Raw genomic sequence first — 72,089 nt, forward strand, 5'->3', positions numbered from 1 at the left:
GAGCATAGGTTCTAACTTAGCCTTGAAAAGTTAGGTGTTGGGTTTTAGTTGATCCTAGTAAAAACTATTGTAAAAGGTTTTGGCTAAGCCTAGTAAAAGCCATTGTAAAAGCTTGGTGAATTTCACCGTTCATAGTGGATTGTTTTGGAAAATCCTTGGTTGAACATCAAGGTAGTGGATGTAGGTCTTGGACGGAACCACTATAAATTCTGGTGTGATTGTCTACTCTATTTTTAGTTTTTTTTATTCATCTTTAAATCTCTCTTTTATCTTGCATTTGTCCCAAATTAGAAGTTAATTCTTGTAAAAGCCAAAAAGTGCTATTCCATCCCCCCTCTAGAACATTTACTTGAGACCAACATAGGTTGGCAGCAAATTGTTGCACTACTAAAATAGGGTTGCTATTGGCCTCATATGTGACAGGATGTGATGGATTTTACAAAAACATGCCTCATTTTCCAATAGGACAAAGTAGACAGACAAAGACAGATGAGAATGCTCGAACCTCTACCAATGCTGACAAAACCCTGGGATAATATTTCTTTAGACTTTATTGTAGGACTTCCTAAAGTGGGAGATATGATAGCAAACTTGGTAGTGGTGGATTGATTTTCTAAGTATACGATGTTCATTCCAGTACCGAAGTTTGGCTTCGCAGAAGAAACAACTCACATGATTTTTAAATATGTGGTAAAATATTAGGATGTTCCAAAAAGCATCAGCAACAATGATCCAAGGTTTACCGATTTTTTCTAGAAAAAGTTGTTTAAGCTATTAGGGTCAAAACTCAGCATATCTTCTAGTTATCACCCACAAACAGATGGTCAGATAGAACGCTTCAATGGGTTATTGGAAGAATATCTACAACACTTTGTAAAGGTGAACAAAAAAAAAATTAGCTTAACCTACTAGATCTGGCTCAACTATGTTTCAACTCATAAAAGAGCTCAACCACTAATAGAACCCTTTTCAAGGTCATCATTGGATAACAAATTAGACTTCCTCAAACCTTAGTGGAATCATATACCAGGAAAAGTCCACGGGCGTTTAACTTTGCTAAGGAGTGGAGGCAAAACATTGAAATTGTTAGAGCTTATTTAGAGAAAGCCTCTAACCGAATGAAGAAGTGGGTAGATAGAGGTCGAAGGGAGCAACACTTTAAGGTGGGAGACTTGGTGCTAGTAAAGTTGGTACCTCAACAACTTTGATTCCTAAAGAAGAGAGATTAAAGACTAGTACAAAAATATGAAGGTCCTATATCAATGGTAGCCAAGGTGGGGAGGACTTCTTACAGAATTGATCCACCCAAGTGGATAAAGGTACACCTTGTGTTTCACATTAACAATCTAAAGTCGTTCCATGCAGATCTAGCAGTAGCCAAGTCACAAGAGCCACCATCAGCACCAAGCCACCATCATAACTTCAAGTAGAGGAGATTTTGGCAAGGAGGAGGACGATAATTAATCAACGACGAACACAGAAGTATCTGGTGAAATGAGAAGGTTTGGTGCCAGATGAGATCACTTGGGAGAAGAAGTTGACTTTCATGCCTTCCAGTAAAAGATTGAAGAATTCCAAGCCAACCAATCAATAAGGACATCAACAGATTGAGTGGGGGAGGATGTCATGAGCCAACCTTGTATTGGACCATGATATAGTAGAGTTACCTATGAGATTTACTCTTTTGTACTTGTAATTGAAATATCTCTCTTTCAAATAATGTAAGGGCTAGTTGTGACACCTCTTAAAATACTTGTTAAGTCTTTAGGGGGAAAGACCCTTTAAGAAAAAATGTCCTCATTTCAAGCATTGTAATGGTTATTGGTAAAATACTTATAAAAACTCGTAAACTCTTTATAAGGGGTGAGCAATCAGTGAATTATTGGGCTGCCTCACTAGTAAAGGTATGTTTGTAGTGAATCATCTAAGGCTGCCCTTATGACCGGACGATGGCTTGTCTTAGTCCCTTTGTAATTAATTTCATATTAATAAAACATTTTTCCTTGTTAGGGCACAGTGGTTGCATATATGGCATTCGATATGCCTTTTGATTTTTATACCAATTCTCTTAGTTTGATTTGTTGCTATTATTGATGTTTGATAAGATATAACTGAGTATTGGCTGACTTGCATTGAAGTATCTACTCAAGTCTCGCACGGACTATCGCATACGTAGGCGAACGAGTGTAGCTTATGACACAAGGCATTGAGGTTAAGAGTTAATCAATGGGTAGTTGTAAGGTACTTATCACTTTCTCTGACTTTGAGATGATGAATGCTTTGATTGATAGTTACCTTAATTGCTTTAAACCATGGCTTAACAACTTGGTTGCATATAATTGCAATGTCGCGCAATAGAAATGTTTTGTTAGGTGAGATTAAATGAAATTATGTTGCAAATATGGCATCTTAATTTAGTTCAAGCTTTGAGGGATAGGTGGGGTGAATTTGTGAAAATGGATGCTAGTACAATAGCATTAAATAAATTGGATTATGAGAAAATATTAGTTAAAGTAAGATCAGTGAGTTACATTCTAACCTATACCACTTTATGTGTGGGTGAGACCATGTTTACAATTCGAGTGACTGTGATGGAGGTGTTGTTAGCATTGGAATTAGATAGTACATGGTTGCCAGAAAATGAGCTATTGAGAAAGGGGTTGATTCTCCTTGAGCATAAGGCATGTTTGGATGAAAAGATGTAGTTTTTCTCTAACTAGTTATTCAACCAAAATATAAATTCAAAAACAAAAAAATGATAGAGTTGAAAAGAGTCTTGAAAGGGCCAAATGTAAAGTTAATTGATCTGTTGTTGATAATGGTAGAAAACAGACTGTGATTTTGCTAAAAAAATACTTTTTTCTAGATTAGCAAAAGATCTATAAAAGCAGTATGTTTTGAATTTTGAATTTGAGCAATTATTATCTCAAAGGGATAGGGAGGTAAAGCTTTGCCCAAAAATAGATGGCCCTATCCAAGTTAAGTCAAATTTAATGTAAGATATTAAAGAAAGTATGGCAGTTTTAACAGATGCGACTGTCGAGAATAGTAACTCTTTAAAGAAGGAGATGAATGAAATTAATTCATGACTGAACCAAAGGGTTCCATGTCGGGCTAGTTTAATAAGAAATGATAATTGCCTATTAACATGTAAGGACTAAGAGGAGATTGTGTGTGGAAACCTATTTTTGTAGAAAATAGTCTACTGGATGTGAGTCCATTAAATATAAAATTTGATGAGCTACAAGATAATGAGGTTTTCGATAAAGACTTTCAAACGATCATTCCTTCCTTGACTAGTAGAGAGGAAGTTGATATTTTATCTCAAAAGTGATGTCTAGATGAACATTTTTAATATGATGAGGATATTGACATGTTTGTGACTGACAAGGTAAATTGGGAATGTAATAAAAGAGCAAATTTACAACTTACATTATTTACGGAAGAGAAAATGTATGATGGGGATGCTAAGGTTGTTGGTAGTGTGGATGAGGTTACTACTGTGAATAAACCAAAAGAAAGACCTCGCGATAAGAAAGGAAGCAATAAAGGTAAAAACAAATAAGCAGCATGCAAAGGTGATCATATTTTGTGGAGCATCAAATTCTCCAAGAATTTAACTAATGACTTGAATTGGGAGTTAGAGCAATATTGTTCATTCAATAATAATACAGTTGCAAAATGTGATCATTGACCAGATGCAATTGATCAATCCAATTCTGCTCATAATGTGGCAAAAAATTATGGAATATTTGGTAGAGAGTTGGAATGGAAATGGGGGTAAATATAAAAGAGTTCATTGAAACTATAACTCGCCTAGAACAGAAGAAAATAAGAGGTGTTAGGAGCGTGTGAAAAAAGGAAATGGAAAAAGACTTATATTTATGATAGAGCCTTGGTTGTTTAAAGAATTTTAATTGGATAAGAGTCAAAAATAATAAGTCACAAGTTCCATGATAATTGTAATGGGGTAATACTTGCAATTCATAAGATAAAAGAACATTTTAAATACATGGTAGAAAATTAAATTATGGATTGTTGTTTGACTAGGACTATTTTGCCTCAATGATGGAGTTGAATTTTAAATCCAATTGTAAAGCTCTTAGGTGGTGGGATTAAATTGGATGTAAATTTGAAAAAGAGCTCTAATGAGATGACGAGGTTTACTTTTTTGGATTGCTGCTAGAGTCTTAGTGTTGTGCAATTTAAATCTTGGTGGAGTTTGTGTAAGTGATAGAGGTTTTCTACATTGTGTAGATTCCATATTAAATTGGGATACTAGCTTGGTCAGATTAAATTAATTTGGACAATGTCTTTGGGTTGGTAAGCTTTTAGAAGAGCTAGTTCGTAGATTGAGTTGGAGTTGGAATCGCATTTAGAGCTCTATGTTAGTTTAAAATTTAATGTCCTAGAGTTTGAGATTCATTAAGACTTCAATTATGAGATATGGACTTAACTGATAGGATTTAAATATTTTATAAGTGCTGATTGGGAGTCCTAAAACTCACGGTGACATGTTAACATGATTATTTTTAGCAATGTATGGGTCCCATTGAGTGATTAATGCTTTAAAATTGTTGTCTAATTTCATACTTGACTTTAGTGCAAGAGTTTGCTAGCTAGATTCAGACATTAAGTGAAGTATGATTTAGTTCTTTGAACATTTGAGCTGTGCAAAATTTATACTTTGAACATCCATTAATGTTGTTCAATTTGATGATTAGTTTGGACATATTTTTCTCTTTCCAAGGGGCACTGTGAGTTTATGACATAATTTAATCCCAAACATCTCTAAATTCAAGGTTTAGGAGTTTGGGTGTTTTGCTTTTTTTTTCTGTCATTTTTGTTAGATGAGAAGCTTGTAACACAATAACCAAGAGAGTGGTGAATTGGTTTTCAATTAAAAATTTCACCTTTCTTTCAAAATCAGTTAAAGATTAGAACTATAAACATCAAAATAGAAAACCAGTGCAAGAAATGAAAAATAAAGCATATTAAGTTTAAAGGGAAGAGAGAAAGAACTCAGCCATGATTTTTATAAAGGTTTGACCAGACAATGCCTATATCCTCTCTCTCTATATAAGAAAAAGTTTGAATCCAGTAAAGACATTGCCTTTTTCAACTAGGTTCAAGTATAATCTTTGTAACCAAGTGCTTTTTGAGGATCAAGTACAACTTATCAACAAGTCACTACCTTTTCAAGGTTAAAAGCATAACCTATCTACCATTTCCAATGGATGTATAACCAATCTTACTTTTTCAAGGCTTAAGTGTAACCTATGTACCTTTTCAAGGAGGTATAACCTATCAACAGTGGATTACAAGGATTTGTGCCTCTAGATAAGCTGAACAACAGATTTGGTGTCCAAGAGAATGAAGCGAAGATCAAAGAATGTAAGCTCGAAATTGCTTCTCTATTTGTGAGAGAGTTTTGTAAAGTGAGAAAGGTGTAAACTTAAGAATGAAAGCTCTTATCTCTACTTTGAAGTAAAGATCTTTTCTCTTTTCTTTTTAAGTTCTTGTTTTTATTTTGGAATGAAGTTCTTGAAGGTATTTATAGCTTCACTCAAATTCTGCCCATTAGAGAGAAAACAAATTCAAAATTTCAAATGCTGAGGCCACTTGAGTCAAGTCTATCAGTCTTCAAGAATCGATCATTGCCCATTTAACAAGTCAATTCTTTTGTACCTTGGGACATTCTGTTTCCAATGAATTAATCTTTCCATTCTCCATAAGTCGATTCTTCTTGTTTTAACTTTGAACCTAGTGCTCTTTATTTTCCAAGAATTGATCGTTCCTCTATTGAGTAGTTGTTTCTTCTTTTCTTGCTTTAAGTCCGTAACATTCTGTTTTGCAAGAATTGACTTTTCTCCTTCTCCAAAGTCGATTCTTCTTTCCCTTTAAGCACCACTTTGAAATTTCAAATAGAGGTTTTCCTACTCAAAATCTCTCATTTTGGCTTCTTCAACAAGGTTCCATCTTTTCTTCATTTTGTTGCAAGGAATCGATCAATGGAACATGAGAAGTCAATTCTTTCTATTCAGCACCTTGCAAAAAAAAAAAAGTCATTCTATTCATCATTTCTTCTTTGTGTTTCTACCTTTTCAAGAATCGATCTATTTCTCCTTCAGATGTTGATTCTCGCAATCCAGTAGTTTGTTGCTTCTTCAAAATCGATGGTTCCTTTGCTAGAAAGTTGATTCTTTCCTGTTACAGTGAATAAATATTGCTTTCTGTTTAACAGGAATCGAGACTTCACTTTTCAGAAGTCGATTCTTTTTTATTGGAACTTGTTTCTTGTAACACCTTTAATTTTTTTTATGATAAATATGTATGATGGTTAAGCCAATAGATAGGCTAATTTCAACCTTAAGAGGTTGATATATATGAGTTTATGTGTTAATGAGACTAAAGATATGCTTATGTCCACAGAGGATGATTATGTGATGTATGAGCATGTGAAAGCTCCCTATGATGTTGTGCATATGTTTGGCAGATGAATGATATAATGCATTTTTTGGCACTTAGGTGAATTTGATGTTTAGCCAACTATACTAAGTTATGATAAATACTCTGAGACACAGTGCATGATTGAGAATTTGAGTTATGTAATGAGTATATGCATTGATTATTGGGTAAATTTTGATGAATTTAGATAGAAATATGAGTTGAAAAGGAAATAGAAATTGGAAATCTGAGCTAGAAATCTCTAAGTGTTGGAAAAATGTATTCTGGATAAGCAGTATCGATACATGTGCTTCATGTATCGATACATTAAAGACAAGAAGAACATAAGAGGGGTATTTTGGGAAATATGTATAGATACATTACCACATTTATCGATAAATTTGAATAACACAACAGTGAATGCGATTTCTATTGATACATTGTCCAAATGTATCAATAGATTTGAATGGGGAAGTATTTTACGTAATTTCTATCGATGCATTATCCAAATGTATCAATAGATTTGAAAAGGGAAACATTTTGAATGAATTCTATCAATACATTGTCCAAATGTATCAATAGATTTGAAGAAGGAAACATTCGAGATGAATTCTATCGATACATTCTGCAAATGTATTGATAGATTTTAGGTAGAAAGTATTTTGTGGGATTTGTATCAATACATTGCCTCGTGTTTTACTAGATTTAAGGGTAACTCATGAAAAATATATTAACTACATTGCCAAATGTATTGACACATGCATGTGGATTAGGAAAAAATAAAAGGCATTAGGCAATCCATCCATTGCCAAAACAAGCCAAAAACACCCTCTCACGCCCCTTTCTCAAAACCTTCATCCATCATTCAAATTTTAGAGTATCGAAAAGTGATTTTGAGCATAAGAAATCATTGTAGAGGTAAATTTAAAGCTTTTGACTGATTGTTTTTTTATTTAAATAGTTTAATAATGAGAAATCCATGTTTCAGCTTTGGTGATTATTTAAAGTTGGAAATTGCCAAAATTTTGGGTTTAGAAGTGAGCCAAATTAGCAACTAAGGTAAGATTAAACTATTTGTGAATGAATTATGAGGATTTTAAATAGTTGATGTGAACAGTTAGAATTTATGTTAGTTGAAAAGCTGGAAATGCTCTAAAAGCCAGGATTTGGTTTAGAAATAATGTATAATTGCATGAATATCAATGATTATGCAATTACTAAATGTTAGATTGTAATAAGAGTGGAAATTCTGCCCATTCAAGCTAGTGTGGTAAATTATTAAACTAAAGCTAAAGCATGAGTGAACACCAGGCATCGAATTAAGCTACGGGAGTGCGTAATTATCATTGTGAGTAAGGCTTTATGTTTAAAATGCCTTTGGTGCATTACGCATAATGTTATATGTTGCCATGGTATAATAAATTGCTATGCATGCTTAGATGAGTATGCCTAGGCTAATATACTGATTCTGCATGCTAAATTTCGTATATGCTATGTTATTAAGAAGTATGAGTTGTTAGATACTTTGATGTATTTGTGCCTAGATGAGTCTGCCTAGGACAATACATTATTAATGCGTAGTAATATTCATATATGTGGTGTTGTGAGCCATGTGGTGGCATTGAAATTGAAAATAAATTGTTCATTGACATGGAAATATTATGAGTAATTGTAAATAATTACTAAATTGTTCAATCGTTGAATAATTATGAGGCAAGAATTCCTAATTATGTGATGTATTTAAGTGTATAAGGGTAGAGAGTCAGATTAAACGATGTAGGTTATGACTAATGAGTCATAGAGGCATTAATGGCCATAAGTGATTGTGTTCCGCTCGAAGGGTAATTGTAAATGTTGATTTGATATTTAAAACTGAGTGGTGTTTACCCCCCTTATGACCATGTGTATGTATGCAAGGATGGTGGTAAGTAAGGGTCGTAGTTTAGTCCCGTCTATGATTCCCTCTTGCATTGCTTGATACCATTTATTAGGAGATTACTCCGGATGATGATTATGTAATGATGCCACTAGTCAAGACTACTCTAGGTGATGATTATGTTTATGATGCCATCCGTTGGGAGATTACTCCAGATGATGATTACATTGATGATACCATTTGTCGAAAGATTACTCCAGATGATGACTTGACCTTTCGCCAGTTGATACGACATCGCACGTGATTAATTCCATCGGTCGACCACCCAACACGAATTGATAATGTCTAGGGGAAAAACACTCATTAATTCTGAAGCTTATTTGATCATGGATTAAGGTAAGCCCTAAATTATAATGCTCAACTTGGAGACATAGACTTGATAAATCATAAAAAATGAGTACACTGTTGAGTTGTAATTCTAGAAAGGTAAGATTTAATATGATGTGCACATAGGATATTAGTATGATCCTCATACTTTTAATATGGGAGATATTTTATGAATAGCCATGTAGGGTTTGTTATATGTGTCTTTTCTACAGGTTTATAATATATTTTATTATGCTATGTTAACATCCCCATCTCACTGAGTGTTAGATGACTCACCCCATTTGTGTACCATGTGCAGATAAGTGATGCCACTAATTTATATGTGGCCTAGCATCGTTGTTTGCATGGATGAATTTTGGCATCTGGCAAGTCTTCCACCCAATAGTTTACTCCACTAAGTCCAACCACACTAGCCTTGCCATTTTGAACTTTAAGTTTAGTAAATGTTGTATTCGGATGTTGTAGGCACTACGTTCCATGTGTTATTATGATGTAAAAAGGGTTGTATGATATGAACCTGATGATTAGCCTTCGTGTGGCCTTATGAACCTTTTAATGTAATGAGTTATGATATGAAATGAATTATATTTTGCTTATGATACCACGGATTGTACATGGAATAGATGAATCTTCAGGCTTCCTCGAGTCTCGTAGGCTCATCCAATATTGGATCGTGACATTTTTAAAGCATTTAAATGATTTTATCTTTCACAAATACCTTTAAAACATCTAGGGGTATGTTGTTTCATATTAAAGACATTTTCATTCAGTTCCAAAACATATTTAGATCATTAAATTTTATCATTTCAAAACTAGATTCAATTTTAAAGCTAACAATGTCCCTCTTTTTGATAAAACAAAATTAAAAGCTAAACTTGCTAGAAACTCCCCTTAATTTTGTGCTTACCTTTCAAGACATTTAGAGGAATTTCCAAAAGCACATTTAGAAAAATATTAAGCACAATCAAAAGCACATTTAGAAATTTCCAGCATGTCCACACAATAAAGCATAGCAAATTTACTCATACTTCTCCCCTTTTTGTTATATCAAAAAGAGTGTGAGAATAGAGCACACAATTTCAAAGCTTAAGAGGACATAAGATCATCATTGGCATAATTAAACAAAATACTAGAAGGAAAAAGATGATCAACCAAAATGAAAAGTTCTTCATTAACCACCAATTCAAGTACACAGTATCATAGCATGTGTAAAAAATAACTCATCATATCAGAGCATGCAAACAGTGATGCATATGATGTATAAATGCACATGGTATATACAGGTTTTTGGAGATAAAGGCTATAGATTTGGTGAATAGGGTAGTAATTTGATTTTTGGTGATGAGGGTGGTGAGCTTTTGACTTGTGCATTTATCTCTACCTGATCTTTAGGAATCTACAATTATCTTCTTGAAAGTTTTTCCATCCCTTTGTAAGCTTGATGATTTCTTCATTGATGACTTTGAAAGAATGCCTAAAATGATAGAACATGTTCTCAAAATCATAAATGCATTTTTATATCATTTCGTTAAGCTTTAGATTGATTTCATCAAGCTTTATCATAGCATCTCTTCCTTACTTGTGCAGCCTATCACACAAATTTTGATATGTAATGTCACCAACTATGTTTGGTGGAATTGAAGGTTGTACGATAGGTGTTTGAAATGCAATATTTGACATTTCCTCTGTTGTCCTCTTTTTGGTGGTTGAAGCTCCTTATTGTTCACTTTTCTTTATTTAGTGATTGCTAATAGCATTAAACTCAATTTTCATTCTAGCAATGGATGCTTTTTCAAGATACTTAATCTTGTCCTACATCATAGGCTTGTCAATGGAAGTGTCTATCTCCCATTTGTCAAGCATTTCAAAAATGGTCATCCCATAAACTAGATTATTTCTTCCTCTTTTGGCCAGAACTTGTAATACCCCTAACTTTGATATTGAGCTATATGTGATGTTGACTAAGCTAATTTAATAGTTAATGTGTATACCTATTATTATATTATGGTCTATAGAGAATGACCTTCAATTTTCAATATGTTTGAGAATACTTGATGTATGAGTTATATATAAATGCTAAGTCGTTAAAAATATGAACAAAAAAACTTAGCCAAATTTTTTAAAGAAATAATTGATGAACCATATGATTTAGAGTTTGATTGAGGATTTGGACCATGGTTTGAATTTATGGATTTAAGAATTTATGATATCATTAAGGACCTTGGTGGTATGTTAAATAAGCTAAGTGTATAAAGCCTATGTTATGACACTTAGGCAATTTTATAAGAAATGAAGAATGAATCTTAAAGTTTGAGGTTTTGATTTAAATTTGATGTTATATTTAAGGATATATTTACAAGAAATATAAGCTGTAATAGTTATGTAAATTGTGATTTAAGCAAGAAGGATTTTGAGGTGTTACATTTGGATTTTTAGAAGTTTGGAAAGTTGAAAATATGCCTCTAAAGGAAAATGTATTGATACATTCCCCAATGTATCAATACATTCTTAATAAGATGAACAATATAAGGCATACAAGGGATTTTTATCTAGACCTTTAAGTGTATAAATAGATTTGAATAAGGATGAACATCTATCGGTACATTGCCTAAATATATAGATAGATTTGAAGCAGAGAGCACCCAAGGGAAAAATTATCGATAGATTTCCCCCATGTATCAATACATTTAGGGTAGTAAGCATTCTACCTAATTTTTATCTATACATTGCCTAATGTATCTATAGATTTAGTCGAAATTTGTGCAAATGTATTGATACATTCCCAAATGTATCAATACATCACTAGGTATTGGCAAAAATAAATAGGGTTTTGGGTTGTCCACCCATTTAAAAACAAAAGACCTCCCTCTTTTTAACCCACCGAAACCCTAATCCCCAAATGGATTTGGAGTAGATTGGAGCTTGGGAAACTCCTCTAGAGGTAAAATTACACCTTTTTATCAATTGATTTTCAATTTAATAGGTTAATAACCTAGAAATTCAATTTTTCCAACTTTGGTGAATCACCCTCAATTTTGATTGAATTTGGAGCCTAGATTTGTGCAATTCAGCTTCTAAGGTATGGGTTTAGCTTATTATTAAAGACTTGAGCTTGTACAATGGATTGCTAAGAAATGGGTTTTTTAAAAAAAGTTAGATATTTTCGAAAGCTAGGAAATAATTATTTTTGTGATGTTTTGATGTGTTTTAAGGGGAAAATTGAGACTGTTGATGTAATTGTGAGCTGGAGGATGGTTAGAGGCTAAAAGTTGAGCTTGGCTGTGGAGCACCTTCGATTGTCACTATGAGTGGTTTATTTTGAAAATGCATGTAATGCATGACGCCTTGTTAAAGGCATTACCATGGTACTAGAATAGAACTTTATTGTGTGTGTGTGTATAAATATATATATACATAATTGCCTAGATGAATGTGCCTAGGCTAGAGAATGAAAATATATGTGATTTGTTCTGTGTTGTGTGTTTTAGTGCAAGCCACATGGTGGCCTATGTTGTGTGAGCCTAGACTAGGAAGTCTAGTGACAATGACGAATGTCTAGGAGTAGAATACTCAAGATGAGTGATTTTCAAAGAGTTTTAATGTTTGATGCGTAGAGATTTAAGGGTAATTAGAACTATATTGAGCTTATAAACAATTGAAGCTCATTGAATGTGATTTCTGGTTTTATGTGGACACATGGGATTGTCGAAGGCAAGATGGCCTTAGTTGTGGATTTGCATTCCATTCGGGGGATGGATTCCAAACATTGAATTGATTTGAGGTTGAGTGGAGTGCTATTCCTTATGATTATGTGTTTGCCTGCAAAGATGACGGTAAGTAAGGGCGGTGGTGTAAGTCCTGCCTATGATTCCCGTTTACAATGCTTTGATACCACCCATTTGAGACTACTATGGGTGTTGCCGTTTGTTGGGAGATTACTCTAGATGATGACTTTGATCCTTCGCCCAATGCATCGGCATGCACATGATTTGAATCCTCTACCTATTGCTTGGCCACTGTGCGATTTGATTCTCTACCAGTGGCTTTGCCCTGAGCATGATTTTACTTTGTCGATTGGCCACCATGTGTGATTTGACTATGTCCAGGGAAAACCACTCGTTGATTATGTTTATGTCATGATGATATGATTATGAATGATATGATATCATATCTATGCATGTGATTAATGTTACGTAAATGAGATATGAGAAAATTGTGAGGTGAAAGTTTTGAAATAAGGAAATTATATATTGAGTTTGATATTGTACTTAGCAACTATAAGGTGTCTGTGGAGCCTAATTTGATGATGGCTTAAAGGTAAACCTTGATTTGATACGTTTGTTTATGGAGATAAAATTTTGATTAATCATGAATATGGGTATGCCGTTTGAGATGTGATTATGGCAAGGCATAGCATGACGAGACGTGCACGTAGTATACTAAAATGATCTTTGCACATTTATCTTTGGAGATGTTTATTAAATAGCCATGTATTGCTTATGATTAGGTATGTTTCTCTACATATGTGTATATATATAATTATGAGATATGTTATGCTATGCTGGTTTCCCCTCATTGACTATTAGATGACTCAACCTTCTGTTGCACCATGCGCAAATAAGCAAAGCTACGAGACCGCTTGGCTGACTTTGCCTTTGGTAGATTCTTTTGCATTTGGTAGGTTTCCTATACCATGAGTCCACTCCGCTATTAGTTTCCACTTTTGGTATTGGTTTCCTAACTTGGTGTACTTGGGGTTTGTGTAAGCATGATGTTACCGTTTATATTTGTCTAAGGATTGTAAAGTACGAACCCATTTGTTAGCCAAAAGTATGGCTTGTGCTTTTTATGTTAAGTATTATGTAAGAATCAAGTTGCAAGGGGCACTAGCTATGCATTTGAACTTAAATTATATTATGGATATAACATTCGTATATTCAATTTGGTGTGAACATTTTTTAGGCTTGCTTGAGTTTTACTGGCCTTGCCTACTAAGCTCGTGACCAGATCACGGCTCCTCGAATTAAAGGTGTGATAAAACTTCCATGTCTTTATAGATGAATTAAGCTCGATCAATTGGAGTGCATGTCTTCATGTGATGCATAAATCACATGTCCTTAACAGTTACTGTAACATGTCTATGCCCAAAAGGTCGAATAATTTTATTGACAATTAGGTGTAGAATTCTGTCATTAATGTTCAACCTGCCAAGGCTATTTAGACATTTTGGAGAAGTAGCAAGACCAATCAAGAATTCAAAGTTAGTTCCTCTTTTGAAAGCTCATTCTCTTTATACATGTGAATGGGTGCATTTTTACTTGTAGGCTTCAACCTTAGCATTTTCTGCAACAATGTGGGAGTGATGATTAACTCCTTGCCAACAACAAAGGTCAAGAAAGAGCCATCATGATCCATAATGTCATCATCCGCCATCACCTCTGTACATTGTTGTCACATTTGAATAGAAAACTCTCACTAAGTCCTTATAGATTGATCTTCCCAGATTTAAAATGTCATACCATACTAGTTTTTGCAGATATTTGAGATAAGGAAATTTGAAATTTGGTGAGAACATAGGTTTTCCCACTCAAAATCTCCCTTATTAGCTTCTTCAACAAGTTTCAATCTTTTCTTCATTTTGTCGCAAGGAATCAATCAATGGAATTTGAGAAGTCCATTCTTTCTATTTGGTGCTTCTTCCTTGTGTTTCTGCCTTCTCAAGAATCGATCTGTTTCTCCTTCAGAAGTTGATTCTCGCAATCTAGTAACTTTTTGCTTTTTCAAAATCAATGGTTCCTCTATTGGCAAGTCGAGTCCTTCTTGTTACAATGAATGAATATTACTTTTTGTTTAACAAGAATCAAGACTTCACATTTCAGAAGTCGATTCTTTTCTGTTGGAATTTGTTTTTTTACAAAATAAGGATTGCAATATTGTTTATTATTTTTGTTCTTTTCTCTTGAATTTACTCGTCATTATCGAAAAATATTACAATAAAAGTTATCCTGTGTATTTTAATATGAAAGGCATTCTTCATCTATTGCTAATTATTTTTAAATTACGCCTCTTTAAAATTTCACAAAAACTCTTTTATTCTACTTTTATGATTTATTTTATAATTTTTTGTTTACTTGCTCAAGTTGAGTTTCATTTGCCATAAAAAATAATATGCTTTGATTCACATTCTTATTTCTTGTTCATCTTCAATAAAACTTTACATTCCTTCTTCAAGCTTTTTTCCATATTAACTTAATTATCTTGGGTTTTTTTTTTGTATTTTGGTAGCATTAATCTAGTTACTAATTATATATTATCAAAGTCAATAACCAATAAGTTAACATACACTTTTAGATGAAGTCATTCCAAATTTTTATTTACAAAACTGGCTTGATTTCGATAAATACTTGTTTATATAGTAAATAGGTACATGAATATTGTTTTAATTATATATAAATATGTGTGTATAATCTCCACAAATATTGTAACTCAATATTCTTGTATTACATGACAATTAACATAGTTTTTAAAAAATATAAATAGTGTTTGCCATTTAATGTAAAATAGCTATTTTATTATGCAACAAGCAAAAGAAATTAAGAGCTCAAACAACAATATCTTCGTTATTAGATTTTAAAGGAGATAATAGTAATATACATTTGATTACTTAAAATTGATCTCTTTTGAAACAATTTTTGTGAGCTTTTAAGGTACGATAATGTATTTTTCTCTCCCTTGATTTATTAATTGGAATTACTGTTAATTCTTTATGTCTATGTTTTATCTTTTGAAAGGCTTCTTTATGTATGTGTGTGTATATATGTATGCATGTATTCCTTTGCTTTGGTTTATAATAAGTATTTCAAACTTTATTTTATAAAAAATAATTAAAACTTTGTATTAGTAGGAATGTGATTAAATTATAAATTTTATTAAGAACTATTTACTTTTACAATTTAACAAAGAGTTAGATAGATAAAAATTATTTGAAATATTTAATTTAATAAAAAATATTAATAAGAAAAACTTATTTCAATGAGGACTTCAATGTTAATCAAAAAATAAATAAAAATTAGTTAATATTTTAATTTACTAAGAAAATTATTAATTAAGGATAGTATTGCTAATATATTAAGTTATCAAGAGTATATATATCATTCACTAGTTAAACTTTTGAAGTTGGTGCTTTTATATATAAAGTATGTAGATAGATATATTATTAAAGAAATGTCATGTTGAAGTATTAAACTCTTTGTTTCCCTCAAAGGTAATGTTCCCTCCTTTTCAAATGATCTTTGTTGACACTGCTTCTTGGATTCCGCACCCTATTATGATAGGGAGATGTGACTCGTCCTAAAACTATAAAATCAAAATATTAACGGATATTTTTCTTTCCAAACAGTCGCAATTGTCTATATTACAATCAAGGCGACATTGAATATTTGTGAATTGGCTTTGTCTTACAGCTTCACATCATAGACTTGTTAATTTCTTTGCTTAAACCTTTGAGAAAATCAGACCTAAAATCTTAACGATCTAACCTTTAATTCACGGCCTGGCATCATGGTGGCTTTTTAAGATATAGTTATGGTAAGATTTGGTAATTAATATTAATATAATGCAAAAAATTAATAACAAAAAAGGGAATGCCTCCATGATGAGTGGAAAGGATTAATTGATTGACATGTTCGTTTTATAAGACCATGAAAGTAAGTAAAACTTGTATAGAAATGCGACCCACCAGTCTTTTAAAAGAATAAATACATCAATGAAAGGAAAAGAAGAAAAGTAGTAATAATGCAACATAAAATAATGTGCAACTGGAACGGACATGTGCCTTTGGATTGTTGGTAGGTGGGGTTGTTTCAAGAGATTTTTTTAAAAAAAAGAAACACTATTATTGGCACACATTAATATATATATATGCCATAGATGCACGGCACATTCAAGGAAGGGAACAAAGAAAGATTAGTTAACAAAAATTATATATGATGAATCTGAGCCGACCCCATGCGCTGTGGAATTATCTGAAAATACACTTTTCAAGTGGAGAGAAAGAGAGAATCATTTGTGGGACTAATGACTACAACTACTATTATTTAGCTTGTTTGCTTTTGCCATCTCTCTCGTGCTTGTGCTGTCTATGCGTACTTATCTCCGAGTGGAAGCAGTTTTAAGTTGTAGCCAAAATTTCAACAATCACACTAGTAGATGTAGTAGTACAATGGTTTTTTAACACATATATATTTCCTTAATTGATTTAGACTTTGAGAGAATATTGCTTGTGTGTGTGTGTGTGTGATTTATTATATTCCAACACAAAACAACCTCTTTTCTGTGACTTCTCTGACGTCCCACCACTGTCCCCTCCCACTCCCCTCTTGCCTTTGCTTTCCCATAATTAAACATCAAATACCCACCACCATCTCTCACTCTCACTCTCCTTTTCCTTTTCTTTATCTTTCAACTCTCTCCAGTTGTGCTGCAAAAAACTAAAGAAACACCCACAAGCGTGTTGAAGTGTTTTTTTGTCTTGTGATGATCAGCCATGCAAAGAGAATTATATTCCATGGAACCAGATATGGATGTCTCCAATTTCAGAGCAGTGCGTGTTTTGTCATTTCCAAGCTGACCAACTAGCCACTTACGCACTTGATCGATGTTGTTCATGGTATTCGGCTCTCTGCCTTAATTTCTCTTGCTTCCTTTATTTCTTTATATGTACATGTGTGCGTTTCTCTGCTGCAAACAAGGTCACTAGACTAGATGATCAATATCTACTGATGCTTAATTTTATATATACTTGCTTTGCTTCGCATAGTTTTTTGCTGGTTTCAATCTGAGTCCAGTTGCATAATAAACACTCTCGTGGCTGTCTGGCACTTATATGGGCTAAATATGATTCTTAAGTTGTGGGAGAAGCAGTAGTTTATGCATGGAGAAATCCAATTTCAACGTTACTAATCATCAGCAGTAACTCTTCTCTTGTATCGATGGAAGCGTATCATAAACTAATGTGATTTTTGGATGCAATTATATACTTGTGATTCAGTTGTTTCGATTTTTCAAGTCTGATAGGATCTCACCTTCCCATTGTTGTCTTTTTTTTTTTTTTTTTTATAATTTAACAAAATTTTTATTCAAAAAGAAGCAGAAAACTACTACAGGATAAAAACAACACTGCCAAGCAGTGCAAGTGAACAAGAGAAGTTCATTTACCCCATTGTTTTCTTTCACATGTATCTAGCCATGCACCAATTACCTACTCAGTTGCAGATATAAAATTCACTGTCTAAATTCTGGACACTCTTTTCTTCTTAGTTCTTGGGTTTTGTGTTTTGGACGGAAAACTCAGTTCTTGCCTTGTTGGTTTGGCTTATCTTTATTTATACTTTGTTAGCAATCTCTACTTGGTTGGGGTCCTGATGACAACATAGTCTTCCTATCTTTCTTTTATTTCACTCTATTCATCCCGCTTATGATAGATGTTCCTTTCGCTACCGTTTACTTCCGTAACATCTCTTTATTCCTGAAAGTTAATTTGAATGCCTTCCTCTTCAGAGTTGCTTTATGCACTCAAAAGAATGAACCGTTTCAAATTCTATAGCAAAGAATTGTAGTTCAGCTTGTTTGACCCAATGAGATGTGCCTTTCTCCCTTCTCAACTAAATTTTTTACATCCCTGCTTATGATCTCTGTTTATCACTATACAAATATGCCATGAAACCATGTTTAATTAGTATTACTCATGTGCGATGTCCCTTTTCTTCCCCCTAACGAGGCTGCCTTTTCTGCTGCTTTTTGAGAAGTGATAAATTTAGAGATTTAATTGATCCATCACTACGTTTTTTGCCCTTTTCTTTTGGCATGGTGCTGTCCCTGTTTGAGATTGTGACTAATGCTTCTCTTCTACAAAGAAAATGAACCAAAAAAATATAAAACCAAGATTTAAGGTGCTCATTAGTTGACTAATATGACAGTAAACAAAGTCTAGAGTTTCCAATTAAGTTAGTCGACTTATATAGAGTTTCCAATTAAGTGTAATTAGCTACAAGTTTGGATCTTATCTCTACGACAAATTAGTCTGCTGAATTCATCTATAAATTTCAGAAATTAACTTAAACTTCAAAGAAAGCCCTAGGAAATGCAGGATTAATTGATTAAACTCCAAATTAATTGATTCATGGCATTTGAATTTGAATTTTCAGAACCTTGGGGACAGACTTTTCTTCCTTAAAGGTTACAACCTTTGGGAAGAGGCATATTTATTATTGAATGGATGTCTAAAACACTAGTTGAGGCTTATGAATACTTCTTAATAGTCTCAACAACTAGTACGAAATCATTACCAACAGCAAAACACTCTCATTCATCATTTGCATCCTGGATTGGGTTCAAGTGTTTTCAAGAGATGCTTTGGAGTGTAACATTAGAATCTCATTTGTTTTAAGCATTGTATCATGGGGATAACGTTTCCAAAAGTCCATCTGTATTCTAGTAGAGAAACTATATCCCTAAAATAGCTTCCTGAAATTATATTGCTGAAATTTCTTTGCATCATTAAATGTACATTGATGCATACTAGGCCTCTTCCTCAACCACGGGCTCGTCCTTGTGGAGCTATTTTAGTGCTAAGAACGGAAATTGAGGTTAGAGAAAAACCAGAACCAAGGATAAACTATGTTGAACTCAACTCAAGAATTTTATTATGAATAATTGACCACTTTCTAGTAACAAAACAGTGGCTTAAACAAAGCCATCTTTAGCAAACCAACTAAGTACTAGCTAAATACTGGGAACCATACAAACAACATTTCCTCCCCCTTAAAACACCCATGTCCGCAAGGACTATAACTTGATAAAAAAAAAATAGAATTCTATGTTCCCCCTTCATCAAGGCTTTTGTCCTGAAGAATTTCATAAAGAAAATTAGTAACAAAGCAGACATAAAAACAAAGTAAAAATATTAAATGCTCAATAAAGAAGACAGTAGCTGGAAATTCTCTTCATTTTGTGAAAATGGTGTGGTATATAACCACCCTTTGGAGGAAATAAAGACAAATAGGACAGGACCATTGCACAGCAGTACCATATTGCACCTTGTCGGCTAGGTGGATAGTGGCTTATAATCAAGAAATGCCACATGCCCTCTATAGCTAATTCCTGATAGCTCACAAGCTATTCTGATACAAGAAAATAAAATATAAAATACTATAAAGATAAAAGTTGAAAGTAGATAAGATCACGTGTTCTTCTTCTCCAATAGCTTCAAACATTTTAGCACCAAGTATTTCCTCATTGCAGACTCCTATCTTGAACACATTCTCCATGGGATTTGCCATGAGCACTCCCAACTTAGTGCGTAAAGTGATGAACTTCTCTTTGCTGAGAGTCTTAGTGACTATATCAACAACTTGTTCATCTGTTTTGTAGTATTCCAACTCAATCTCATTATTTTTTACTGCATCACGGATAGCATGAAACTTTACTCTAATATGTTTTGTCCTTCCATGCTGAATTGGGTTTTTGGCAATCATAATTGCTGACTGATTGTCTACTCTAAGCACCGTTCCTTCTGTTTGAATAAAACCCAAATCATTTAGCACCTTTCTCAACCATAAAGCATTGTTTACTGCTGAAGCAGCAGCTATATATTCAGCCTTTGTAGATGACTATGCAACAACTTCCTTCTTTTTGGAATTCTAGGAGTACATACCACTGCCAAAAGATAAGCAATAACCATTAGTACTCCGAGAATCATCTAAACATCCTGCCCAGTTGCTATCATTAAACCCATGCAAGTTTAAGCTATCTTTCTTACAATAGACTAAGCCAAAACTCAAGGTTCCCTTTAAGTACCTTAGCACTCTCTTTGCAGCAGAATAATGAATTTCTGAAGGAGAGTTCATGTACCTGGAAAGCACATTTACAGTTTGCAAAATATCAGGTCTTGTTGCTATTAGATATAACAGACAATCTATCATACTTTTGAACCGGTACTCATAAGCTTTAGGACTACCATCATCCTTACATAATTTGTTTCCCAACACAGCTGGTGTGCTAACCTCTTTACAGGCATCCATCTAGAATCTCTTCAACAGATCTTTAGTATACTTTTGTTGATAAATTTTCATTCCATTTACTCCTTGAATCACTTCCATTCCCAAGAAATAAGACATTTCACCAAGATCAGTTATGTCAAATTCTTGGTTCATTTGAGTTTTAAACTATGATATTTCATCACCATCTGGACTTGTAATAAGCAGATCATCTACATATATAGCAACAATTAGTTGAGATTTTTCGCCTATTTTCTGGACAGAAAGAGTATGCTCTGTGTCACTTCTTTTGAAACCTTTGCTGTTGAGATAGGAGTTGATTCTTTCATTCCAGCTTCTTGGTGCTTGCTTAAGCCCATATAAAGCTTTGTTCAACTTACAGACGTCGGTTTCATCTCCTTGCTTGATGAACCCCTCAAGTTGTTCAATAAATATATCATCTGTAAGTAAGCCATTCAAGAACGCAGACTTTACATCCATATGCCAAATTCTCCAACCTTCTCGAGTTGCCAAAGCCACAAGTAATCGGATTGTGTCATGTCTTGCAACTGAAGAAAAAGTTTTCAAATAATCAACCCCATATACTTGTGAGTACCCCATTGCTACCAATCAAGCCTTGTAATTATTTACTAATCCATCTGCATTATACTTAGCTCTAAAGATCCATTTCACCCCTATGACCTTCTGATTCTTTAGTCTTTCTATTAGAGTCCACGTGTTGTTCCTGTAAATCATATCAATCTCAACATTCATTACTTCTCTCCATTCCTCACTTTCTTGAGCTTCATTGAAAGTTACTGGTCTAAGTAATGCCACGTTACATCTTTCATAAACATCTTGCAGAGTTCTAGTACTTTTCATAGGTAAGTTCTAGTACTTTTCACAAGTAATTCATCAATGTTTTCATCATCCAACACATACACTCTAGCATCTAAATCAGCAACGACATCAATGTTAACTTATTTTTCTATTTCTTGTTTCTCACAATTCCACCTCCAATTTTCTTCAAACTTTACATCCCTAGACATAAAAACTTTCTTTGTTTCCAAGTTGTAGAGTCTGTATCCTTTTGTAGTCCCACCAAAACCGATATGTATAGCCAACTGTGACTTTGCATCAAGCTTTGTTCTTTTAGCTTGAGGTATATGAGCATAACAAATGCAACCAAACACCCTTAAGTGAGTAACACTTGGTTTTAACTTATATCAGACCTCAAAAGGAGTTGTATTGTTGAGTGCCCTGGTAGGAAACATATTCAATAGAGTAGTAGCAACATGAGTAGCTTCTGCCCAGAAACTTTTGGGCATTTTTTTTTCAAATAAAAGGCATCGAACCATCTCCATAAATGTTTAGTTCCTTCTCTCACAAAACCCATTTTGTTAGGGGCTATATGTGATGGCATGCTGATGCTTAATTCCCTTGTAACTCAAATAATCTTCAAACTTTCCTAAAGTATACTTTGTACCATTATATGTTCTCAAAACTTTAATAGCATGGCTTGACTCATTTTCAACCATAGCAATAAACTTAACAAAGCAGTTTAAAACCTCAGATTTAACTTTAAGAAAATAAATCCAACCAAATCTACTAAAATCATCTATGAATACTAAATAATACCTGTTACCACTTAGTGATGTTGTTTTAGCTGGTCCTCCAACATCTGAGTGTACCACTTGAAAGACATTTGTGGTTCTTAACTTGTTATGTTTTGGAAATGGTTCTCTGGCATGCTTTCCATACATACATGTATTACATAAATGATAACCATATGTAATTTTAGGCAGACCATCAACTAAATTTGCAACAGATCATTTTTAGAGACTTATAATTTATATGCCCAAGCCTCCTGTGCCATTTTTTGTTATCATCATCAGTTGACATATAGTTACACTGCTCAACTTCCATCCAATCGATAGAAAAACATTTACCTTTCATAGGTACAGTAAAAAGTTCCTTACCATAGGAATCAAACACAGAACAGTTGAGGCTTTTAAAAACTAGTTCATAATTACTTTTGAGCAACTGACCAATGCTTAAAAGATTTTGACTAGCTTCAGGAACATATAAAACTTGAGAAATGTACCTGATTCCTGATGAAGTTTGAACTCCAACCATGCTAGTACCCATAACCCAAAGATAATCACCATTACTGATTCTAACTCTTGACTTGTAGTTTCTATCCAGAGTAGTGAATAGGGCTTCATCCCAATCAGATGGCTTGAACATGTACTGTCTATTAGCCAAGTATCTTTCTTTTCAACCCCAAAAACATTTTGTGCAACAAAGAGAACTTATTCTTCTATTTATTCCATAGTAGTTGCCTTCTCTTCATTTGCAGTTCCTTTGGTTTTACAAACCTTCTCCATATGACCAAGTTGATTGCAAGATCTGCATTTAACATTTGGTCAAAACCAACAAAACTTCTCAGTATGATTTCATTTCTTGCAATATTGGTAGGGAGTATATTAGTTCTCCTACTTCACTGGTTTTCTTGCATTCACCTTTTTCCCTTTATCTTTCCTGTCACCATCATTTTTCCTTTTTCCAGGAAAAAACTTACCTTTTGCTTTAGCAATAAAAGCTTCCTCAGTATGGTATTCTTGTTGAATGGCTCTCCTTTGCTCCTAAGCTTGAAGAGCATTCACAAGCTCTGTGATAGTGGTCTTAGACAGATCTTTGAAGTACTCCAAAGAAGATATTTTAGCCTCGAACTTCTCTAGCAAGCTCACAAACACCTTGTTCACTATACGTTTCTCAAGTAGATCTTCTCTAGTAAGTCTAAGCTGGTTAACCAACTTCAAAATCTTGTCAGAATACTTCTTTATTGACTCATCCTCCCTCATCTTCAAGATGTCAAACTCCTTCAACAGATTTAATATTTGTATTTGCCACATTCGATCACTTCCTTGGAAATCCTCTTTTAACTTGTCCCAAGCCTCTTTTGGTGACTCACACGCCATAATACGAGTAAAAATGGAGTCTGAGATGGTAGAATGAATACATGATAGTACCTTAAATCTTTTGGCTACATCCTCACTGTGTTGTTTTAGTTGAGCAATGGTGGGGTTTGCTTGGCTTAAGATTGGAAGCTTTTCACCTACCTCAATCACATCCCACAAATCAAAAGCATGCAAATAAGCTTTCATTTTCACTACCCATATAGGATAGTTTTCACCATTGAAAACTAGAGGAGCAGAGGCTTTGTAGCTTGCTGATGCCATATGGTTTCTCTGAAGCTTTACACAAATGAGTAGTAGCTTCTCTTTTACCAGCCACGGTCCCTCAAGATCTTAAAAATGCTCTGATACCATGAAGAATTTCACGAAAAAAAATTAGTCACAGAGTAGACATAAAAACAAAGTAAAAATATCAAATGCTCAATAAAGAAGACAGTAGCTGGAAATTCTCTTCATTTGGTGAAAATGGTGTGGTATATAACCACCTTTCGGAGAAAATAAAGACGAATAGGACAAGGCAATTGCACAGCAGTAACATATTGCACCTTGTCGGCTAGGTGGATAGTGGCTTACAATCAAGAAATGCCACATGCCCTTTATAGCTAATTCTTGATAGCTCACAAGCTATTTTGATATAAGAAAATAAAATATAAAATACTATAAAGATTAAAGTTGAAAGCAAATAAAATCATGTGTTCTTTTTTTCCAATAGCTTTAAACATTTTAACACCAAGAATTTCCTCATTGCAGACTCTCATCTTCAACATGTCCTTATCATCTACATCCCAACATTCTTCGACCATAAAAAGCATCTTACATTTGTGGCCAAGCTTAAATTTTTCCATCATAATTAAAACATAATCCTTTGTCCCTCCTCTCTTGCATCTTGATAGGAGATAACTTCTTGATTATGGAAGTGGCATATTCTTTCTCTTGAAGGACAATATAGTACTAAGAAAAGGACTCAGCTTTATACAATCGTGCCAATGCCACAACATTTTTGAGAAAATGCTCTTGCTACTTGCACATCTACTCTAAGGTGATCCTTAAGCCTACTTACAAAGATTGGTTGTTTGCCAATTTCCTCGACCTACTGAACAACTATCAAACTGAGTTTGACAATCGCGAAAAGTAGTTGTTTGCTTCAACGTAAAATCTCCAAAAAGGTCTTCAAATTGTATAGATCCATGATGAGCATTGAGATTTTCCTACAATCCTTGCAAGTGATAGGTCGCTCTTCCTTGAGTAATTGATACCAAAGTTGAGCTAGCATCGCCTTCTAAGTGGTATATATGCTACAAGAGGCACCTAATCTTCATTTATAGTTTGTTGAGATTCAACAAACTACTCAACCCAACAAATCCAGCTACTCAAATCTTCTTTCCCATTAAATTAAGGGATATCGAGCTTGGTGAGTTTAAGAATGGTTATCCCCATTGAAGCATGTCAACTATGGGATGAAAAAGCCTTGCCTATGGCCATCAACTTGTTCCTGGACTCTCGCTCTTGATTAAAAGTTAATTGATCCAGTCTTAAATTCATGGCTACAAACATTAGATGAGCACCATCTATAGCTAAGCAGTTAAGTAGTAACTAAATACTAAGAACCATGCACACAACATACATATACAATACAAACACATGATGAATCGTTTTCTTTCTTTCTTTTATTTTTTTAAAAGAATCATTTTATGCCTACTTGTTTGAAATTCATTGATTAAAAAGTGTCAAGACTACATAAATTACACTTACAACTTCATTATAAATTCATGAGATGATGATAGATATAGTGTTGAAATAAAGAAATATAACACAATATGACTTTAACATTGCCATGTGTGGTTAGTCAAACAAAGTCTCCTATTATCATATGATAGCCACCATATCCAAATTAATTATAGTAAATACCAAATTGATTTTGTTGGGTGGTAGTGCTGATGTTAGATTTTTGTTTATGCAATGTTGAGGTTTTTAAGTTTATATGCCTTACATGTATGAGCATAAAGACTTCAAATTCTCTCTATATTGTTTGTAGGGAGAGTTACTCCCTTTATCAATGAAATTCTACTTTTCAAAAAAAAAAAAAAGAAATTTAGTTGCTTAAAAATAGTTGAAGCCTCCCAGTGTTTTCCTAGACTTTGGAGTAGGAATCTGAAGGCTAAATTTTATATGCATAGGACATAGCAGTTGCTGTTGGATTTTTATCTTAAATGAAGCTTACCACAGTAGAAATAAGAGAACAACAGCCATAAATGCAAAGAAATAGAGAACAGAAAAGAAAAAAAAAATGAAACTAATAGAAGAACAAGGCTTGACCGAGCCTTAGTTTTCATTCGTTCATCTGTCATATAGTTGTACGTACAATACAAAGCTTACGAGGTAAGGATTAACCATACTTGTCTTTTGCAATAAGCTAACTTGTGGCAGTAACTGATACATACTTATAAAAATAAGTATAAAGTGCATGACACATCAAAACAATAAGTAACTGTCACATAGCAAAAACAGTATGGCTTGGTGCCTAATAGATAATAAGACTTGCTTGGTCTTCAACGCAAGTCCTAATTTAACAGTTACCAAGGCAGATGTGTCTTTTTTTTTTTCCTTTATATTTTCGTTTTATCATTGTTCTCGCAATACATAGTAAAAATTGTGATGCTAAACCATAAAGTGGATTCCAATTTTTCAACAAAGAATTTAACAGAATTCCTTAGGCACTACTTTATAGGCTCAAAATTTTGTGAAATCTTTTGGAGCCAAAAACAGTTGCAAAGGTAGAGATTTTCGATTTTATTTCATTCTTTCATGTCTAACGGAAACTTCAAGAGAATAACTAGTAACACCTTTATACATTTCCTCTAGAGCACGGGATTGCTCTACTATGCCTCGATAAAAATTTAGCATCTCCATAGAATGTTTTTTTTAAAAACAAAATTTGTTAGGAATATGATACAACTGATTGATCTTAAGCAGTTAGAGAAATTGTATGTGAAATGTATTAATTGTTGACTAAATATGAGTTTCCAAACATATAACATACTTCTCTTGGAAATACATACTGGTAACATCTATAAAGAGGAATTTCCTTGCGCAATGTAATCATCAGCTAGAAATTTAACAGTTGCCTCAGAAGAATAAATATATTCACTTTGGTTTCCAGACTTTCAATCATTGAACAATATGCACTACTATATATAACTGTGGTTGCATTCTAAATGAATTTTTATATTTCAAATTTGGTGCTTGTTTATACTTTGCTTTGTCTATCTATTGACTGAAGTTTAACTACAAGACATCAATATTCCTCATGTTGTAAATGCAGGTGAAGATCTTCTGGATACTGAAGAATGTCGGTTCCATTAACTCAATTGCTTATATGTAGTGTAGAATAGCTTTTACACCCAAACTCAACGATGGTACCAGTTATTAACCTTCAAGTTGAAGCCTCCGAAAATGAATCTGATGTGACCAGCCAAGTAGCTTCAAACTTGTCTATTCAAGAAACATCTGCTGCTCCCTCTAATGACAGCCTTGCTAACTCTTCCCACCTAACAAATCCCTTAGACACTCAATCAAATTCGGAGCCAGTTTCACTTGATTTGACTCTCTGCATTACCATTGATGAGTCAGGAGGAAGAGATTCCGCAGGACTCTCATTGTCAAGCACAAGTGAGAGTAGCAATGACCCTGCATTGCGCACTACAGCGTCAGCTATCCCACGAGTTTTTTCGTGCAATTACTGCCAGCGCAAATTCTTTAGTTCACAGGCCCTTGGTGGCCACCAGAATGCACATAAGAGAGAACGGACATTAGCAAAGCGGGCAATGCGAATGGGCATTTTCTCAGAGAGGTATGCTAGTCTGGCTACTCTGCCTCTACATGGAACCTCTTTCAGGTCCTTGGGGATCAAAGCTCACTGTTCAACACACCAAAGCTTTGCACCACCAGCAAGACTACCGGATTCCAGAAACAATGCAAGATTCGAACATGGCTATCTGGGTTTGCCAATATTCACGGAAGATGATGAGGCAGAGTTGTTGTGGCCTGGTAGTTTCCGTCAGATATCTGAGGCAGTTAATACTCATCCAGGATTTGTGCTGCCTGGAAGTTCGAATATGAATTTTGTGGAGGTTACTCAACCGATAGACTTGGAAAGTTCAACACCAGACCTCACCCTTAAACTTTGAGGCTTTGCCTCTTGGAAAAACAAGTTTCTGTATCTTAACTCTGCCTCTTTGTACAGCGAGACGTGCACAAACTATGCCTGGCCAGCTAGTCTTTGTCTTTTTTCTTTTTTGTTTACCCCTCGTTTTCTTTCTATAGTTTCTTGCTTTTCCCTTAATGATCTTCACTTGGTGTTACCTTATGTTTGCCAGTGTGTAAGAGCTTCTCAAGGATTTGTTTTGGAGCTCCTGTGCTTGTCATCGTTTTCTGAAGATTCTACTGCTAATTGAACATTTTATCATATTTTCATTCTTTCTTTAGAAAAAGTGAGATCAAATTGGTTATGGTTGAAGTTTCAAGCTTCTTTTAAAACCAAGATAGGTGAGTTACAATTATCAAAGGCATTCATTCCATCCCATTCAGGGTCATGCCCAGATCTAGAGTGTGAAACTATTTTCCAAAATTTCAAATTATATATATATATTATAAATAAAAAGAAAGATAATGTCAGAGGAGTATATATATATATTATATATAATTTCAAATTATATAATATAATATATATATATATATATTATAGATCGTGGGCCAATCTTAGATTTTACTCCATTTAAGTTTTCCCAAGAATGGAAACCGGCGCGAAGTTTTTTGTTTGATTATGGAACAGGATTCTACCTTTTCTTAAAAAATGAACATGATAACTACAAAAGATTTAAATTTGAGTTTTTTTTAATCAAATATTGAAATTTGATCTCAATTGTTGTATAATTATACAAAAATTACCAACAAAATTAACTAAAGTTTTTTTTCTAGTGATGTATCATGCTACTTGTGCTAAAAAAATGTTCAATGTGACAACCGAGCATCTATTTCATTTATCAAAATGCTCCAATCACTGATACCGTTAACATAACATGAATCAAAATGCATCACACGGCTAAAATTACTACAATGTCACAACCTAGATCTATGTTCCGAAGGGACACTTGGTAGTAACATGTTAGATATGTGGTGAAACCTTTTGTTAAAAAATGTAAATTTTTAATATTTGAAAAATAAAAAACAAATCATAAAAACATGAGTTCTTTTCAAAAATAGGCCTCATGCATAAGACGTTTTTGAAAATAGATTTCTTCATAATTTTAACTATTTTTAGCTAAGAAAAATAATATAAAGAAAAAATTGCCCTTAATGAAACCGATCCATATGTTTGGTCTGCGCCTCAACCTGACCCATATGTTTGGGTTAAGTATGTTTACAGGCTTTGTAACTCCTCAGTAACTCCCTGGTTCTCATTGACAGACCATACATCTCCCTACAAAAGCATTATCGCGAAAACATTCCTCGTTGGGTCAATTGTCGAGCATTTTGAGAAGTGATGAAGCATTTTGGAGTGGTTTTTCGCATAAAGGTAGTTCACATATTGAGCATTGAGAGGAAGTTCACATTTCATGGAGAAATGTAGGCATATATTTTTATTTTTAACCATATGGAGAAAGGTTTTGGGCTATTTTTATTCTTCATGTTATTCATTTATGATTTTTAAGCATAAATGTAGGCATATTGCGTGTTCATATTGATATTGTTGTTGTTTGAAATTGTTGAATATAAATTTGAATTTGGTATTGTTGGTGGTTTTTGGCTCAAACAATGACAAGGCATGCGTGATTGGTTGATGGGAATTAGGTTTAGGGGTTTAGGTATTGTGTGACTAATGGTTTGCATGAGTGGTTGACACTTTATGCATGATTGGTTTTAGGCATGGTGTCACTTCAGGTGTGCGTGATTGGTTTAGGCATTGCATTGAAGGGTTTTGGCATTGCATGACTGGGTGATAGATTATTGTGTGACTGGTTGATAAAGTCAATGGAACCATGGCAAGCCAATTTTCTTGAAGTTCTACAATGATTTTTCCTCTTAGGACCTTGGAAAGAACTCATTATCACAGGAAACAAATTATATTTGTCCATCACCATATGTTGAAATGTGTTTGGATTATTTTCCTCAAACACCTAAACCTTATGCATCACTGGTTTTGGGCATGGCATCACTTAGGTGTTGCATGATTGGCTTAAGGGTTTTTGACATTGCATGACTTGTTGATAACTCAATATGTGATTGAATGTAAGTCATTGCGTGACTGTTATCTGTATTGGATTGCATGATCGTTTTATGTAGGGCATTGCGTAACTGCTATCTATAGGGCATTACATGACTGTTATCTGTATGGAAGTGCGTGACTGTTATCTGTATGGCATTTCAAGAATTTTATCTATATGGCATTGTATGACCATGATTTCATGGATTCTATATAATTTTGGCTCAACTTTAATGCTTTAATATGTATATGTTGATTTACTTAATAATCTATGCTTGACACATGCATTAATTATTCTGTTTTATGTATGCAAAGATAGTAAAAACTAGTTATTGTTTTTTTAAAATCTTCATTGATCATATTTACTAAAATGGAAATATTATCTATTTTATGTTGCAGATGGCTAGAACAGGAAAAGAGCAAGAGGATGTGGAAGCTTTGTTTTACGTGTTGAAGGAGTAGTGCGACTTCAACATTGGCGTTAACATCCATTGTAAGCAGACGCAGTTGCATGTCATACGTGAGGTGCTGCAGAAAGTAAATGAGTTGGAAGCAATGAAGAAAACATGTTTCGGGCATTTGATGGACGTCAAATCAGATAAAAGTTTATTCTGCGCCAATCTTGTGCACAACCTAATGTTGAGCAGAATCAATCAACCTAATGCCATAGAGGGTGAGTTATGGTTTGGCATAGGCAATATGAAGGCCTGATTCTTGAAGCGTCAATTATACCTGATGACAGGATTGAAGTTTGGTACTATGTTAACCATTATTGTCAATCTCTACAAGGTTGTCCTTGTAGGAATTCACGAGCGATATTGGGAAGCGGGAATTGAGGTAAAGATAGAACAAGTTTTAGAGACGTTCAAGAGAGGGTAGTTTCAGTAGCATGGAGACGCAACAAAGATTGCCTTCTTCTTGGTCATAAACAATGTTTTATTCGATCAAGATTACAAATGAGCAGTGATTTCGTGGTTGTTGTTGCTAGTTGACAACATCGACGAGTGGAATGCATTCCCATGTGGCACTTACGTATGGAGTCTGACCGTGGATTACATGTTGAGGGGCTTCGAACCTTTAGTGGTGGGAGTGGAAAAAAAGAAATGTTACCAACTATACGAATTTGTATGGGTGTTTTAGGTAGTGTGCCTTACCCTAAGGTTTTTCATTTTTCTTTTCCCATAAGATTTTATTAAGTGATTACAATGTTTTACAGTTAACATGCAGTTTTGGGCATTGGAGGTGATTCTTGATATCCAAAGCTAGTTTGGAAAGTGATGCCAGTCTGGATAGGTTTATCCAAGAATGCTGAAATGGCATTGTGACGAGAGGCCCACAAGCTTCCCACATCATGCTCGTATCTTAGCTCCATATGATGCCCCCCAGCATGGTCAGAGAACACTTTCTCCTAAGGTTCCACCTTTAGAAGATGCACATGTGGCCATGGCCAGCAAATACGTTAAACCAATTAAAAACAATTAAAAGTCAACATTAAATAAACTAACAAACTAAATAAGTTGAGAAAAGCAGTATATTAAATACCTAGGATTATGAGTTCATTCAACATTTCATCTTACACCAACTTTTCTTGTTATTTATCTTTCTTGGGTGGTTTTGTTAACCTAGAATCGAAAGCTATGGACAAGTCTCTATCAAGTTGCTTGTACAAATACCTAACTTAATTAGTTCACTATATATCTATAGGAATCAATTAAATTAAGTTCATTAAGCAAGTGTCCTAATGTGGCTATGCATGGCAATTGGCGTATGTCTACCTGAATCACAAATCAGATCACCTAAGTGATGTAAACATACACTATTCAAATCTTAGTTCAATCTAAAATCTCTCTGTCAAGTCTCAATTAAATTCACAAATTAGTTAATTGTTGGCCAAGCAATCAAAAGCATTAAGAACATATTTGAATAAGCAAAACTACACCCATTCATGATAAATAAAAGAGAAACTAATATTCAAACTATATGTTGAAATCCACCACAATCCTAGAAAGATAATTTAGCTCATACTAACTAATAAAAACAACATCCAAAGAATTTTAGCCATGAATCCAAAGAAACGAAACACAAAAGAACAGAAAGAAAATAAGTGTTTAAGCTTTGCAATCTCAATTCTCTCTCAATTTCTCTTGTTTTCTTGCTTTGTTCTTAGCTCCAAATCTTTAGAATAGTTGGTTACTGCCTCCCTTTAAAGCCTTTGAAAAAAGTTCTTTAAATAGGCTCCAAGTAACCTAATTTCCAAAAATCCCATCAAATTTTTATTTTTGGAAAATCGCCCAGCGCCATGGCCTTGATTTTTTGGTGCTGTAGTGATGGTTTTTTTTGCTACGGTAGCACTGTAGCACTCCTTCTCTAGTGTTGCAGCACTGAGCTCTCCAGAAAATTGTATGGTGAGCTTCCTTTCACCAGCGCTGCAGCCTTGTTCTCCTAGTGTTGTGGCTATCTATCAAATTTGAATGTGATTTTCACCCTCATATGCTCCGAACTGGGAAACATGGAAAGCACAAAAATTATACCCCTATCTCTTAAATTTCCAATGGATTAAATATAATATCAATTGGACTCTTGGATTGAAAGATATGCTCCAAATACTGCATTATGTTCAGTCCATACTTACTGCAGCAGTGCTCTAAGTTAAACAAATATTTTGACCATGATCCAATCTAAACTGGGTAAAGTGGTAAACATAAAAGTTGTAGCCCTTTCTCTTATAAGTCTAGTGGTTAAAGAATCACTTAATATGGAGTTCTGCAGACAGAAATATGGTCAAAATACCGCAATATATAGGAATTAAGCCATCACCATACTTGCACAAATTTTCATCAAATGAGCATTTTCGTTAAACTTCTTACAAAAGCAATAAGAGTAATTATTAATACTACTCTTAAAGTAATTTAAAATAAAATAACATAAATTTAACTAAAATAACTTAAATTAACTACTCAACATGTAATCAAACTTAAGCTAGAAAAGTACCTAAAATGCTACAATTCGAACCTAAAATCTCAAAGATCTAACTACTTAAGCCCACAAAATGTGTCAAAATAACTCTATATGATAGAGTTATCACACCCCCAAACTTAATATTTTGCTAGTCCTCGAGCAAAACATAAAACAACATGCAATAACTTAATCATCAAAACATTTAACTAAAATTCAATTGCACCATTTCATTAATCACTTTCAAGATCCTCAAAAGTTAATCTATATTCATAATTCTAGGCAACACAAAAATATTATTCAAGTTAATGTTTCAATCCAAATGCAAACTCATCATTAAGTGAAATTTCATGTGTGCATGTGTGTGTAATCTTTTCACCTAGAACATTGTACAATCTGGATAAGTTTATATTCATGCAAAATTCAAATTAGTAATTAACTCCATGAGTTTATTTTTCATCTCTTTCTCCACTAATGTAGGCTAACACTATGTTAAAGATCAATAGGACTTAAATTAGCTTGTAATGTATGGCTAGGGTTAAGGTTGAATATGGGATAATGTATAGCTGAAATCACCTTAAGCACATAGTCAATCTAAAACCTATTCAGAGCTTTATTTTCTTTCACCTAGTATACCCCTTTTCCATCAATCTTTTTCTTTTATTTAACACTTCATTATTTCTTTTCCTTTTTCTTTTCTCAATTTCACACCCCCAAACGTATTTCTTTTATTGGGTAGTGAGATGAATGTAATCATATTTTTGAACTTTTCATCATTTTTTTTTCAACTTGACTACCTCTTTCACTATGTGGCTCATAACACATTTTAAATTGACTTATGCACTTAAGAATGAGGGATGCAAGAATTATTGGAAATATTAATAAAAGGGTCTAGGCTGAAAATTAAGTGTTCAAACAAAGAAAAGATGTCAGTAGGCTCAAAGGGGGAAACTAAAGATAATTTATGTAAAGGAAGGCGACAAAGGGCTCAATTGGTCCAAAAATGGCCTAAATCATCTCCTTAACTAAGTATAGCCTAGGATTTCGCCTTAAGAGAGAATGAAACAAATTCTAGAACTTAATACATAATTCAAAAATTTGCATTCACATACACTTTTTCTAAATATATACAATAAATCTAAGCAAAAGATATAGTGCTCAAAATGTAGAAATTTCAACCTAATAGTAAAGCTTAGCATGAGAATTTCCTAACACTCAAACAATATTCACATGTTTCGAAGAATCAAGATAGGAATATAACTGAGTTCTCATCATTGGATAGGTAAATTAAACGAAACTGGTACAATTAAATCTAGTTCAAATGCAAATGCACCTGTGTAAAAATAAATTTAACGAAAATAAACTAACTTGAACTATCACTAACACTAATAACAATAAGACCCTCCCCCCCCCCCCCCCCCCCTAAACTTAAATTACACATTGTCCTCAATATGAAAAGCTAAAAAGAATAAGGAAAAGAAACTCCCCTATCAATAGTGATAATGCATTGAAAGCTCTAATTTTCATCCTCATTATCTTCATGCTTTCCAAACCTACAGACTCAACAAACAATCTAGGGAGAGGTTAGAACTACTTATATAGATAAAAAAGCAAAACTAACAAAAATAACTACTGAACCGTCACAGCCCAAAACTCGAGCCATGACCGGTGCATGGGCCTAATGGGCATAGCCCTCTAAGCCTAAGCAAGCCTCTATATATAATCGAGTTCATCATTTCATCAATCATGCATCACCATTTCTAAAACACAATTCTCAACCATACGAATTTTGGTTATATAACATGGTGATCAAATATTTATATTTGTATTATCCAAAGTATTGTCATTCATTGCCATCTCATAATGGCATCATCCATCAATATATATATATATATATATATATATATATATATATATATATATCGTTTGCAAAATAATCTTAACACTTCACATCTAATGTACATGTGCACATGCAAAAGACTCTTGACGACCAGCGGAGGGACCTTGGGTGAGGGTACGACTATTGAATACCAAAATACCAACCAAAGGCGAATGCACGAAAATGCCTCAATCTAGGTCCCAACTACCTCTGAGTCTAAGAACATGAAGTTTAAAAGAGTGAGTATAAACTCAATGAGTGAACATAAGAAAGGAACAAGCAAACGATACGAAGAGATTTTGAAAACATGATGCATTTTAGTTATAAGCAATGCAATTTAGTTTAATTTCTTATAAAACCTCTTAATTCAACCCTTGTTTATTTAATTCCTTAGCATTAAAAATCCATGTTAAACCATGAAGTTGAAAGAATGAAAATTTCTGCAAATGTCCACGCAAGGCAAGCAAAACAAAGGGTTCCTCGCTGCAGCAGAAAGGCATTCTTGCTGCAGCGAAATTCAGACAAAAATATCAAACCACCCAAGAGTTTCTTACTGTAGCGAGAATGCATTCTCGCTGCAGCGAAAACAGAGCCAGTGCACACCCTCCCCCAACCCGAGACTTTCTCGTTGCAGCGAGATTCATTTTCGTTACAACGAGAATCTAACCAGATAAAGTTAGGGGAAATTTTCTGTCACGACCCAATTTCCCGAGCCATGATCGGCGCATGAGCTCAATGAGCATAGCTCACTAAGCCCAAGCAAGCCTATCCATTTACCTTTGCTTAACAAATTTATCATATCATGCATACACACACACCTTTTCCCGGGTGTGAACATAGCCAAAACACAATGGCATTATCGATAATAATATACATTCACTATACCAATCATGTATTTAGCAATTTACATTGCATACACATATTCACATTGTTAGATTGTATTCACAATACAAAAGAACCCATGACTTTCAGCGAAGACATTTACAATAAGAGGGATTACTATCGAATGCCAGATACATACCCAGGAGATGCACTACGGGGACTCCTCGATCTAGGGTCCAACAGTCACCTGATCTGAAAACATGAATTTTTATAAAACGTGAGTACAATACTCAGTGAGTGAACAAGAAGGGAACAAGCATACCATCAGGAATGTTTATCGAAATCATGATGCATTCGTTTTCTCAAAACCATGCAATTGTTTTAGCTCCTTTAAACCCCTCATGTAAACCCCACATGAGTAAATCACTTTACGAAAATCCATGCTCAACTATGGTACCAAACAAATGGGAAATATGGCAAAAACCCACAAGTTAGCAAAAAGGACAGAAAGTTTCTCGCTGGAGCGAACTTCATTCTCGCTGCAGCGAGAACCAGAACATCAAGGAAAAAGTCTCCTTTTTCCTTTAAAACAAGTCATCCTGCTAAAATAACAATAGCAACATGTAACACATGTAAACTTCCAAATTTCCACAAAACAAATGCTTACATATTTGCATTTACAACCATATACCCATCATCAACATGCACACCATCCCATCATCATCATCATGCACATCATCCCATCATCATCATCTCATATGCAACGGCTTATGCGCATATAGTCGGGTTAGCAACGGCTTATGTGCACTACCACTCACACATAGCCGGGTTAGCAACGGCTTATGTGCACTCCTACTCGCACATAGTCGGGTCAGCAATGGCTTATGTGCACTCCTACTCGCACATAGTCGGGTCCAAATCAACATGCAAAGAAGCATCCATTACATATCGTGCATTTTATCATATTGTGATAACACATAAACCATTGTATAACACATTTTCACAATATAAAATCATTTTACTAAAAGCTTGTTCCCAAGGTACATTTTCTAAGAAAAGTTGGATAGAATCTTTCATATTCCCCAAAACAAGTTTGGAATGCAAGTCCACTCACCGGTATCGAAAATCTAGATTTTGGGTGCACTCGGACTAATAGCCCTCAAGCGTAATTCCTTTCTCTTTTCCGAACGTCTCACTACCTTGACAAATAACAAAGTCGAGAAATTTACTATATTGTCCCTAAATTGATATAAACTAATTTAAATTACTAATGCTTGAAACATAAATGCGAAAATACATCCGATTACCACTTAATCGCGGTATCGATTAAATTCGACCGATCACCCGATTAATTGGCGATTATGTCCAAATCACCTCCAAATTAATCTATTTCTCCACTACTACCTTGGTTTACCACATACCATTTAAATAAAGCCAAATTCAGCATTAGAACCCTCACAGTTCCTTATAAAAAAATTTGGTCATTTGGTGCACTAGCACCAAAATTTTTCAGCATAACCGTTTCACCTTAATTCATCATATTTCCAAGCCATTTTCTTTGAAATAAAAACAATCCCCCATTGATATTCAGCCTTCATGGTTCGACCAACAAGGAACCCTAGAGAAATTGAATATTTCTTTTGTATTTTTGTTCATAACCATGCTTAACTATCCCTAAACACTAACATAGTCTAAAATCAAATTATTCCAACAACAATTCCTCTTCCATACCCATTTTTCAGAATTGAATTCATCATGATAACTCAATATTCAACCATGGAAATCAAGAACAAAAGCATGGGTAAGCTAGGTATCGAGGAGAATTAAAGAAATTTTAACTTACCTAGCTTGTTTCCTTGATTTCTTCACATTTTCTTTGAATTTCCACCTAGGTTTTCTTGTTTTTCCTTTTGTTCTTCCTTTTTTCTTGTTGCTGGATGCCTAGGCCGAATATGGTGAGAGAATTGGGGATTTAATGGGCTGATTTCTATAGAAAATAATAAAATAATCAAGCATGCCACGTGTCACATGCTTATTGGCCTAATTTTTTTAACTTTTTGACTTTTTCTTCTTAATTTTCCACCACAAATATTCTGGTACTTATCCAATCCTACCACAATTAAAATCCCTTGGTCTTGACAAGTGCTGGTGCGAAAAATTTACCGATTTGCCCTCGAGGTGAAAAAATTACGATTTTGCCCCTATACTGCGAAATGTACCAGAATCAAATTATTTCTACTTTTCAACCTCAAATAACACTAACATTGATCAATATTAACCAAATGGGGCAAAAAAACTCATTTTATAAAAATTTTCGTTTAGTCCTCTAGTGGCAAAATTACCATTTTTCCCTTGTGCTCCAAAAATATTGAGAATCACAATTTTTCACTGCTAAACATCATTTTATACTCAGATAATCATAATTATATTTCATATAATTATTCTTGGTCAAATGTGATCAAATCTTGGCTAGAAATCTCCATTTAATCATCAAATGGTAAAATAACCGTTTTATCCCTAATCGATCAATATTTTTGATGGACTCTAAACTGGACCTTGAACTTCGAATCACTATTCTAAGCCATTTTGTGGGTTTCAAAATTTTCAAATTCCTCGTAAAATTTCTATTTGAACTAGCTCAAGGCTCGATTTAACTTAGTTGTACCACTCGGTACAATACCGTCTTTTAATAGAGCTTGACAGGGTCTCACATTCTCTCCCACTAATAAAAATTCGGTCTCCGAATTTAAATTCAATGTAAAGTGGCTTACCTTTACATATCGAAGAGGTATGGATGCTTTGTCCGCATCTCATCCTTAGCTTCCCCCGTCACCTCCTTTAAATCCTAATACCAACATTGTCACTAGGGGTGGCTCCACCCTTCAGGGTAGCCCTTTCTCCCTTCCACGACGAGCAACAAAGGGTACCTATGAGAGCACTTGGCAAGCAGTATCACTCAGCCTCGTTGCCAACCTCCTGAATGTACCACATAGGCTGCCATATGCGCCTCCTCCAATATCTCTCTCCTCAGTTCATCATTATCCGACACATAAAGTCTATTTCCATACCTCAACATTTCATTTGTGCCTTTGGTAAACATCTTTTCCTTCTTTCCATAAGGATCCTCCAACTGATCCTTAAGCTCCTTAAGGTGTCTAACACCACTAAATTCACTAAGGTATTTTTATCCTTGATTCGAGCTACATAGGATTTATTTTCTTATTCAGTCACAAACACCTCCTTTAAAGGAGTGGGTAGGACTAAATATTCTTCTCTCCTATTCACAGGCGTACTCGCTCTCACCGGCCTAGCGACCCTACCACGTCTACCTCGCCCCCTACGGGTGGGTGCCCGTGGCCTATTAGTCATCTCAGTAGGGGCATCTTGCTCCCCCACTTGTCTTAAGGTGGCCCACGTCCTAGGTGGCATTCTTACCCAGACAAAAGCAAACACCTGTCATTAGCTATAGTTAAAGAGATAAAGTGGTTTCTAAGATTGGGAATCTATGCGGTCCGTTGGTCGTAAAATGTGCCGCGGTTCACACTTCACAACTGAAGTTCCCACATAAAAACCCGACACTCCGTTAGACCAAAAAATCAAAGCCTTAGGACCTAGACAAACCTAGAGCTCTGATACCACTATTGTCACGACCCAATTTCTCGGGCCATGACCGACGCATGAGCCTAATGAGCATAGCTCACTAAGCCCAAACAAGCCTATCCATTTACCTTTGCTTAACAAATTTATCATATCATGCATACACACACACCTTTTCTCGGGTGTGAACATAGCCAAAACACAATGGCATTATCGATAATAATATACATGCACTATACCAGTCATGTATTTAGCAATTTACATTGCATACACATATTCACATTGTTAGATTGTATTCACAATACAAAAGAATCCATGACTTCCAACGGAGACATTTACAATAAGAGGGATTACTATCGAATGCCAAATACATACCTAGGAGATGCACTACGGGGACTCCTCGATCTAGGGTCCAATAGTCACCTGATCTGAAAACATGAATTTTTATAAAACGTGAGTACAATACTCAGTGAGTGAACAATAAGGGAACAAGCATACCATCGGGAATGTTTATCGAAATCATGATGCATTCGTTTTCTCAAAAGCATGCAATTGTTTTAGCTCCTTTAAACCCTTCATGTAAATCCCACATGAGTAAATCACTTTACGAAAATCCATGCTCAACTATGGTACCAAACAAATGGGAAATATGGCAAAAACCCACAAGTTAGCAAAATGGATAGAAAGTTTCTCGCTGTAGCGAACTTCATTCTCGCTGCAGGGAGAACCAGAACATCAAGGAAAAAGTCACCATTTTCCCTTAAAACAAGTCATCCTGCTAAAATAACAATAGCAACATGCAACACATGTAAACTTCCAAATTTCCACAAAACAAATGCTTACATATTTGCATTTACAACCATATACCCATCATCAACATGCACACCATCCCATCATCATCATCATGCACATCATCCCATCATCATCATCTCATATGCAACGGCTTATGCGCATATAGTCGAGTCAGCAACGGCTTATGTGCACTCCTACTCGCACATAACCGGGTCCAAATCAACATGCAAAGAAGCATCCAATGCATATCATGCATTTTATCATATTGTGATAACACATAAACCATTGTATAGAACATTTTCACAATATAAAATCATTTTACTAAAAGCTTGTTCCCAAGGTACATTTTCTAAGAAAAGTTGGATAGAATCTTTCATATTCCCCAAAACAAGTTTGAAATGCAAGTCCACTCACCGGTATCGAAAATCCAGATTCCGGGTGCACTCGGACTAATAGCCCTCAAGCGTAATTCCTTTCTCTTTTCCGGATGTCTCACTACCTTGACAAATAACAAAGTCGAGAAATTTACTATATTGTCCCTAAATTGATATAAACTAATTTAAATTACTAATGCTTGATACGTAAATGCAAAAATACGTCCGATTACCGCTTAATCGCGGTATCGATTAAATTCGATCGATCACCCGATTAATTAGCGATTATGTCCAAATCACCTCCAAATTAATCCATTTCTCCTTTACTACCTTAGTTTACCACATACCATTTAAATAAAGCCAAATTCAGCATTAGAACCCTCACAGTTCCTTATAAAAAAATTCGGTCATTTGGTGCACTAGCACCGAAATTTTTCTGCATAACTGTTTCACCTTAATTCATCATATTTCCAAGCCATTTTGCTTGAAATAAAAACAATCCCCCATTGATATTCAGCCCTCATGGTTCGACCAACAATGAACCCTAGAGAAATTGAATATTTCTTTTGTGTTTTTGTTCATAACCATGCTTAACTATCCCTAAACACTAACATAGTCTAAAATTAAATTATTCCAACAACAATTCCTCTTCCATACCCATTTTTCAGAATTGAATTCATCATGATAACTCAATATTAAACCATGGAAATCAAGAACAAAAGCATGGGTAAGCTAGGTATCGAGGAGAATTAAAGAAATTTTTACTTACCTAGCTTGTTTCCTTGATTTCTTCACTTTTTCTTTGAATTTCCACCTAGGTTTTCTTGTTTTTCCTTTTGTTATTCCTTTTTTCATGTTGTTGGATGCCTAGGCCGAATATGGTGAGAGAATTGGGGATTTAATGGGCTGATTTCTATAGAAAATAATAAAATAATCAAGCATGCCACGTGTCACATGCTTATTGGCCTAATTTTTTTAACTTTTTGACTTTTTCTTCTTAATTTTCCACCACAAATATTCTGATACTTATCCAATCCTACCACAATTAAAATCCCTTGGTCTTGACAAGTGCTGGTGCGAAACATTTACCGATTTGCCCCTGAAGTGAAAAAATTACGATTTTACCCCTATACTCCGAAATGTACCAGAATCAAATTATTTCTACTTTTCAACCTCAAATAACACTAACATTGATCAATATTAACCAAATGGGGCAAAAAAACTCGTTTTATAAAAATTTCAGTTTAGTCCTCTAGTGGCAAAATTACCATTTTGCCCTTGTGCTCTAAAAATATCGAGAATCACAATTTTTCGCTACTAAACATCATTTTATACTCAGATAATCATAATTATATTTCATATAATTATTCTTGGTCAAATGTGATCAAATCTTAGCTAGAAATCTCCATTTAATCATCAAATGGTAAAATGACCGTTTTATCCCTAATCGGTCAATTTTCCTGATGGACTCTAAACTGGACCTTGAACTCCGAATCACTATTCTAAGTCATTTTGTGGATTTCAAAATTTTCAAATTCCTCTTAGAATTTCTATTTGAACTAGTTCAAGGCTCGATTTAACTTAGTTGTACCACTCGGTACAATACCGTCTTTTAATCGAGCTTGACAAGGTCTCACATTTTCACTGCTATATAAATCCAATCCTGTTGGAATAAAAATCAGTTTAAACACATCTGACAATAATCAAGTTTCAATAGTCAATGCAATCACATATTAATTCCAAACCTCTCTATATAGTAAATATATATAAGCATATACACCACCACCGCCTCACCCAGCTTATGTGCACTCCCACATCGCACATAGTCAGAGTCATCGTGTGCATCCCCAACATCGTGCACAGCTAATACCAGCATGTGCATCCCCACATTGCGCACAGGCAATGTTATCATCCACACTCCCGCACTTATCATCACCGACATATGCTCCCCCACATCGCGCACATGCACTACTATATTTGTTACACAATATCACCTCTCAATGCACAACACATATATATTTATATCAACATAATAAAGGAGTACATGGATTCATCACAGTCACATTTCACAACACAACACAAAAACAACGTTTCATCAAGGGCTTGTTTTCGTGTGCATTTTGAAGAAAATCAATTAAAATATTTCAAGTAATTCATTCAAACATATATACATTTACCCAAAACATTTTAATACAAGTTCACTCAATTGTTTTTGTCAATGCTTTTGGATCGACTCCAACTTCAACTAATGCTTTGAGTGAAGATGTGGGGCCTCGTTGGAACCTTGGTAGATTTGTAGTTGAATTCTTTCTCAAGAGTTCTCAAGCTATTATGGACAATCTCTCTCTCTCTCTAAAATGTCTAACTAGTGAGAGAAAGTATTAAGGAAAGACCTTTGAGGGTTCTTGAAGTGTAGAAGTGAAAGAGCATGGAAAATCCTATGACAAGGTATATAAAAACATAAGTTTTGGGGTTACCATGAGAAAATTTATAGAGGTTTCAAAGCAAGCTTCCATGGAAGATGAGAAAATGTGAGAAGGGGAGAAGAGATGGAAGGAAAAAGAAGAAGCTGCTGGAAGTTAGAAGAAACTACTGGAAATTAGATATTTATATCTAAAGTTTTTCAAGTTTTACTTAATTTACAAAAATACCCTTAACAAGGTGGCTTTATCTTCCTCCTATCTTTTGTGCAATCTTTTTACTCTTTTGACACTAAAACAAGTCCATAATAGTCTAGAAATACTCGAGCTCACAAAAACTTAAAAATTTTGACTCGAGATGAAAAATGACCATTTTACCCTTACTATGGAAATTATCATTCTTTCTATTTTCTTCATTTATTTATCATTATATACATCATTCATTTATTCCTTAGGCTTACTTAGGCCTTAATAATATTAGGAAACCTACTTTTAGGAGCTAACTAAGAAAATAACGAAATTACCCCTAGTCTGTGTTATCGTGTCTACTTCTAGCTACGTGTCTATAAAGGTTGAGGTCTCACATAAACTTAAAAAGATATAGATCGGGTTGCCTCCCAAGAAGCACTTCTTTATAGTCACTAGCTTGACAATGATAACCCCTTTGTTGCTTCTTCATCATCGCAAAAATACTTGAGGCTTTGTTTCATTACCTTGAATGCTCTAGTAAGTGTACTAAAAATTTCAACATAGCTATAGGACAAGTTTTACCACCTTAAAGGTTTTCGACCAATATGGTTGAAGTTGCCATGGTAAGAGGTGGAGGCATGTACTAGAGAGTGTTACTTGTTATCCAACCTCAAAATCAAGATCACTGAAAGGTGGTAGATTCTGTACATCATAACATTGCTTCATGTTAAGATGTAGTGGCAATGGCTCTAACTCATGAGTTGATGCTTGCTTACTTGTAGATGGTGGAGTAGGATTACCTTCATCTTTATCAGCTAAATCCACTCTATAGCAATGAGTTGTGGTTGAAGGACTCATAGTTGTATTGAAAATAGTAAATTCAACTACCTCATCTCTAACTCTGAAAGTTATTCTACCTTCCCTTACATCTATTAATGCACCTGTAGTGGCTAAGAATGGATGTCTTAGTATGGTCAGAACCTCTTCATCCTCTTCCGTCTCAAGTACTATGAAGTATATTAGAATGAACAATTTTCCAAGTTTGAGCAAGACATTCTTTATCACACCACAGGGGTGCCTTATTGTTCTGTCAACTAGTTGCAAGGTGACTATAGTGTGTTGAATCCCTTTCAGTCCAATTCTCCTAGGAACAGACAAAGGCATAATTGAGACACCAACACTTAAATCACACAAAGCTTTTGAAAAATTAAAATTAACAATTGAGTAAGGGATAGAAAAACTCCCTTGGTCCCTAAGCTTTGGTGGAAGCTTATTATGGATTATTGCACTATACTCCTCAATGAGTGTAATTGTCTCAAAGTCCTTCAGTTTCCTCTTTTTTTGGCAATATTTCCTTCAGAAACTTCACATATGATGGCATTTGCTCTAAAGCTTCTACGAAAGGAATGTTGATGTGAAGCTTTTTGAATACATTAAGAAATTTTTGGAAGTGCTTACCACACTTTTGTTTATGAAGGCATTGAGGAAAGTGTGGTGGTGGTAAAGTTACCTTTGCTTCCTTCTTTTGACTTTGCTTATCAACTGTCTCAATCACTGTTTTATTCTCAACAAGCTCATCTTGAGAATTAGCTTGCTTAACACTATGTTCAACCTCTTTTTCACTCCTCAAGGTGATTGCCATAACTTGTTTTTTGCTGTCTCTCCTTGGATTCACCTTTGTATCACTAGGCAATGTTCCTTGAGGTCGGTTGTCTAATAAATTGGTAAGTTGACCAACCTGAGTCTCAAGGTTTTGAATTGATGCTGCTTGACTCTGAATGAGAGCTATTTGACTTTGTATAATGTTATCATTCTGTGTCATGTACTGCCTTAGAAGATCTTCCATAGTTGGCTTTTTTTCTGAAATAGGTGTGCCGGCTTGCTGGTGAAATACTAGAGGTGCATTTGGCCTTAGAGTTGAGGGTGAACTTTGGTTGAGAATGATTCCTCCACCTTGAGTTGTAAGTGTTGGAGTAGGGATTATTCTATTATCTATTACCCACAAATTGCACTGCCTTTTTTGGGCTTGGACACTAATGACTTGCATGATTATCTCCACATAACTCACAAGTTACAAAAAGGACTTTGCAAACTATCAGTACCAAAAGATTCAAGAGTTTTAGTTAAAGCAGCTACCTGAGCAGATAATGCTAAAAATGCATCTACATCATGAATTCCAGCTATTTTCCTATGTATTGCTTGTTCTGTTGGCCACTGGTAGTTGTTAGTAGCCATCTCTTCCAACAAATTGTATGCCTCATCAATCGATTTAGCCATTAAAGCTCCTCTGTAGCAGCGTCAATGGTAGTCTGAACATGCCCACTAAAACCATTATAAAAAGTTTGAACTTGAAGCCACTTTGGGAGCTCATGATGGGGACAACACCTAAGCAATTCTTTGTATCTTTCCTAGGCTTCATAGAATGATTCAGAATCTTGTTGCATGAATGATGTGATGCCATTTCGCATTTTTTCTGACTTAGCTGGATGGAAGAATTTGGCAAGAAATTTCTGAGCAAGATCATCCCATATTATCATGGAGTCAGTGGGGAATGCATTTAGCCATGCCTTAGCTTTATCCTTTAAGGAGAAGGGAAAAGGCCTTAACTGAATTGCATCATCTGTGACACCATTATGCTTGAACATGTCACAAATCTCTAAGAAGTTTGCTCTATGGCCATTAGGATCATCAGCTAAATGACCCCCAAATTGAACCGATGTTGGAATCATGGTGATGATAGCTGGCTTGATTTCCAAATTGTTTGCTTGAATAGCTAGCCTTTGAATGCTTGATGGAATTCCTTGTACCAAAGGAACAGCATAATCCCTTATGCAACCATTGTCAGCGACTACGCGCTCTTGGATTTGTTGTCCACCCTGTTGATCAGCCGTTGTATTTATTGGAGCAACACCTTGTCGATTTTCTCATCGAAGTCTACGAAATGTTCTCTCAATTTCTAGATCACACGAGATAGTCTCCAAGTTATTTGCTCTCTCATACAATAGCTAAACACAACTACAAAACAAAAATAAACCTAAATTAAGACTAATCTATAAAATTTGAATATTAGCAAATAACAAAGAAAACACAATTTCTGGTAATGGTGCCAAAAACTTGCTTTTAATTTTGCACACGTAGGTATATGTATTGAACAAGTAATATAGTGATGAAGTAGAGTGTCGTTCCCATGGAGATTTGTTCCTAAATTTTTACAAAGTACTAAAATCTTATAACAACTCAATCTTATTTAAGTAATCTGAAAATGGAAGAAAAACTAATTAAAAACAATTAAAAATCAACTCTAAATAAACTAACAAACTAAATAAGTTGAGAAAAGTAGTATATTAAATAGCTAGGATTATGGGTTCATTCAACATTTCATCTGATATCAGCTTTTTTGTTATTTATCTTTCTTAGGTGATTTTACTAACCTAGAATCCAAAGCTATGGACAAGTCTCCGTCGAGTTGCTTGTACAAATATCTAATGTAATTAGTTCACTATAAACTAAATAAGTTGAGAAAAGTAGTATATTAAATACCTAGGATTATAGGTTCATTCAACATTTCATCTGATACCAGCTTTTCTATTATTTATCTTTCCTGGGTGGTTTTGCTAACATAGAATCCAAAGCTATGGACAAGTCTCTGTCGAGTTGCTTGTACAAATACCTAACTTAATTAGTTCACTATATGTCTATACGAATCGATTAAATTAAGTTCATTAATCAAGTGTCCTAATGTGGCTATGTATGGCAATTAGCGTATGTCTACCCGAATTGCCAATAAGATCACCAAAGTGACGTGAACATATACTATTCAAGCCTTAATCCAATCTAAAATCTCTCTGTCGAGTCTCAATTAGATTCACAAATTAGTTAATTGTTGGTCAAGCAATCAAAAGCATTAAGAATAGATTTGAATAAGCAAAACTACACCCATTCATGGTAAATAAAAGAGAAACTAATATTAAAGCTACATGTTGAAACCCACCACAATCCTAGAAAGATAATTTAGCTCATAATAACTAATAAAAACAACATCCAAAGAATTTTAGCCATGAATCCAAATAAAAGAAACACAAAAGTAGAGAAAGAAAGTAAGTGTTGAAGCTTTGCAATATCAATTCTCTCTCAATTTTTCTTGTTTTCTTGCTTTGTTCTTGGCTCCAAATTACCAAAATAGTTGGTAGCTGCCTCCCCTTAAAACCTTTGAAAAAGGTCCTTTAAATAGGCTCCAAGTAACCTAATTTCTAAAATCCTGTCAAATTTTTATTTTTAGAAAATAGTCCAACTCCATGGCTTTGATTTCTTGGCACCATGGCACTGGTTTTTTTTGCTACAGTAGTGCTGTAGCGCTCCTTCTCCAGCATTGCAGTGCTGAGCTCTCAGGAAAATTGTATCGTGAGCTTCATTTTGCTAGTGTTGTAGCCTTGTTCTCCTAGTGTGGCAGCGATCTATCAAATTCGAATATAATTTTACCTTGATCTGCTTCAAACTGGGAAAAGTGGAAAACATAAAAGTTGTACCCTTATCTCTGAAATTTGCAATGGATTAAGAATCATATCAATTGAACTCTTGGATTGAAAGATATACTCCAAATACTGCATCATGTTTAGTCTATGTGTACTACTGCACTGCTCCAAATTTAATAAATATTTTGGCCACGATCCAATCCGAATTGGGTAAAGTGATAAACATAAAAGTTGTAGTCCTCCCTTTTAGAAGTCTAGTGATCAAAGAATCACTTCATTTGAAATTCTTTACATAAAGATATGGTCAAAATACCATAACATATACGAATGAAGACATCACCATATTTGCACAGATTTTCATCAAATGAGCCTTCACACTAAACTTCCTACAAAAAGCAATAAGAGAAATAACCAATACTACTCTTAAAGTAATTTAAAACAAAATAACATAAAATTAAACTAAAATAACTTAAATTAACTATTCAACATGTAATCAAACTTAAACTAGAAAAACACTTAAAATGCTACAATTCAAACCTAAAATCTCAAAGATCTAACTACTTAAGCCCCCAAAATGTGTCAAAATAACTCTACGTAATAGAGTTATCAAGCAATCCTTAAAATTGCACAAAATATTCTTTTCATTTAAAGACATTATACTCTTAAATCTAGGAGTGTTTTGTCATCATCAAAAAAAGGGAAAAATGTTAACTTTATATGTTCTTTATGATAACAAAACATTCTTCATTCATTAATGTCCAACTTCATTATAACTTTATTCATTAACTTTATACTCTTAAGTGTGTAGGATTTAATTTTATAACCCTAACAAAGTTGTTAGTTAAAGGCAAGTCGAGGAGCTTGCTAAGTTTAATGAAGAGTTAATCAGTTAAGAAGGAAAAAGCAAGTAATGAACAAAAACATAAACTTAGTAACTGATTGTGAAGGGACCTTAATCAGCTAAGGCATGGTTGTGTGATAAGTTGAAGCAAAATAGAAATACGCTAATCAGTTAAAAGGTCTGGTTAATTGGTTAGAGCATAAGGTCCTAGTATCTTCAAGCGCCGAAAACAAGTTTGAAAATATAGCTGACCATTGAAGGGAGCGAAAATAGAGATGTTCAAAATTTGAAGATCTTTTAGTTCATTAAAGGTGATTTTAATCAGTTGTGGTTGAATGAAGTAAAGCTTCAATCAGCTATGCAAAGTGCTGACCATTTAAAGGAAAACTGTTGTGTAGAGAAGTGAAAACAGAAAGTTTGTAATCGATTAGAGCTTGCCATAACTAGTTAGAGAAAGTCTACTGAAGAAGAGAAGTTTGAAGGCAGCAAACTCTTAATCGGCTAGAGCCTCTTATAATTTGTTAGAGTAGAGAACACGGTAGTGGTACAGTGCTAAGCAAAGAAGCTATAATCGATTAAAGTTGCTTGTAATTGGTTAGCCAAAGACAGTCTACCTTTTTGAATTTAAATACTAAAAGACAAAATAACGGCTAGAAATGAATTAGAGTTGTTTCTAATGTATAAAAACTGTCTCCAATAGAAAAAGCTGACTCCTCAGGTACAAAAGGAAGCTCTAATGGTCAAAAACAACAGATTTGAAGAGAAAAGAGGTACTTTGACTAAAAAACCAAATATTATTCACCAAAAACACTTGATCTTCATTCCAAAACAAGAAAAAGTGTTTGAACTTGATTGTAATCTATCCAGACTTGTAAAGGTACTTAGTTGTACTTTTTTTTTCTTCTCTTTCTTGGGAAATTAAAATGTGAGAAGCACTTTAAAGCTTGTTGTAGGGAATTAGAGCTTGGGTTAGAAGCTCTCCTTGTAAAAGCTTGGTGGAAGCTGTTAATTCCATCGGTATAGTGACGTTGGGCTGAAAATCCTTGATTGGGAGATCAAGGTAGTGGATGTAGGTCAAGGGGACTGAACTACTATGAATACTCTTACATTGTCTACTTCTCTTTACCTTTCCTTACTTGGTGTTTTGTAATTCTAATAAGTTTTAGTCTTTCCCTTCATCTAGTTGATTAAGAGCTCTTCAAGCTCTAAAGGGATGAACAAAAAATTTTTAGTGCTATTCACCCCTCTGTAGCACTCCAATTGGACCAAAAACCATCTGACACGTCCACTTCGCTGTGTCTATCATGAGGTTTTACTTCGTATTCGATTTATTTTTGTATGTAGGCATAATGTGTGATTTGAATTTGTGTAAGAGTTGTTGAGTATGAACTTGCTTTGATGGCCAATATATGGCCTTATGACTATTGTATTAAATATGGAGTATCAACTATGTGTCAAGGGGCAACATTTATGTATTTGAGTTGAAATATTATTTGAATATATGAGTTTTGAAACCCTTGGCTATGTGTCATGACCTAAACTTGGGGTTCCGTTACCAATGCACAAGCTTGGTAGGCGGAGCCCATGAGTCTCGAACAAGCCTCAAAACTTTAAATCACATAACACATAGCCAAAGGATTTCATAACCAAATATTTATAATTAAAATTCAAATTTAAATATAAAATATTATCCCTAGCACATAATTCATACAAAATATTCATAAGGCCATACATTGGGCATTAAAGTAGGTTCGTACTTTACAACCCTTAAAACAAGTTTAAATGGCACAACATGCCTACATACAAAACTAAACCAAAAGTGGAGCTGAAGCTCACAACAGATGCATCAGAGTGGCCATATCGGGTGGAAACCTACTCGATGAAAAAACTGGGTTGTAACTAAACAATCTTTGCCACATAATCTTGTGGCCTATTTATCTACACATGGTACAAAACGGGTGAGTCATCTAATACTTAGTGAGGGGTGCAAATAAATAACATTTATATATATAAATATACAAACAATTATTTAAAGCACTACTAGTGCAACCAAAGATTCTAGCAATCATCTATAATATTATGGGAAATCATCATCCCCAAGGAGTCTCCATAAATATCATACATATCATTGGGCTTGTCTTCATAGCCATACAAAGTTATCCCCCACGGCACACCCTAGTTGCCAAAGTATCATATCAAATTTAGATCAAATTTATCATGGCCAATCCAAGGCTATCTTATGTCTTGCACACAAATTGAATCACAATCATAGCATGGTCCTCCCTAAGACATCATCAAATCATGCACAATGGCCAACTTGTTGGCCCCATTAATTTTTGATGATAATAAATCATTCCTATTTATGTGTGTCTAATACCTTTACTTGAGTGTGCAGGAAATTAATATATGAAATTAATTTATTAACTCTTCAAAGAGTATTCTTGAAAGAAAAAGAGGGATAAAATCAACAAGATGTAACTGTCTAACAAAGAGGAAGCTTATTGGTGAAACAAGGAAGAAAGTTGGTTGATCAAAGTTTCAAATTAGAGAAATGGCGGGCTGAAGAGTTTGAGAAACAAAATCAACTTAGTCGACCAAGACAGTCGATTAACTGCTTTCTACCAAGATCTGCAAACCAGAAACAGAATCAACTTAGTTGACCAAGTCAGTCGACTAAAAGCTCTCTGTCTGTAATTTGAACCAGAGCACTATAAGACAGATTAACGGCTAGAACTCATCCTCAACTGTTTCCAACGGCCATAAACTATCAAATTGCCATCAAAGTTGCATCTCCAAGTATAAAAGGGTCTTCCAACAGTGAGAAACAAGTTTTTTGAAGCCTTGAATGAGATTTGAGCTATAGAATGTAGAAAAAAACTAGAAAAGCTTCACTGCACCTTACTGCACTTAAACGCCAATCTTTATAATAGAGTTCAACACTTCATCTTGCACCATCTAGATCAAGTAAGTGATCATAGGTACTTCTTTATTACTTCTCTTGTATTCTTAGAGTGAAGGAGTTACTCTAAGGGGTTATTCAAGCTTGGGATAGCTTGATTGTTGTAGGTTGTGATTGAGCTTTGGAAAATCACTTTGGGTTTTAGTTGTGCCCATGAAAAACTAGTGTAAAAGGTTTTAGCTGAGCCTAGTAAAAGCCATTGTAAAGCTTGGTGAAAACTTGCGAATTTCACCGATGTTTAGTGAATTTGTGAAAAAAACCTTGGTTGGATAATCAAGGTAGTGGATGTAGGTCTTGGACCGAACCAGTTTAAATTGTTGTGCATCTTATACTCTGTTTTTAATTTTTTAAGTTCTGAAAATTAGTTTCCAATATTGTTAAGAGCCAAATTGTGCTATTCACCCCCCTCTAGCACATATTATAGGAACCAACATAACTGGTGGAGTCAAATCACACTCAGGGCGAAGCTATAAAGGAGAAACAAATCACGCACGTGCTGAAACAACGTTCGAAGAATCAAAATCATCGTCTTGAGTAATCTCCCAATGGACTGCATCACTTGGAGTATTCTAAGACAAATGGCATCAAAGCATTGTAGACAAGAATCATAGGCAACACTAATACCACCATCCCTGTTTACCACCATCTCTATAGGCACAGAACAGAGTCACAGGGGGATAAGACTCCAGTCAACCTTAAATCAATTCAACGTCCAAAATTCATCCATCGAATGGAATACAAATCACAAATAAGGCTATAGTGCCTTCATCATTCCATATATCCACATCAATCATAATTCATGTCAGACGAGTGTCAATCGTTTATAAGCTCGATGTGATTCTAAATGCCCTTAAATCTTTAAGTCATCAAAGGGTCATAATCCATCAAAGATCAATTGTCTAGGGTGATTTGCTTCTAAACACTCATCGTATCCTCTAGATTTCCTAGTCTAGGCTCATACAAGCAACACAGGCCACCAAGCAGCTTGTCCAAAGCATACATATCACAACACATACAATCACAACTATATATATATATTCATATATATGATTTTTCTCTAGCTTAGGCATGTTTACTTAGGCCTACATACAATGTCTAGTACCAGTGTTGCGCATCTATCATGCGTCATGCATCTCATGCGTTTTAAATTAACCCACTCACAATGATGAATTATAGCTGCTCTACAACCAAGCTCAACTTCAGCCTCTAATTGCCTTTTTTTTCATCACCTTGGTCAAATAGCTTAGTTTCCCCCTTTGAACACATCAAAACATCACAAACCTAATTGATTCTTGGCTTTTTAAAAATACCCAACTTTTTTAAAAATAACTAAATTCTTAACAATCCAACATCCAAGCTCAAATCCTTCAATAATGAGCGAAACCCATACCTTAGAAGCTAGATTGCACGAATCTAAACTCCAAATTCCAGTAAAATTGAAGGGATTCACCAAAGTTGGAAAAATTGATTTCTTAGTTATTAACTGATTAAATTGAAAACTAATCGGTTAAAAGCTGTAATCTTACCTTTAGAGGCATTTTCCAAGTTCGAAATCGGCTCAAAAAAACTTAAAATCTGTTTGGAGGTTAAGGTTTTCAGTGGCTTAAAGAGAGAGAGTTAGGTTTTTTGTTTTAAAAGGGTGGATAGCTCGAGCCCCTTTTTATTTTTTCTTCTTGCCAGTGACGTATTGATACATGTGCACCAATTTCCATTTAAATCTATTGATAAATTGAGCAATGTATTGATAGCAATAAGGCAGAATGCTCACTGGCCAAAAATGTATCAATACATGGGGAAATGTATTGATACTTTTTCCCCTAGGTACTCTCTGCTTCAAATCTATCGATACATTTGGACAATGGATCAATAGATGTTCATCTTATAATAAATGTATCGATACATTGGGGAATGTATTAGGGAATGTATCAATACATGTATCAATATAATAAATGCTTCAAATCATCTATGAAATTTCTAAAATTTAATGTTGCAAACTATTCCCAATGGAAAAATCAAATGAAACAGTTCATTCAAGCATATGATCTTGAAATTTAGAGAATAATTGATAAAGGACCATCCAAGCATATCAAGAAAATGAATAAGTGGGATTCAAATGATTTAGAAAATACCAGAGTTAAATGCTAAAGCCATGCATATTCTTTTTGTTGCACTCGAAGAAAGAGCATACAACAATGTCTCTATGTGTAATAGTGCCAAAGAAATTTGCGAAAGACTAGAATTTATGTGTGGAGAAAAAGAGTTGCAAGAAAAAGACCATGAAGCAAAAAGTTCAATAACTTGTGAAGACTCAAGTAGGATTCATTTCTCAAGGCAAGGCTGTGAGGCAAGTTCTTTATCTTATAAGCCATATTCATCCTTAGATTTAGAAGGAAAGTAAAGTTCACTTGTAAAGAATTTGAAAAAGCCTTTAATGAAATGGTTCATAAGTATGAGAAAAATGAAGAAAGGATTCCAAATCTTTGTATTGAAAATAATTTTTTGACTAATGCAAAACTTGAGTTGGAAGATGAAAATAAAATTTGAAGATGAAATTTAAATTGTTTCAAAAGGAACTTAATGACATAGAAAAGGAAAATGAAAAGCTAAGAAATACATTTGAAAACTACAAAATGAAATTTGATTGATTGAATTTCAAGAATGAATAAAATAAAATTTTATTCTAACTTTTTTTTTTAAATAAGTGTGAACTTCAAAAAAGTTTATCCTTTTTAATTCTTGTGACTAACAAAAAGATCCAAAGAAATTTGGATACCAAAAATCAAGTAAGAATTTGTGTCGTTGGCAAATCAAGGCAAGAAAGAGGAAAACCAGAACATCAAGTGCATGAATTGATATCTTTATTTTGAAGAATCAATTCTTACACAAAGTGGTTTCCAAAGAACTCGAGACTTCTTACAAGGCTTGGAACAAGTATGAAAATCAAGGTAAGAACAATGATGAAATATCAATAATGTTACAGTTGATGTTTATCTTGAATGATTTATCATGACATGAAACACACGCATTTACTATGAGAAGCCATCCAACTTTTTGTCACCCCTAGGTACAAAGGTAGAGTATTTAGGTCTGAATTCTATGTCTTAATGACTTTCACTAAGAGAGTCAAAGATTGAGAACATGGTAGTCAGATGAAATAAATATACTAAGTTAAAGTGACACAATCCACTTATAGGGTATTAAAACTTCCAAAAAGGAAGGAAAAAGGTCAGACAACTCATCTTGTGAAATTAAAAAAAAAATGTATATATATATTGTTGCTCTGTTCAACTCTTATAACTTTATTGTAAGTCTGTTGTGAAACTTTTCCATTTCGCTTCATCACAAATTGTTCATCAAAAGGATCACCAGTCTTGACAACAAGGCATGAAAATTCTACTAGAGACCAAAGATGTGAATCTTCATCAAGTTTTAAGCACAGTTTTAAAAAGAAATTCAATAGTCATGAACAAAGACGAAGGTATTTGTGTTTGTTTTCATATCTTCAGGTGATTCTTAGTAAGCCAATTGATTTTGATTACTTGAGTACATTAGAATTTCCATATATAGAGAATTTCAGAGAATAGGAACGGTTGACACTTTTAAAAATGAATAAATCTTATTATGAGAATTTAGTCAAGGTCTTCTCCTCAAATGCTGACACAATATTCATTGACAATGAAGGAAAGGCATATACTTCCAAGCTCATGTTCACCACATCAATCATGGGAAGAGAAATAGGTATTTATCCACCAGTAATTAACCATGTCTTAAGAATTCTTAATTTTGGAATAGAACTAGAAAGTCTATGCAGCGGATTGAATGAACATGATTTAGAAACTGAATTCTTTATCTTTCCTCCACCAACTGCATTAGAATCGTTTAATGTCAACTGTCTAAGCTTTCATGATAGAATTTTGCACTTGATTTTATGTTGGTTTTTTACACCAAGTGGGAAAGAATATTCATATGTGAAGCATGAAGATTTGTTCTTCATGTATCATATTAAACACAAGCAAATAAACTTAGGTCATTTTATTCTTGGAGAAATGATGGAAATAATTGAAGGAAAGAATAAAAGATTAGTTCATAGAATGCTGATAAGTCAAATAATGGAAGCACTTTATATTGACATTGCAGTAGACTTACAAATGAGATGCCAAGTTCAAAAGGCCATTAAAGAAGCGACAAAAGATTTTGAATATCAATTAATTGAAGGAAAATGGCATTGAAAGAATGTGACACCTGCAGAAGCTCTTAAACAAAAAGAAACAAAAACCGATGATGGCAGGGAATTTACTGACACTGAAGATCCTCCTTTCCAAACCACCATGATCCCCTTAATTGCATAAATGGACAGCTACTTTGATAATCAGATCAAAAAGCTATTATATGAACGAGAAAAGCACAATAAAAATGATGAGTCAGCTTAAGAAGAATTTTGACTCAAATAGCTGATCTTTAAATTAGTTCATTAAAGACAAACATTAAATCTTAAAATACTCTACTCAAATTTTGTAGATATGGAACCCATTTCTTGTGGTCTTTAGAACATTTGATTTTTCAGTTTTATTGGATGACTTTTATATTTTCATTTGCGTACATTCATCTATCATACGTTTTGTTAAGTTGATTTGAATAGTTTGGTTATTCTGATATCTATAGTGCATGAAAATAGTAAATGGCATAGCTTTTTGATGTTGATCGATATTTTTGACTAGCCATTTTTCGTGGATGTTTTAATTACACTTTTGCTACTAATGATGGGTTCTCTCTATGAGTTATATACTACTTGTAATCTATTTTTTGTTCCATGTTTATATAACAAAATGGGGAAAATATTGCAAGTAAATTTGCCAAGCTTAACTTCTCTAAATCTCATGGAAGGATTTTTTAAAATGATTTCAAAATGCTTTCAAACTTAAATATAAAATATAAATCTTTCTGAAAAGAGCACAGATTCAAGGGGGAGTTTTTGGGAGACCTCGACCTATATAGGCTCGTAACTAGGCATAGATGCAATAACACGAGCTAGGGGTAGTTTCATCATTTCCTTAGTAAGCCCCTAAAAGTAAGTTTTTAAAACAATATTAAGGCCTAAGTACTAAGGCATAAATGAATGATGAAATACAAGTAAAATGGTGAAGGAAATAAAAATAATGATGATTCCCAAGGTAGGGGCAAAATTGTCATTTTTAGACCATTATGGACTTTAATTCAGTATTAAAAGAGTAAAAGATTTCATAAAGGGTTGGAGGAGAACAAGCTAACTAGTTGAGGGCATTTTCGTAATTTAAGTGGGGTTGGATAAGCTTGAGCTATAAATATCTTTTTCTTCAAGCAGCTTATTCATTCTCCAATAGCTTCTTCTTCTTTTCCTTCATTCCATCTCACGTTTGTTTCCCTCTCCATGGAAGCTTGATATGAAACCTCCATAACCTCTCTCAAACTAGCTTCAATTTTCATGCTTTTGTGCACCCTTTCATAGAACCTTTGTGCTTTTTCAGTCTCTCTCTTTAAAACCCTTGAAAAATCTTATATCCATACTTTCTCTCACTAGCTAGGTAGTTTAGAGAGAGAAAGAGAGAGCTTTAATAATAGCTTGAAAGTTTTTGGAAAGAATTTCAAATACAAAGCTACCAAGGTGAATAGTGAATTAGAATTGATTTTTAGTGTTGAAAATGATTAGTGTTTAGACTTGTGGGTGTTTTGGTAGTTGAGGTTGTTCATTCACTTTAAAGTGATTAGGATCGTGAACATAGATAGCCACTTAAATGGCAATTGGAAGCTAGCTAAGAGATAGCTTTTAGAATTTATAAGTATGTGAATTGACTTACTGGTGATGCTAGTGATATAGGTTCCAACGAAGCCCCATCGGCCCATTTGGACCATTAGGGAAGTTAGAGTCGACTAAAGGTTCAACAAAATACCGGTGAATGAACTTGCATTTCAAAATCATTTTGGGAGATATAATTGTATTTGTATGACACATTTGAATGATTTATTCCAACTTTTCTTTAAAAATGTGTGCCAAGGAACAAGCCCTTGATAAAATATTTTGATGTGAGTAATGATATTGACCCGGTTATGTGCGAGTAGGAGTGCGCATAAGCCGATGATGACCCAGCCATGTGCTAGTGAGAGTGCATATGAGCTGATGATGATGGGGGGGTGCGCATGATGATTAATATATATATATATATACATACATAGATATGTGTGTTATCAAAAGCTTATGAATATGGTATACGGTTGTAATGCATGTGAAAATTTGACATGTTGAACTTTGGGAATTTATTTGTGTTTCATGTTGCTTTTGTCATTTCAGCAGGATGGCCTTTTCTTGAGGGAATGGAGACTTTTTCTTAGTGCTCTGTTTCTCGCTGCCGTGAGAATGAATCTCGCTGCAGCGAGAAACTCTCAAGTTTTGAGGGTTTTACCAGACCTGGTTCTCGTTACAGCGAGAATGCATTCTCGCTGCAGCAATAAACTCTTTGTTTGGATGGTTGAATTTCGTTGCAGCGAGAAACTTTCTATCCATTATGCTATCTTGCTGGTTTTGCCATATTTTTCCATTTCAATTGCACCATAGATGATCATGGACTTTCAACATTTAGGGGTTTATTTAATTAAGTTTGAAATGAGGAATTTTAGAGAGAAACCTTCGGCCAGTTGATAAACCCACTTTCAGCTAATAACTTGAGCCCAAACTTCATTGCAGCGAGAATGCCTTTTCGCTGCAGCAAGGACCCATCGCTGCATTTAACTTGCTTGTTATCACTGAAGCTTTAATTCTTCAAATTATTTGTTATGTATGGATTCATCATTATCTAGTGATTAACCATTTAAGGGTTTAACGAGGGGTTTTAATAAGAATGAAACTAAATTGCATTGTTTTTAAGACAAATGCATTATGATTTCTTTAAACTTTCCTTCTCGTTTGCTTGTTCCTTTCTTATGTTCACTCATTGAGTTGGTACTCACCGTTTTCAACTTCATGTTTTCAGATCAGGAGGCAGTCGGTAACTAGGTCGAGGTGTCCTCGTAGATTCGACTCTTGGTAAGTGTCTCAGCATTTAGTAGCTATACTTTCGCCCGAGTCTCTCCGCTGAAAATCGAGTCTCCTTTTCGATATGTATAGACAAACCTAATATAAATTATTAAGATACATGTGGTAGACACTATAGGTATATTTTGGTGGGTAATGCTACTACAAGTTGACAAATGGTTATCATTATTTCATATTGAATTTATGAAATGTGACTTTCGTAACCTTGATGGCACAATGAACAGGTTATATTAATAGGCTTGCTTGGGCTTAGTGGACTACGTCCATTGGACTTATTTCGTACCTAAAATTTGGGTCGTGACAGTTTTTCAATGAGCAAATATAGCTCTTAATTTTGTCATATCAAAAAGAAGGAGATTGTTAACTTTATTCTTGTTTTGAAATGACAAAATTGATTGAACTAAATATGCTTTGACGATGAATGAAAATGTTTTTGAATATAAAGAAAATCCTCAAAAATGTTTTGAAGCTGAATTTAAAAAGAGAGTTATATTGAAATGTTGACATTGATTGAATATGCTTTGAGAGTGAATGATAATTCTCTTGAACTTAAAGAAGTGTTTTGAAGGTTTTCCAAAGATTTCATGTTTTCAAACTTAAAGTGCTAGCCTAAAAATCAAATTCTCGAAATCAAAGTTTTGATTCTTCAATGAGAAGAAAGCAAAATTTATTTCTTTATCACATGAAGAATCAATTTTGAAGATGGGAGAAGTTAGTTCTTTGTTGAAAGCAATAGTGAAGAATCGATTCTAAAATAAGAAGAAGTCAATTCTTGAAGCTATTAGAATTGAGAAGAACTAACAACTCAAAGAGCAAAAATCGATTCTAAGAGATGGTGACCAAGGATCAGAAACTTGGTGACCAAGAAAGAGATGGTGTGAATGGATAAGATTGCAACCTCAAAAGTCAAGCTAAAATTCAAAATTTGGTGCCAGTCAATAGAGAAGAACTGACACCTTAAGGTAGAAGAATCGATTCTCCAAAAATGCAAAAGTGTCACATTTGAACCAAGTCGTGGAAGAACCAACATCTTTGGAAACAAGAATCGATTCCCTAGAGATAGAAAGTTTCAAACTTTATGAAGAATTGATTCCCTAGAGATAGAAAGTTTCAAACTTTATGAAGAATCAACATCTTAAAAAAGAAGAATCAATTCTTCGCAGATAGAAAGCTCCAGACTTCATGAAGAACTGATAACTCATGATCAAAAAATTGATTCTCTATGTGCGACTGAATGTGCAAGTTGGCTAAAACGTATGAAAGTTGATTCAAATTTCACTCCAATGGGCAAGAAATCATAGAGCCTATAAATATCTACTTTGAGGACATTAAAGGTGAAATTTTGAGCTATGTTGAACAATTTTGAAAAGATTTCGAAGTGTCAAAAAGAAAGAAAATAGGCAAGAAAGCAATAGTAGAAAAATTCATTCTTTGAGCAAAAATAGAAGATAAAGTTCCCATTTTTATCTCTCAACTAGAGCTTTTTGAACCTAAACCTCACTTCATTATTCATTTCTCTTGAGAAAGCTCTTATCTTTTTTAACCTAAACATTTTATTAGCCTTCATAAAGGTTTTGAGCTAAAGATTCTTTTGAGAATTTATTATTGTATTGGTTATACTTCCAACCAAAAGGTGGAGGGGTTTTGCCTAATCCTTTAAAATGTTGTATTCTGTGTAAAGGTTGTGCTTGAACCTAAAAAAGGTAGTGTTTTGGTTGGGGTTATGCTTAATCTTGTGAAAAGCATGTTGTGAAAGTTACGCTTGATCCTGTTAAAAAGCATGTTGTAAGGGTTACACCTAACCTTGTTGATAAAGGCAAGTTGATAGTGGATTTGAACTCCTTGTGCTATCAAGGGAGAGGATGTGGGCATTGAAAGGCCAAATGTCTATAAAAATCTGGTTGAGTATTCTTTATCGTTCAGCACTTTACTTGTTTAGCTCATGTTCTATTTTTGCTATTTTACTTCTCATATTTTTGTTGCACTTTTAGAGTTCTTTAAAAGGAGAAATTTGTAATTCATAACCAATTCATCCCCTTATTGGTTATTTAACCTTATTTTCCTAACTATAGTTGATGAAAAGATTGAATTACATGATAAAATTTGTATAATGAAATGATTTAGTCCAATAACAATGACTTTTTCAAATATTTGTGTGGTTATGACACATTGCTAAATGTTAATTAAAAAAATGATCAAAATACCCACCAAGTCCCTGTACCCATACATTTTGTTCAATTTAATCCCTATACTCAAAATCGAAACAATTTAGTCCTTTGATTTTCAGAATTACTTCAATTTAGTCCCTTCCCCTAATGACATCCAATTTTTTTGTTAAAAAGGATGATGTCAGTGCTAACATCAATGCTGACATGGCATATTTTGATGACATGATACCCACAAGATGACATGGCATGCCACGTGGCACCAATGTGATGATGTGGTAGTGCCATGTGGCACTAATATGCTAATGTGGCAATGTTGATGTGGCACTGACCAATTGGCGTGTCAATGCCATATGGCAAATAAAAAAAATTTCCAAAACAATGTTTTGTGCCATGTCATAGGTACGAAATTGAATAAAAATATATAGTACATGGACTAAATTAAATAAAATTAAGATGTTGAGGGACTAAATGGAAAACAAATATTTAAAAGTTACAAATCTTTAAATGGATGATAGATGCGCTTATTAATAAGCCAAATATTTAAGTGTAAAAGATTTATTGTGTTAAAATATATATAAATATTTTCTTGCTTGATTATTTGATTCTAAAATATGTATATTAATTTATCTTTTTTACAAAAATTAAGTTTGAATTCTCCTTCTACAAAAAATTTTGAAAAAATTTCATACTTAAAGTCGTATTTAGATGAATAACTTGCATTATGTTGGAATAAAATTATATAAAAGGACTAAATAAATTCTTTTTTTTCTATTTAAAATAGTATAAAAAATTGAAATTTATTTGACTTAATTTTTTTTCCATCATAATACAAGTTATTCATCTAAATTTTACTTTAAGTATGAAATTTTTTTGAAATTGTTTTTATAGAAGGAGGATGCAAACTTAATTTTTACTAAAAAGATAAATTAATGTACATATTCTACAATCAATAATCAAGTAAAAAATATTTATATAAATATTTTAACACCATAAATCTTTTATAGTTAAATATTTTGCTTATTAATAAGTATATTTATCATTTACTTAAAGATTTGTATTTTTTAAATATGTTTTTCAATTTAGTCCCTCAACATCTCAATTTTATTGAATTTAGTCCCTATACTATATATTTTTGTTAATTTTAGTCCCAATGACGTAGCATAAAAAAAATTTTTTAAAATTTTTTTGATCTGTCATATGGCACTAACATGTCAACATGTCAGTGCCATGTCATCATATTAGTGTCCTGTGGCACTGTTACATCACGACGTGCTATGTCATATTATCATGTGGGTGCCACATAATCAAAATATGTCATATCAGTTGACATCAGAGTTGACGTCATCCCTTTTAACGGCAAAATTGGATGCCATTAGGAGAAGCGACTAAATTAAAATAATTCCTAAAATTAAGGGACTAAGGAGATTAAATTGAACAAAATGCATAGATATAATGACTTAATGAGTATTTTGATGTAAAAAATACATGAACATAGAGACTTGATGAATGTTTTGACGTAAAAAAATTATTAGTAAAATTGTTGTTGCGGTGACAAACTCAATAGAATATTTATTAGATATGTCAAGCCTGACCTTATAAAATACTTTCCATGTCATTCATATGATTGACAATATGCTTGCATACTTGAAAAGCCCCGAAAGAAAAATCGTTAAAAGACGACAATATACCAAATGGTACAATTAAGTTAATGTAAGCCTCAAACTAGATCAAATAGAGAATTTAAAATGAAATTAAGAATATTAAAGTCCCAGAATGGTTTAATATGGTGATTTGGAGTTCGAGAATCAATTTGGAGTCAAACCGGAATTTTTACTATCAAGGGGCAAAATGGTCATTTACCACCTAGGGACACAATGGGAATTTTTAGAAAAGAATTTTTTTGGCCCCATTTGACTTATTGGAGTATGATTTGAGTATTGGAGTATAATTTGAGGGTTTGGCAGTGAAAAAGTTAAATTCCGGTGATTTCTAGAGTGTAGGGGCAAAATCGTAATTTTGCTACCCGCGGATAAAATTTGAGATTTTGAGAGAATTTAGATCAAATTTGAGAAATTGGAGGATGGTATGAGTATAAGGGATGAAAAATATGTCTATGGACAATTTTTCAGTTTTTGGGGCAAAAATGTAATTTTTGACTTTTACGGGGGTAAAAGTGTAAATTTCAAAATTACTCCACCAAGACTTTGGATAAGTCTGAGAATTTTATCTAAGCTATGGATATGTGGGACAAGTGTATGGTGAAAATTTGGAAACAAAAGGATGGCTAGAATTTAAGGAATTAATAAAATATTAAAAAAATGAATAAAATAATATTATATAATTTTAGCCTTTAAAAAGGTAAAAATTCCAGAATTCTCATCTTCTTCAGCTGTCCAAACCAGGGGAGAAAAGGGGGAAAAAAAACAAATAAGAACCCTACCTGAAAATTTGGGAAAAATCAAGAGAAATAAAGAAATCAAGCATTAAAAAGGTAAATTTCATTGATTTTCCTTGTGATTTTCACTACCCATGCATTTTTTTCTCATTTCCATGCATAATTAGAAAGTGGGTATGGACACCCATGCTGGCCAAACCTCCATGGATGAGTTTTGAGCTTGATTTTTGGCTGATTATAATTGACTTAAATGATTTTAGTTAAGTTATATTGAAATATAGCAAAAATAAGCTAGAGATAAAATTTTCTCCCATTGAAACCCATTATGCCAAATTTTTTAGGGGAATATTGGCTGCTGATCTTGATGTTTATTTGAGGAATTATGATGAATAATGATGAATTATGGGCCTAGAAAAATAATGGGAATTTTCGGAGTAAAAATATAAATTTTTACCCACTAGGGGTATTTTCGTAATTTGCTATCGGGACTGATAATTTGCACCACACTGAGGGACATTAAGTCAATTTGGGTGCAATTGAGGTATAGAAACTGAAAAAAATTAATTTGGAGTTTAACGGACGCGTATATCGATTTATCGGGTAAAAGACCGAAATAGACTAACACCACATTTAGGCAAAAATTTAGACATATTTGCATTCCATATCAAGCATTAGTAGTCTAAATTAGTTTAATTTCAATTTAGTACCAATGTGGTGAATTTCTCGATTTTGTACTGTGTCAAGGTGGTGAGCCTCCTATAAAGGCAAAGGAATTGCACCCGAGGACCAATAGTCTGAGTATTTCGAAAATCCCCACTCTAGACACGGTGAGTAACCTTACCATCATTTTAATTATCTAAAGTATGTTTTTATTCGGTTTTGGTGAATTTTATGAAAATGAGTTCAAATGGTAGATTTTTATGTTTTGTAAACAAAATGAGTTTAAATGAAAATATTTTATAAATTGTCTTGAAACGAAATAACGATTTTGAAAATAGAGTAATTGGAGACCACTGATATGTTGTAAATTTAAAATTTAATTAATGGTTTATGTTATTGTATTGGCATGACTGGTTGGGCTGTGTTTTTTATGAATTGTATGAATTGCTTTATTTTACCATTGCAGGCTGGGTAGTAATATATTAGCCCTGTCATGTTGTCAAAATTTTATTGTATGGTGGGTTTGACCTGCTGCAGTGGGCTGGATTCTGTGGACTAGCCTATTAGAGGGGCACGGAATCCTGTTATATTTTTACCTCGATTGGAGAGGCGAGTAGGGTAACTCCCGAGGTATAACTTTTAGAGTTCACTTCACGTCAAACCACCGCATGAAGGGAAACTCGGCTGACGCCAAGGAATGACTATATTTTCAAAATAAAAACATGACTTTCTAATAGCCTTGGCGGACTCAGTTGGGATAGCCCTCGGCCAAGGTATCCCAGATAACTGAGTATGATAATAATTTTTGGCATGAGCCAAGCTTTTTAAGAAATTCATAAGCCATACTGATTACTTGCTTTAAATAAATTGATTTCATTTGGTTGAAATAAGTTGAAAGATGATAAATTACAGTTTGATGAAATGTTTTAATAGTCTCCTTTTACTCGACTTTAGATATTTTGAGTGATGTTTGTTTACTCACTGGGATTTTATAATCTCACCACCCTCATTTCCACCCATTTCAGGCTCAGAATAGATTGTAGATAACTGATATCGACGAGGATTACAGTTGAACTTGCCACATCCAAAGACTGTAGGTTCATTTCTTTTGATACTTTTGGTCATTCGTGGGCCCACGTGTCACTGTAAATTAAATTCTATACTTTGGTTATCTGTATTATGGTATGTAAGAATTTATTTTGCTTTTACGCTATAAAAATTATTTATGCAGTGTTCTTAAAATATCGTTTTATGTGAAAATTGAATATTTTATTGAATATTTTTATTTTATTATAATAGTCATAATTCCATTTTAAACGAATGTTTTAGACATCCAAAATTATTTTTGATTATGAAATATGTGTTTTCCACTTACATACTATATTTTTAGATGATTTTGAGATTTTTAGGATAAATGACCAAAATACCCCTGTGAGACGAAAATTATTATTTTATTTGTTTAAGTTGGAAACAGTTTAAAATCTTTTAGAATGTGGTATTTGGAAACAGTTACCCACAGGGGAAATGAGAAGCTGATATTAAAGCCTTGCGAGGTTCCGGTTGACATTCCGGGTAATGAATGTTGATCGAGACGTCGCGGCGGTTGTCACGGGCTCGATGGGAGTTCCGAGTCGTGACAAGATATGGGAGTCGTTCACTCTCAAATCAATGTAAGGAAAAAGATGAACAACGAAAGTGGGATAGGGCGCAAGTAGAACGGTTTCAACCAGAAACTGGTGTCAGAATTAGTTTTGCTCTCTCACTCGGCTTCGCAATTTGTGGTTTGAAAGAACAAGAACCATATTCCCAAACATCTCGTGGCTAGCTAGTGTGTATTATTAGACAACTCTCCCATAAAAAAGGACATGACATATTTTATAAATGTTGCGTTCATAATGTCGTTTTTTCAACAAAAAAAAAATCTTATTCCCAAATCGCATGCCATCTATTAAATATTATATTACTTTTGGAAGTAATAATATTTGCTTATTGCACTCGAGCATTTGACTCATTAATTGGTATATGATCTTCTTACTTAAATAGCAGAATTCCAATCTTCTTTCCCTCAAATCTAAAAAAAATAATATTTACTTGCTAAAACAGATGGTTTGATATTATAATTTCAAAGGTAGGATCAATTGAGAAAGGCCAAAAAGTTTTATATCTTGTATTATGATCTCATTAATAATATTTCTAAATATTTATTTTAAATTAATTTTTAATGAATATAATAATTTTGGTAACATATAATATGATTTATTTTCTCGACTTGTTAATGGGATGGGTGACTTGTTATATTTAACTCAGATCGAGTCACAAACAAGAATTTTCAAGTTCAATCTAGTCTCAAAGATTATTTTATATCTAAATAATTATTTCTTCTATATTTTAATTATTCAATATATTTAAAAATATTCAAATACTAACATAAATATTTTTTTATACTATAACAATAGAAAAATTTTAAATAAAAGAATTTAAGCTCGAACTTAAATTTTAAACTTTTAAAGGTGTCAATAAAATTTGACTTTTTGTACAAGTACTAGTTAATAACAAGATAAGCGGTTGTTGGCTTGGCAGTTGGCAATTCTAGAGCTGAGACGTGGCCTATTTTGTGGCATATTTTACTCGAGGACTGTGGTTTGGACGTTCTTTGTTGTGCCTTTGTCTTGGTATGGTCCGATCAGGTCTTGTTTCCTATGGGATGAATTCATTTTGAAATGCAATAATAGAGTTGGTTTTTTTTTAATTAAATTTACTTGATGCGAAAGGTGCTTTTCCCAGAAAAAGAAATGGTCCAGTAATTTATCAAGTAAAGTTATCCCCAAGTGGAACGTCTTAATTATAAAAAATAATTAAATAAGATATGTTTAGAAATAAAGTGAAAAATAGAAATAAGGAATAAAAAATAAATGCGTAACATGCTTGGTTGGGGGAATGGAATAACCATCCCTCTTATTTCTAAACCCTATTTAATATCTTGTTTGCTTCAAAGGAATGGCCATTTCGAGGAAAAGATCAAAAATTTTAAATCTAAATAGCCATTACCAAGGGGACTTCAGTAATAGCTATGCTAAGGGTGGGGGAAATGTCAAAAATTTTGTTAGACAAAATCCCCCTTTAATATATTTAAAAATTACCATCATCACATAAAGTTTTTTCAATTTTCACATTTTCTTTCTCTCTTTACCCATCTTTTACCTTTTCCTCTTCTCTTTAAAGTCCTTCAATGAAAGGCAGAGGTGATGGGTTTGACTATGGACGGCCTGCTCAAAATACATAGAGTTAAGAAAATTAAAACTTTATAACTAAACAACCAATACATGCCTCCACCCATGGATCACCTTGGTGATATTATAAACATAAAAGCACAAAATAAATTATTATTCGGAAAGTTACCTTGCCAAGTAATTTCGTAATCACAATGGCATTTCCTGAAGCAATCCTGCGAACACCACAAGGAGCAAAAACCCTAACCAATCAAGTGCTTGGCCTCCAACAGTAGTACACACAATTGCACCTGAACCATCATCAAAGAAGGGAGTTTTTAACTATACCTTGTGCTACCAAAGACGACAACAATTGTCCTTCTCTTCTTTTTCACAATTTTAGCGGAATCTCTCTCGAAAATTGCTTCATAAGCAATTTTCTCTTTCACACAAAGGGAGTGGCGATAAAGAGAGAAAAAGTTTTTCTTTTTCTAACAAAAACTAGGTTTTTCTTGAATTGTGAAAAACTCTCATATGGAAAACAATTAAAAGGTAACTTATATAATTAGGTTAAAATAACTTCAATTTTGTAATTAAGCCCTCAATATTATAACACATTATAATATTGGGCCCATTACTTAATTAAAGTCTTTTAATTAAGTTATTGAAAATTAAAATGAAAATTAATTTCTTTTATATTTAGCAATCAAGGCCTTATAATTATAACTATTTATAATTATGCCTAAAACTTAATTAAACTCTGTTAATTAAGTTTATAGAAGTTAATTCAAATCGTCACTCTCCCAGTTTAATTCAAATGCAATCATTGTGTGTGACCCATTAGGTTCGTAACATGTTGGCAATGGAATTGATTAATGACTTAATTGATTAATATAAATTTCAATCAATTAATTTATAATCAATTCCATAGACTAAGATTGGCATCTAGTAATGCATGATGGCCACCTAATTGTTAGGAGAGTAAAAGGGTTCTTTGACAACTTTTCAGTGTTCAATTTATCAGTGTAATTCATTCGCTCATCATGTATCCCAGAGATGATATGAGCTTGGTATAATGTTTACTCTTATTGACCTTCATATTCATTCCTGCAGTTATAGCATTACCTTTATAGAGAGTGATGAAACTTTTTTCATAATCTCCATGTTGCCTTGGACAAAGACTTCAATAAGCTAATGTTAACTAAGAACTGATAGGATAGATCCTCTAAAACACTTGAGGTGATGATTTTTATCTTGACCACTCATTTGCCTTCACATGCTTCGTACTATACCCAAAAGCATCCTGTTTTGACATCCTTGGTTAGGCACCTGTAGGGATGAAATCAAAGCATAGCACTCCACACATAAGATAATCTGGTGTCTCAAGTTTAGGGAGTATTTCCACAACTGACACATGAGAAGTGTTGCATAGACACTAGAATGTACTACCAAATGCATTTCTCATGGCAAGTCAAGTTCAGTGAACTTGCTCTCATAGGCAATCACCTATATTATAGTTCCAAGTATCTCTATGCTTCAATCTATGAGATCAATTGTTTACTTCCAAAGTAAGGAACATAAAATATACCAACCTCTAAGCATAATTGATGTCCAATTTGAATGATACATTGACCAAGAACATTTGAGATTATGCTTTGATGCATAGGGATCTCATAGTTGTAACCCATTACAATTCCTTTGCAAGGATATTAATCTCATGAACTTCATCCAATTAGACGTATAACTCATTATAATTCATGTCTTATTGATAAAGGAAAACCTCTAATCATTCAACATTATTGATATTGTTGCATGATTGGAATCAAACATTAGTCAATCCTGATTGGCTACAGGGCACATCTCAACATCTCTCACTAACACAAATCCAATTGCTACCTCATCGTATGTGGATTCAACCCATCTAGAAATCGTGTTTGCATTTAGACTCGCTTGTGCCTTTTAATGCAATTAATTACCTTTATCTATCTTTGTGATGTCCATGAATCACATCATGTCATATTACTATATCTAGATTCATGAGACCCAGGTTCTACTAGTATGGCTTCATTGTTACATTAACAATGTTTAGAACCTTTTATTAGTTCCATGAACTAATGATCAAAGTATCTTCTTATTAGATCCCTTTTAATAGGATGTATATGACTTTAATTATATACATGTACATAGTTCTCTTTCTTTCTTTGGAACCATTCCAACTAAACTTTGCTATATACATCATATACATTCGTCACTTTTCATTGTGCCATTCGCCCTTTTTAAATTTTGGCACTTTCTTTGTATACACATTACATCCCATGTAATTGTATCACCAAAAAATTGTATTCACTCTTACTAACCTCTTTTTGTGTATGAGATAAGTACACTTGTACATTTTATTAAATCCAACCCTTTGGATCCCATTTAATACAACAAAGTGTATAACTCCAATAAAAGACGTATTTCTTTGTATACACATTACATCCCATGTAATTGTATCATCAAAGAATTGTATTCACTCTTACTAACCTCCTTTTGTGTATAAGATAAGTACACTTATACATTTTATTAAATCCAACCCTTTGGATCCCATTTAATACAACAAAGTGTATAACTCCAATGAAGACATATTTAGTAGTTCATCTCATATGAATAATACATCTCCAATGTATCGTACTAAATCCATGGAGTTCTCATACATATGATTATGCATCTCTATACAAAATCTTAAGGGTTAGATTCCAATGTAACCATGTAATAACTAAGAAACTATTTTCTTCGTGTCATTTTGCTCCCACTAAATCCAAGATCCTTGGTGAGAGAAATATTCGAACTCTTTTGAATATTCCATGATGTTACATACATACATCTTAATGTATGCTTGGAATCACATTGGTTTGGAATAATATAACTACCTACATATATATTAGAGAGATATGGACTAAATCATATCACTATATGAAATTGCTTTCTTCTTTGAACAAACATTTTTATGTTCTATTCATAAAAACGTTCCATTTCACATGAATCTACATTCATCTTTTGAATGATTAATTAATAAGTAAGAGTAATCTTCACTAAGATCATATCTTAATAAGATTATTTCATACTATATAGCTCATATGATCTTATATTTGAATTCTCTGAACATTTCTAGGTTTCAAATTTTATTTCTTTAAGTATACAAAACAAAATCTCAATTTGGTCTTGTGTAAACTTAATGAATTAGGAACATTTTCCATAACATTTTATGTTCAATGGTTAATATACATCTATATGTATAAAATCTTTTGAACATAACAAGTCATTCACTTTGGTATGAAAATTGATTTGGTCATATAAGAATTACTAGCTCTTTTATGATTCCCAATCAAAAAGATTTAAGTATCTTCATACTCTAATTCTTACTTCAATGACCAAGACTCAAATGCCATAATTGAGATCATATGCAATTAGTTTTCTTGACATTTATATTAAGCATTGACTTACTACTATTGTTTTGCGCATTATCTCACTACTTAAATGCATTCAACATCTAGCATTGAATACTTATGATGTTAATACAACATTAGTAGCTTCTAACTCAATCATAAACTTTGGCAAAGTAGAAGCTTCAATAAGTTTTTTCTTCTTTAACTCTATCAAGGAAACATTTTTTTTTTCACTTTTTTTTTTGTCCATCTTTACCATAAAGATGTTTGAGAACATTTCCTATTTAGTGCCATTATCATGGTTGTCTTCCCAATTCATAATTAAGGCAATGTAAATTCCATCTCATGGAAGCTCACTCCTAATTATGAATTGTATTCGGTAGAGATTGTGAAACGAACAACCTTTTGCTTGACAACATTTCTCAAGTCTTGGTACCTGCAACAGCCCGTACCTTGATATGGTGGTTAATAGAGCTTATTGGATACCAATTGAGGTTAAATAAAGTTTTTAAGAGTGTTGAAGGGTGAAAGAAATATTTTAGAATAAAATATTTCGTATGCGATAAAATAATAACAAAATAATAATAACTTATTGAGGTCGAAGTTGTGGAGTTAAAAAGGTGCTATAGAGCTAAACCGGGGCAACGTAAGATGTTTTGGAGCCCTAAAAGGCTAGAGGAAAATTTTAGAATAAAATAATAATTTTTGGATAAAATAATATTAAAATAATATAAATGTCAAATTGGTTATATTTCACGAAGAATGTGTGATTTGTATGATTCGTCCAAGTGGGGGAGTAGAAGTAAGAATAATTTTGAAGAAAAGAAGCTTTAGTGGGGCCCATGTGCCTTCATTAAATTAAGTGAGAAAGAGTAAGTATATGTTTAAATATTATGGTGACACTTTGATGGAGTATGGAATTGATATTTTATTTATACAAGTGTAAAGAAAGAAAAATAGAAAAGAATTGAAATAAAGAAATGATGGGAGGACCCAAAAAAGAATAAGAAATTGAAGGGTGGAATTGTAAATAATGAAAAGTTAAGGGTGAAGTTGTAATTATCAAAAGTTCAAGGTTCAACTTGCAATTTATGAAAGGTTTAAAGGACCAAATTATAAATGATGAAAAGTTTAGAGGGTCAAATGGTAAATAAGAAAAAGTTGGAGGACTTATGTGCAATTTCTCCATCCTAAGCTAGGTGAATATTTAATGTATATATATTTATGTTATGGAAACCAAGATGAAATTCAAGTAGGATGCAAGTAAAATGAAATGGCAAGGGAAACCATGGCTTGGAAAAGATAGCCCATGGTATTTAAAAAAAAAGTTATAATCATTATACTTGATTTGATTTAATAAGAAAAAGAAAGAATAATGTAGTTGCATGAAATCCTATTGGTTTTGAGGGAGGTCAAATAGGATTCAAGAGTGGAAAAATGCATGAAGCCTTATTGGTTCATGGGATGGCAAAGGCTATTGGTAATGGAAATGTGCATGAAACATTATTAGATGATAAAGTGGCCGAATAAGGGAATGACAAGTGGAAATTAAAGGAGATGAAATGAAATGTTAATTAGGATGAAATAAAAGGAAATGTTGCCATTTCCTTAGGCAATCTGCCCATATATGAAACAATGAGAGATGAAAGCCATTTCAAGGCTTTTGCCTTGAGACATCCACCCCATTTTGAAGAGAAATGAAGGGAAAATGGCTTTGTAAGGCTTCCACCCGAGAGGAGTGAAAAGGCAAACTAAGTGAAGGTTCGGGTTTGTGAGATTTTAGAGCACCCGTGAGCTCTTTCTTGCTATTTTCCTTCCACCAAGCTTCATTGCTCCTAGAAACCGCAAGGAAAAAAGTGTGGATGATTCATGGGTTCA

The 72,089-nt window shown here is 33.8% G+C and overlaps 3 protein-coding genes across 3 annotated transcripts; 1 reads left to right on the forward strand and 2 right to left on the reverse strand.

The window, feature by feature from the left end:
• The first annotated feature begins 17,046 nt into the window (after positions 1 to 17,046).
• ZFP4 (zinc finger protein 4) lies at positions 17,047 to 28,213 on the forward strand. The gene is made up of 2 exons (XM_007032142.3): positions 17,047 to 17,378; positions 27,046 to 28,213. The coding sequence occupies exon 2, from the start codon at positions 27,137 to 27,139 to the stop codon at positions 27,908 to 27,910; it is 774 nt and encodes a 257-aa protein (XP_007032204.2). The 5' UTR covers positions 17,047 to 17,378; positions 27,046 to 27,136; the 3' UTR covers positions 27,911 to 28,213.
• LOC108661553 (uncharacterized) lies at positions 23,391 to 23,987 on the reverse strand. Its single transcript, XM_018118983.1, has one exon. It carries the CDS (start codon positions 23,985 to 23,987, stop codon positions 23,391 to 23,393), a length of 597 nt encoding a protein of 198 aa, XP_017974472.1.
• A 15,460-nt stretch (positions 28,214 to 43,673) lies between the features above and the next one.
• Positions 43,674 to 45,742, reverse strand: LOC108661554 (uncharacterized). The gene is made up of 4 exons (XM_088805734.1): positions 45,492 to 45,742; positions 45,150 to 45,300; positions 44,472 to 45,066; positions 43,674 to 44,209 (listed from the first exon to the last, which is right to left on the reverse strand). Exons 1-4 carry the CDS (start codon positions 45,740 to 45,742, stop codon positions 43,674 to 43,676), a joined length of 1,533 nt encoding a protein of 510 aa, XP_088661860.1.
• Positions 45,743 to 72,089: the final 26,347 nt, after the last annotated feature.

Source organism: Theobroma cacao, chromosome 4 (assembly GCF_053813885.1).
Source record: "Theobroma cacao isolate CCN51 chromosome 4, ASM5381388v1, whole genome shotgun sequence".
Lineage (NCBI taxonomy): Eukaryota > Viridiplantae > Streptophyta > Magnoliopsida > Malvales > Malvaceae > Theobroma > Theobroma cacao.

Coding starts and splice junctions, on each gene's coding strand:
- LOC108661553 (XM_018118983.1), bottom strand. CDS start 23,987: ATGGCATCAGCAAGCTACAAAGCCTCTGCTCCTCTAGTTTTCAATGGT.
- ZFP4 (XM_007032142.3), top strand. CDS start 27,137: ATGGTACCAGTTATTAACCTTCAAGTTGAAGCCTCCGAAAATGAATCT.
- LOC108661554 (XM_088805734.1), bottom strand. CDS start 45,742: ATGATTCCAACATCGGTTCAATTTGGGGGTCATTTAGCTGATGATCCT. Junction 45,067..45,149: donor TTTTAGCATTATCTGCTCAG/GTAGCTGCTTTA, acceptor AGTTATGTGGAG/ATAATCATGCAAGTCATTAG. Junction 44,210..44,471: donor CCTTCATAAACAAAAGTGTG/GTAAGCACTTCC, acceptor ATTTTTCAAAAG/CTTTGTGTGATTTAAGTGTT.